Source organism: Dama dama, chromosome 30, assembly GCF_033118175.1.
Source record: "Dama dama isolate Ldn47 chromosome 30, ASM3311817v1, whole genome shotgun sequence".
Lineage (NCBI taxonomy): Eukaryota > Metazoa > Chordata > Mammalia > Artiodactyla > Cervidae > Dama > Dama dama.
Window position 1 is genome coordinate 6,094,858 of NC_083710.1, and position 72,089 is coordinate 6,166,946.

General features: G+C 37.9%; 1 non-coding gene across 1 annotated transcript; it reads right to left on the minus strand.

Annotated features, from left to right (window-relative positions):
* Positions 1-34,468: 34,468 nt before the first annotated feature.
* Positions 34,469-34,574, minus strand: LOC133049795 (U6 spliceosomal RNA). The gene has a single exon (XR_009691474.1). It is a non-coding gene; the product is annotated as a U6 spliceosomal RNA (small nuclear RNA).
* Positions 34,575-72,089: the final 37,515 nt, after the last annotated feature.

Consider the following 72,089-nt stretch of genomic DNA (forward strand, 5'->3'; position numbering starts at 1 on the left):
TGGAGAAATGTCTGTTTAGTTCTTTGGCCCATTTTTTTATTAGGTCATTTATTTTTCTGGAATTGAGCTGCAGGAGTTTCTTGTATATTTTTGAGATTCTTTGTCAGTTGCTTCATTTGCTATTATTTTCTCTCATTCTTAAGGCTGTCTTTTCACCTTGCTTATGGTTTCCTTCATTGTGCAAAAGCTTTTAAGTTTAGTTAGATCCCATTTGTTTGTATTTGTTTTTATTTCTGTTACTCTGGAAGGTGGGTCACAGGGGATCTTGCTATGATTTATGTCAGAGAGTGTTTTGCCTATGTTTTCCTCTAGGAGTTTAATAGTTTCTGGTCTTACATTTAGATCTTTAATCCATTTGGAGTTTATTTTTGTGTATGGTGTTAGAAAGTGTTCTAGTTTCATTCTTTTACAAGTGGTTGACCAGTTTTCCCAGTACCACTTGTTAAAGAGATTGTCTTTTCTCCATTGTATATTCTTGCTTCCTTTGTCAACTCTAAGGTGTCTATAGGTTCGTGAGTTTATCTCTGGGCTTTCTATTTTGCTCCATTGATCTATATTTCTGTCTTTGTGCCAGTACATATTATCTTGATGACTGTAGCTTTGTAGTATAATCTGAAGTCAGGCAGGTTGATGCCTCCAGTTCCATTCTTCTTTCTCAAGATTTCTTTGGCTATTTGAGGTTTTTTGCATTTCCATACAAATTGTGAAATCATTTGTTCTAGTTCTGTGAGAAATACCATTGGTAGTTTGACAGGATTGCATTGAGTCTATAGATTGCTTTGGGGAGTATACTCATTTTCACTATATTGATTCTTCCAATTCATGAACATGGTATATTTCTCCATCTGTTTGTGTCCTCTTTGATTTCTTTCATCAGTGTTTAGTTTTCTGTGATTGTAGTTTTCAGTCTGTCTACCCTTTGATGGATAAGGAGAAGAGGTTTAGGAAACTTCTTGATGGGAGAGACTGACTGTGGGGGAAACTGGGTCTTGTTCTGATGAGCAGGGCCATGCTCAGTAAAACTTTAATCCACTTTTCTGTTGATGGGTGGGGCTGTGTTCCCTCCCTGTTGTTTGACCTGAGACCAAACTGACTGTGGTTGAGGTAATGAAGATAATGGTGACCTCCTTCAAAAGGTCCCACGCACAAACTGCCACACTCAGTGCCCCTGACCCTGCAGCAGGCCACCATCAACCCATGTCTCTGGTGGAGACTTCTAGACACTCATGGGCAGATCTGGCTCAATTTTTGGGGGGGGTCATTGCTCCTTTCTCCTGAGTCCTGGAGCACACAAGGTTTTGTTTGTGCCCTCCAAGAGTCTGTTTCCCCAGTCCTGTGTAAGTTCTGGTGGATCTATGGTAGAGTTAATGGTGACCTCCTCCAAGAGTGCTTATGCCATACCCAGGTCTGTTGCACCCAGAGCCCCTGCCTCTGTGCCAGGCCACTGCTGACCCATACCTCCACAGGAGATGCTCAGACACAGTTCTGGCTAAGTCTCTGCAGAATCTCTGGGTCCTGGTGTGCACAAGGTTTGTTTGAGCCATTATGAAACCATATGTGGGTCAGATAATATATGGAAATATTAATAGTTATAATATCTAGGTGAAAGAGTTAACTTAGGTAGATTGATAAGGAGTCCAAACCTAAGGCCACTTTAAGGAGGAAATATACATTCTCATTCTTTTACCTTAGACAAGTAGGCCTCATAGGCAGCAATATCTCTTATTCAAGGACATGTCTTTTTTTTTTTTTTTTTTTTTTTTTTTGAACTTTGGATGTATGTTGTGGGAGAAGGTCTGGGTAAAATCTTCCACAGCCCTGAGCTCTGGGTTATCCTGTTTTTTCTGGCTAATCTCATACTGATGTCATCCCAGGATGTATGTTATGTGAAAGGGTCTGAACAAAATTCTACAGCCATGAGGTATTTTTTATCTATTCTCAGCAGCTAGTTGAGAAGTATATAAACCCCCCTTAAACTAATGAGGCAAGTACTGTCCTGCCTGCTTCTGATGTCTGTGTTGGAAGTTTTTTCTGTCACTTTCACTTTAAATAAAATCTACACAAAACTCTGAATGACTGAGACTGGCTTTGGTCCTGGAGTTAAATCTTCTCCTTCAGAGACATCAAATCCGGTGACACCTTTCACTCACTGTTCACCATAAACTATCATAGGTAGTGGGATTGCAATTATTTTTTCTTCTTTAAATTTATTCCATTGACATTTCCTTTGATTAGCATGTATTACTTTAGTACTAAAATAAAAATGTTATCTCAAGAGAAAGATTGCAAAATCTTAATATCTCGTTTGTGTTTTTCTATATAGCTTTAAGTCCCCAAAACCAGTTTTCATCCCAGCTTTGCCATCTGTATTTCTTCACCTAATCACTTTGCAGATGCTTATGTGTCGTTGTACTTATTTCCCTTTTACATGTCTGCCAATCCCCTAGTATTTACCTTTACAGTCCTGAACTTTGATTCCCTACAGTTTTTCAAATGTTATATATGACATTCTTCCTTATTCTCCCATGTCTTCATCCCATGTTCCTGTGAGTTCCCAAACCTGTCTTACTAAGCCAGTTTTCCTCATCCACACTGTCTATGGCCTGTACCCAAATCTAATATAGGCACATTCTATCCCAATTTCAAACCTTTACAGAGCATTCCCATTTCTCTTCCTCACTTTCCTCTTTCTGTCTTTCTCAAAATTATTCACATTATTGGGGGAAAAATGTACTTTTTAACATATTTAAAACCTGTTCTTTTTACCTCCAGCCACTCCAGTGACCTGAGCATCACTAAAAGTTTTACAACTGTGCCCATTCACATACTCACCATTTCCCTTTAACAGGGAAAGGAATGTATTCAGCTCCTTGCTCTTCTTTTCTAGGTTCTTTGTGTTGTGCATGTGTGCTAACTCTCTTCAGTCATGTCCAATTCTGTGTGACCTCATAAACTGTAGCCCACCAGGCTCATGTGTCTATGGGACTCTCCCAGAAAGAGTACTGGAATGGGTTGTCATACCCTCCTCCAGGAGATCTTCCTGACCCACTGATAAACCCACATCTCTTAAATCTCCCGCATAGTGATAAAAATCAATAGAACCACTGGGGAAGCTCTGTCCTTTGTGTTATCCAGGTACAACTGAGACAGGCCTGGGACCTGGGACCCTTTACTGCAGAGATGCAATGCTTGAACCTGGACACACCTGTCCTCCAGCAATAGAATACAAAGAAAATATATGGAACTGAAAATAACTGCATGCATGCACAATTAGAGCAAATTCTTGGCAAAAGAGTCAAAGAGACAAAAAAAAAAAAAAAAAAAAAAAAAACCCAACCACCACTTTTGAAGAGTCTGGAGCAAAAGCAGGGTACTGTGCATGCCCCCTGCACACAACACCACCTAAGGGGTGGGCAAACCACAGAAGTTACCCTCCAGCCAGACCCCTGGACACACACTCCTACCCTTACCCCATGTAAGGAAGAAGCTCACCTCCACTGTGGGAAGCAAGCGAGCAGGGAACATGGTGTTTGTTCTCACTTACCCCTGCTGTAGCAGGGGCTCCAATAAAGCCTTGCCTGAATATCTGGTCTAGCCTCTGATCAATTTCTACTGATTAAGAAGGCCAGGAAATCTGGTTGGCAATGACTCAAACATAGATCCTTGCACAGCTTCAAAATGTGTCTCTGACTCCACTATCCTTTCTTCCACAAATTCTAAAACAATATAACTCAAATTTAATTTAACCATGAAATTTCGTTTATGTAAAGAATCTGCTGCTGCTGCTGCTAAGTTGCTTCAGTCATGTCCGACTCTGTGCAACCCCATAGACGGCAGCCCACCAGGCTCCCCGTCCCTGGGATTCTCCAGGCAAGAACACTGGAGTGGGCTGCCATTTCCTTCTCCAATGCATGAAAAGTTAAAAGTGAAAGTGAAGTTGCTCAGTCTTGTCCGACTCCTAGCGACTCCATGAACTGCAGCTTACCAGGCTCCTCCATCCATGGGATTTTCCAGGCAAGAGAACTGGAATGGGTTGCCATTGCCTACTCCAGTAAGAATCTGCATTTTGTTGTTATTGCCACGCCAAATACTCCCTCCACTGCCATTTAGGCTCAGCACCATCTTGCACCATAGTGTGAGGCTCTGAAAAGAATGTTCCAGTATTTCTGCACAGTTAGTACTTCTAGTGCTTTCTGAGAAAATTTTATTGAAACTTACCTGGACTAGAAGACAAAGCTAAATTATAACTGAATTGATCTTGAGAATTTCAGAGAGATTTAACTTTCAGGAGCTTAACAAGGCAATAAAACCCTAAACAAACTTTGGGTTTAAATGTCAGAGATAACAGTCTTTTCTTCCCACTAAGACATATTTTTACATTCCAAAGGATAAAAACTTAGTATCCTTAAACAGCAGTGATTTCTCTCCATCTCTTGGGGGTGGGGGAACTGTTCCTCTATAAGCCCCCAAATTCTTAATTTTAGGCTTCTTCACTTAGAGTTCAGACCCCAGTATGTGTAGGGAGATATCTGGTCCTCATACCTTAGCACTCAAAAAAGGGAATTGGCCCAGTCAAGTAATAATGAACCTGACTGCCTTAAGTTATCATATCTACTCTAAAGAAAATACAAATAGATAAGATAGTAAACATTTGTCACATACTAAGTTCATCTAATCAAACTTAATTTTTTGTCACTTTTCAATTCCTGTTTAGTCTTTCAGTTCACTTCAGTCACTCAGTCGTGTCCAACTCTTTGTGACCCCATGGATTGCAGCACACCAGGCCTCCCTGCCCATCACAAACTCCCGGAGTTTACTCAAACTCATGTCCATTGAGTCGGTGATGCCATCAAACCATGTAATCCTCTATTGTCCCCTTCTCCTCCTGCCTTCAATCTTTCCCAGCATCAGGGTCTTTTCCAATGAGTCAGTTCTTTGCATCAGGTGGCCAAAGTACTGGAGTTTCAGCTTCAGCATCAGTCCTTCCAATGAATATTCAAGATTGATTTCCATTAGGATGGACTGGTTGGATCTCCTTGCAGTCCAAGGGACTCTCAAGAGTTTTCTCCAACACCACAGTTCAAAAGCATCAATTCTTTGGCACTCAGCTTTCTTTATAGTCCAGCTCTCACATCCATACATGCCTACTGGAAAAACCATAGCCTTGACTAGACGGAACTTTGTTGGCAAAGCAATGTCTCTGCTTTTTAATATGCTTTCTAGGTTGGTCATAGTTTTTCTTCCAAGGAGCAAGTGTCTTTTAATTTCATGGCTGCAGTCACCATCTGCAGTGATTTTGGAGCCCAGAAAAGTTAAATCTGCCACTGTTTCCCCATCTATTTGTAATGAAGTGATGGGACCAGATGCCATGATCTTAGTTTTCTGAATGTTGAGCTTTAAGCCAACTTTTTCACTTTCCTCTTTCACTTTTGTCAAGAGGCTCTTTAGTTCTTCTTTGCTTTCTGCCATAAGGGTGGTGTCATCTGCATTTCTGAGGTTATTGATATTTCTCCCAGGAATCTTGATTCCAGCTTGTGCTTCATTCAGTCCACTGTTTCTCATGATGTACTCTGCATATAAGTTAAATAAGCGGGGTGACATTATACAACCCTGATGTACTCCTTTTCCTATTTGGAACCAGTTTCTTGTTCCATGTCCCATTCTAACTGTTGCTTCCTGACCTGCATACAGATTTCTCAAGATGCACGTCAGGTGGTCTGTCATTCCCTTCTCTTTCAGAGTTTTCCACAGCTTGTCATGACCCATACAGTCAAAGGCTTTGGCATAGTCAGTAAAACACAAAAAGATGTTTTTCTGGAACTCTTGCGTTTTCAGTGATCCAACAGATGTTGACAATTTGATCTCTGTTTCTGCCTTTTCTAGAACCAGCTGGAACATCTGGACTTTAACGGTTCACGTATTGTTGGAGTCTGGCTTGAAAAGTGATTATCTAAAGGTTTTACTACACAGAGTATCTGTTACTACACTCCATGTCACTGTAAATGCTTTCCATTCATCTGAATGCTTCCTTTCCTCTTTTAATCAAATTAAATTCCTTGCCATTAAAAATTGAAAAGTCAGCTGAGTAGACTCCTTTATGTTGTTCAATTTATTAGGCCATATATTAATATTTCAAACTCTTATACTTGGCTAGTAATTATACAATATACACTGTCATGTTAATTCAATTTCAAGGAAGACATTATTAATTCCATTTTAAATATAAGGAACAAGAATGTAAAAAAGAAAAAGAAAAATTGCCCAGAGTCATAGAGTCAGTAATGGAAAGGACCATGATTCAGATCTATCACTGCTTAATATAAGGATTGGCCATGTGGCTTTCTTTGGCCAATAAAATATCACTGGAATTGGCACGAATCATCTCTTAGCAGAAGTGTAAGCAGCTTTTGCGTTGTTCTTTCTGCCACAATCTCAGCAGTGTTCCAAATGGGCCCTTTTCATCAACTTTTAGTGGAAAAAAAAATAGGTATGATGTGTAGTTCAAAAAATATATATATACAGGTACCATAAATGAGAGAAAAAATGAAAGAAAAAAAAAAACTTTGTTAAAGCCAGTGCAATTTCCAAATCCTTTGTTAGTATATTTTAATCTAAGCTGGACAAACAGAAAAATTATTCTTGGCTCTAAAGTGTAGCCAGAATGCAGGCAGCCTAAAATATTTGGTGCCAGATCTGAGGCTATTGGCAAGGAAAACTTATTTTGGAGAAAGACAATCATCTTTGTTGTATGATAGCAAATATTTGATAAAACTGACTCCCACAATAAGTTGAAGGGCACATAATATACCTGACCATCTTGTGATTTCCAATAAAGACATTTTAAAAAAGAATATTGCTAACATGAATTGACTGCTGTTTGCTGCTTTGGGGCAAGGTACTATTAGTAAAATATGAATACAGAAAAGAACTAGCTAATTTGCCAGAGAATTGTAATGTGGGGGAAAACAAAGAAAAGAGTCTAGAAATTCTAGGCCTTACCAAAGTACAAGATACAATTTGTCTTTATTCCTTATTGGTAAATAAATGATAAACCTGAAAACAGAGGCTGATGAAAACTCGGCTCATTCAAAGACAAAATTAAAGACACTTTAAAAAAAAATGTATTATGAAGGTGAATGGCAGATTTATTCAGTTTTACAAAATGGTTCAAGGTAAAGAGACTAAAAGTATAGCTCTCTTATGAACATTTGACAATTACAAGATACCAGTTATATGCAGAATAATAACATCTCCCCAGTGATATCTTTGTCTCTCCTGATTCCCAGTGAATACATATTACCTTACATGGCAATACGATTAAGTTAAGGATTTCTAAATGTTATTATTCTAGATTATCTGAATGACCAAAGTGATCAGTCATAAAGATCCTTATAAGTAAAAGAAAGAGAGAGAGATGAGTTAAGAGAAGAAGATATGATAAGCATGATGACTCTGAAAATGGAAGTGAGCCTTGAGCCAAGGGTGTGAGGGAGGAAAAAGTCTCTAAAAGCTGGAAAATATAGGCGAACAGAATTTTCCCTCAAGCCTCCAAAAGGAACACAGCCTTGTCAACACTTTGATTTAGCCCATGAGGCCCATTTTGGACATCTGATTTATAGATAATAATAATAAATCTGTATTGTTTAAGACTACTGTTATCTACTGCTAAGGATATCTTTTAACACTAAATTTGTAGTAATTCATTATAGTAGTAACTGAAAACTAATGTTGTAGCCATAACTAAGTATAGAAAGATGGAGCATGTCTCAAAGGAATCATGTATATTGATCAATATTGATTTATCCATCAAATTAATAAAAAGCTGACTCGGTTCTTAAGAGAGATGTAATAGCAAAATAGTGAGTTTAAACATAGAGAGAAAGTGATTATTTGAGAAATGAAATTGTCGTTTTGACTTCAGTGAGCAGGAAACAGATTGAGACCCCTGCTCCGACATCAAGCAGCGCACACTCCCCAATTCCCTTCTTTAGGTACAACAAAAGAGGATGCATGGAAATAGGAAGACCTTCAAGAGAGCGGAGCCAAGAGTCCCAAGAGTCTTGGAGGGCAATGGACAAGGGCCTAACTGAGAACTATTCCTCATCTTCTCTTTAGGGACCCTCACACTGTTCAATTGTGATTGCAGAATTGCTATGATCAATGACTTCTTGTGTTCCCCCATTCTTTTCTTTTTCAGATAAGAATTTATCATAATTATCCATCCCTATTCTTCCATTGATATGTGGAGAATGTGGAGCATATAGGAATGAATTTTAAAAAAGAGATAAGCCTCCAGCTCAAGATAAACCACACTTGGACCTGATATGGAGACTCTCATACATATCTAGATTTTGAGCATGCTTGGACAGAAATTTTGGATCTTTTCCATTGGAAGAGAATTCTAATACTTCAAATATTTTGGGTACAAAAGGAAGATAAGTGAATTTTGTTACCAAGTAGTAGGTTCCATCACTTCATGGCAAATATGTGGGGGAAAAAATGGAAACAGTGACAGACTATTCTCTCCAGAATCACTGAGAAGAGTGACTGCAGCCATGAAGTTAAAAGACAATCCTTGAAAGAAAAGCTATTAAAAATCTAGACAGCATATCAAAGTTATGGTTTTTCTTGTAGTCATATATGGATGTGAGAGTTGAACCATAAAAAAGGCTGAGCATTGAAGAACTAATGCTTTCAAACTGTGGTGCTGGAGAAGACTTTAGAGAGTCCCTTGGAGAGCAAGGAGATCAAACAAGTCAATCCTAAAGGAAATTAACCCTGAATATTCATGGAAGGACTGATGCTGTAGCTGAAGTGCCAATACTTTGGCCACCTGATGTCAAGAGTCGACTTATTTGAAAAGACCCTGATGCTGTCTCTGTGGAAAAATTGTACTTCCCTGCCCTGTTGATGTCAGGCTTGGTCATGTGATTGCTTGGACAGTAAAATATGAATCCAAGTAAAATATGTCACTTCTGAAGAGAAGTTGTAATAGTCCCTGCAAATCTAGCAACTCTCTTCTTTCTCTGCCACAAGCCCAGCAGTTCGTCACATAAGGGCTTCTTTGTTGACTTAAGTTTCCAGAAATAAATAAATAAACAAAGACATTGTGAAACTGAGCCATAGGCAATGAATGATCCATGATTAGCGTGTAGCATGAGCAAACAATGACGCTTTCTTGCTTCTATAAGCCATTGGCATTGTGATAGGGATAACAGCCTAAGGTGACTTACACAGGAGAGGACTAGGGAAAATGAACTTGTGACCACTGTTCTTAATAAAAAGACCCAAGAAACAGTACTATTAATATATATTTGATTACTTTAATTCAATAAAATGCTCTGACTATAAAATAATATTAAAATCATCCTGTGTTCATGTGTTTTTTGTAACTTATATGACAAGCATTGAATTTTATATTTGAGAGCAGCTGCAAGAAAAAGAATTCCCCATGGTATTACAGGAGCCCAAAAGAGAAAGCAATCATTCACTTGAAGAAAAAAAAAAAGTTTAAACCCATTAAAAAAAAAAAAAAAATGTGAGGCATAATCTGTACTTCATTCTGGTGAAATGCTAGTCACAATTCTCCTATAACAAATGGTAGATTTCCAATAGGACACAGAGACAAAAATAAAGGAGCCTTTGACATCACAATCATGTATTTAATGATCATATTACATAAGGATTATTGTCCATGAACCAACATAATTTATTTGCAATAGCTGTGTCACAAAGCCATTGAATATGCATAATCACTTATTTCTAAAGTGCAACCACAAAACTAATCCTTAAAACTCATTTCCAAAGAGGAAGTCTGAACTTGCAATTAACAATATCCATATATGTACATGTTCAGGGCTTCTCTGGTGGCTCAGTGCCAACATGGGAGACGAGGGTTTGATTCTGGGTTGGGAAGATTCCCCGGAGAAGGAAATGGCAACCCAGTCTAGTATTCTCACCTGGGAAATCCCATGGACAGAGAAGCCTGGCAAGCCACAGTCCATGGAATCACAAAAGAGTCAGACACAACTTAGTGACTAAGCAATGACAACAAAAACAAGGTAGTGAATATTTGGCCCAAAGAAGACAGGAATACAGGTAATATCATCAAAAGAGTGCTCACTTCCTCCACTATGACATTTGAGTAAAAGAATGATTGTGACAACATGAACATCAAGTCTGTCGTACACAGGAAAAATTTCCTAAAACTCCCATGTAATACATTTATGGAGGCCAGGAAGGCAATCCTACCCTCTTGTCTTGTTAATACTGAGGGGGAAAGAGGCTGATAATAAGAGTTTGACATTGTGTTTCAGCTGTTACAGCTGCAGCTGTTTCTGTTGATGTTACTGGTATTGTTATTTTATGTCCAAATATTTCTCCTCTAATTGTTGTTTCATTGAGTCACTGTCAACTGTTTGGAGGCATTATGTTATGGTTGGACAAAGGTTATGCTTTCGAGATAGTAAATAAGACGTAAAAACAGCAATGACATTAAGACTTTGGGTTTTACACCCCCCAAAACTCATCGTACCTTGAGAATTGTGCACATGCCAGAAGGCATGTCTTTGAATATACAAAATTATTTCCATATTGCTCAAATAACACACCTGAGAAGGTGGTAGGTGTTTAGGCTTACCTCCAAATGCTAACCTACAGGGAAGAAACTGACAATGAGGAATACCAAAGCTGCCAAGAATAGGAAGCACAAAAAGTATGGCTTTTTAATGATGTATAAACTTAATTAGAGCTTTCTTTCCAGTTTATTACTAAGAATACTATGTTCCACCTATAATATGTAATAAGATTCCCAAATAATGCACTCAATATCTATCATATATTTTTAATACTATGCTATGTTGCATAGATAAAAAATACTTTAATGCATTATAATATGAAAGATTCCAACTATCTTAGCTGATAATACAGGAGTCACAAACTTAAATAACTATAGGAATGAGAAAGAGAAAACCTCAGAGTTGGGGAGACAGCACAGAGTGTTGGAGACTAAGGCAAATCCAAAAAGCACACATCCCATCTAAAGGGGCAGCTACCACAAAACTCTGTCACGTATTCCCTTATTGAAGTCATCCCAGGGCAGTCATCTGATTTTCCAAGACAAGCCAGAAATCCAGAATTTTATGACAAATTCCTTGATTTTTAAATGCTACCCACTAATTCAAAGAAGTGGTAATAGTGTAAACCCTGCAAATGACAACAGTGTATGGGCTCAGTAAACATATATGCAGGACAGACTTCCCCAAAGACACAAGTAGTTGTCTGTTGATCCTCTGGACTTTGGTTCTAGTGCTTTCTCAACATAACCCAGAGAAGGGAATGGCAACCCCCTCCAGTATTCTTGCCTGGAGAATTCCATGGACAGAGAAGCCTGGTGGGCTACATTCCATGGGGTCACAGGTAGTCGGACACACTGAGTAACTAACACACACACACAGATACCAAAGGACATCAATGAAATGAAAGTTTCTTTTTGTTTGACATAAAACTAAATTTTAAATTAAAAGAAAAATATACATTTTGTCATCAAGTACCATGACCATGAAATTCCCCTTTTGTAAGTAACATGTTTGTTGTGTGCTAGTCTTTTAGGGTTATTCTTAAAGTTAAATTAGGAGCCAAAAGTTATTTACAGAACTATTTTGCTGGGAACATGATACAGCAAGAACATGTATAACTAGGATTTAAGAGAGATTCTAGGCCTGATTCTGTTGTTTTCCTCTCCAAAATGAACAGATGGGGTCTATGAAAAAATGAAAGACAGAAGTGACCAATTACCTATAATTTTAGTTTTTTTCCTGTTTACTTGGTGATTTCTACTTGGGGGTTTATTGTAGTGAATGAACTTGCATGGGTTGGGGCAAGGAGAAAGCATAGCATTCAGGGCAATGGATCAATCTATGGTCACTTGTTTCCTAGGGTCCCACCAAAGTCATGAGGAATTTGCAAACCTTTCTGCAGCTGAGATGAAGTTGAGTCCATCTTGGAAAATTGAGGATTTCCCTGGCAGTCCAGTGGTTAAGGCTCCATGCTTCCACTTCAGGAGGTGCAGGTTCAATCTCTGGTCAGGGAACTAAGATCCTACATGCTACACAGTATGACCAAAAAAGAAGGGGAAAAAAGGTAAGAAAAAGAAAAAAAAAAAAAAATGGGACTGGCTCTCTGCAGTTGTTTTAAAATCTTATAGGAGAGGAAAATATTATACCTACTTCTGTCCCCAAGAGACAGAATGGGAAACCAGGGACATACTTCATAAGAAGGTAGAAAAATCCAAAAGTGGTCTTGAGTTGTCAGCCTTAATTCAGGTTATTTCCTCAAGTTGAAAGTAGATTCCGTTGTTCACAGATTCCGTATTTGTGAATTCACCTACTCGCTAAATTTACATGTACCTTCCAAATCAATGGTCATAGTGCTTTCACAGTCATGGTCATTCCCAGGCATGGGCACACGCAGAGCTGTATATGGGCCACCTGCACACGTGTTCTCAGTGAGGCAGAACAAGGCGCCGTGCAGCCTTCTCCTTCAGCTCTCATACTGAAAACAAGTATGCCGGGAGCCAGCACACGAGATCCCACCCATGACAAGGTCATGAGAAGGAGACGTGACAAGCAAGGCAGATCAGGACTTCAGGGATTTCGAAAAGCTGCCCCGGCGCTCACCTTAAAGATCATCTCTGTCTTTCTGATGCTTGCTATATTAGACTACTCCCTAATTTCTGTGACACAGTAGAAGGCCTTCCCCGATCTCTTTCCAAACAGAATCAACTTATAACTTTAATTAATATGTCCGCTGGACGGTGGTATCCTACAAGATTATCCAGGATGAAAGGAGTGTTTCAATTTAGACCCCTTTGCAGGCATTCTAGCCTGCTTGGCAAATGCGTACTAATGCACACGACTGCTCACAACACCTTAATCATAAACAGCATAAAGAACCTGATCATATAAAGGCCCTAATAGGCACAGAGCCCTTTGGGGGTGAGGAAGCCCTATTAGAGAACATAAAATATTATTCTAAAAGCGGTTATAGTTAAAGATTTAGAAAAATAAGAGTTTAGAATTGTTAATTTTAACCAGGAATGCTAAACAGGGGCTGCCTCACTGGAGCTGCAGAGTCTTTGTGTGGTAAACCTTTTAGGTAAATTTAACTGATAACTTCTGAAAAAGGACTGATCTTTGTGTTCATTAAAGAATAAATTACGGAAAACAGCTTTGCATTCACCTAGGTCAAAAATGTCAATAGGCCCCAAGGCCAGAAGATAATGGACAAGACCCTCATAAACAAAGAAGCATGCAGAAAACACCCTGGTTTCGTGAAGAAGAAGCTGATGTAATGTTAAACTATCTTCCCCTTAGAAATGTACTAACTTAGGGTATAAAAGCCACGGTAAAAAAATAAAACATTGCCAGACTCTGCCAGACCCTGCTGCACGCCCCCGTCTGGTCACTCTCTCTCTCTCTCTCTCCCCCCCCAGCCCCCTCGCAGACTTGGCCCTATCAAGGCTGGTCTCACGTCTCTCTCTCGCCGACGCCATTCATCCTGAGGGTATCCCCTGGATCCTGCCGAGGCTGGACCCCGGCACAAGTATTCTTTTCTGCTCTATTTAGTGCCATACTTTTTTTTTTTTTTTTCTTCAAATTTCCTTTTGGGAGGGCAATTTCACTGCTTAAAATTTGCTCCAAGCATACTTCAGAAGGGCTCTCCAGTGTTCCCAGCCTCAAAAAGGCTGTGATGTGCCTTACAAAGAAAACACAAGTATTAAATAAACTTCTTTGAGGTATAGGTTATAGTGCTTTTGGCCATGAGTTCAAAGTTAATGAATCAACATTACATATTAAATAAGGTGCTTTAAACAAAAACATACCCTGGGAAGACCCAGAGGGATCGGGTGGAGAGGGAGGTGGTAGGGGGGATCGGGATGGGGAATACATGTAAATCCATGGCTGATTCATGTCAATGTATGACAAAAACCACTACAATATTGTAAAGTAATTAGCCTCCAACTAAGAAAAATAAATGGGGAAAAAACAAACATACGTAAAAGAAAGTTATGTATTGATTGGTTTCCAAACTGTGACCAGAGGCTGTCAGGAACCTAACCCCATAGTTACCCTAGAAGCAATGATTCAGTATTCACTAATTTAGTGTTCAAGGCAACTTAAAAATATAACTACCATAAATAACAGGAATTATTAAATAGCAATTTGATAATCTCTTAAGAATGGTGCTATGCAAAGGCTTCACACCTCAGATCAAAGAACAACAACAAAAAGAGTCATTCAGTGTCATCTTCAGCCTCAAATTCTTACACTCAGTGGAAAACGGATTCAGGTCCCAGATGGTAGTTTCATTAAATACTCTTTCATAACTTTGAATCCCTCAAATGCCATGATTCTACAATTGGTCAAGGACTTGATTCAATCTCAATTTATGCTTGTATATATTATGAAATGGGAAAAAAATAATATCTTAGATCTCTTCCCAGCTCTAAAGTTCTATAATCCAAGAAAAAGATTTTCATAACAGTTTCCTGGAAAACTATGCATTTTTGTCATTAAATACCATTACCATGGCTTCCCTTGTGGCTCAGCTGGTAAAGAATCCATCTGCAATGCAGGAGACCTGGGTTCCATCCCTGGGTTGGGAAGATTCCCTGGAGAAGGGAAAGGCTACCCACTCCAGTTTTATGGCCTGGAGAATTCCATGGACTGTATAGTCCATGGTGTCACAAAGAGTCAGCCGTGACTTAGTAACTGAACAACAACGTCATTTGCAGCAACGTGAATGGACCTAGAGATCATCATACTAAGTGAAGTAAATCAAACAAAGATAGACAAATACCATCTGATAGCACTTATATATGGAATCTAAAATATGACATAAACAAATACATCTACAAAACAGAAACAAACTCACAGACACAGAGAACAGACATGTTACCCAAAAGAGGGGGAGTGGCAGAGGGAAAGATAGGGAGCTTTGGATTAGAGGATACTAGCATATGTATATGCACACCAGTATATGTAGGGTGAATCAAGAATCAGGTCATACCACAGAGGACTATATTCAATATCCTGTGATAAACCATAAATGAAAAATTATACAGGTATGTATAACAGAATCATTTACTGTATAGCAGAAATTAACACAACAGTGTAAATCTGCTATACCTCAATAAAACTTTTTTAAAAAGAAAAAAGAAAAGAAAGTTCAGAATTTTGAGCAAAAGTACATTTAAATTTATTTATAAATACTAGTGTGTCACACCAATAGTATCAATAACCAAAGACACAACATGAATTTAAAAAGGCAAAGAAAAAAGAATCAAATAGAAATCACTGTAATTTCATGAACAGCAAAAAAATATTGACCTTTCTTGACTTAGAAATAAATCTTTGTAGTTACACTTCAAATGACAAGCACAAAATGAATCAAGTATCACTATCAATAAGCATTGAGTAACTACGTAAAAGAGAAAAGTACACACAAAAAAAATCAACATCAGACTGGATCATTTTCCTTCAACTGCCCCGATTCCTTTTTGCTTTGTCTGCACCAGCCTCCACACTCTTCAACACAATGCACATCCTTAATTTATGAATTTTTGTGTTGAACAAGCTTGACCTATCCCTATTTATGCAGGTCGCTGAATACTGCAAAAACTCTAGGTGACAGCTTGTTGCAGGCTTCTTATTCTCTTTGTGTCATGAGCAACTTCGATGATCTGATAAAAGCTATAGATAGACCCTCTCCCCAGAGAGAAACTGAGCTACAAAAATTGCATTAACATACAAAATCTTCACTGATTCAAAGCCCTGAAAGGTATACACACTGAAACTCTCAGGGAAAAGTTTATGTGAGAACTTAAGAAGGGATATAAGGGAAACGACCTAAAAAATAAACTTCCCAAATGTGTTTTTAACAAAAACATAATCAATAAACACTGATATAAACCCAGGGATCAGGGAAATACCTTGTGATGATAGCAAGGGCAAAGCTAAGTAACCTGAATCGCCAATAACTGGAAACATCCTTGAAGGTTTAATTCTTCCAATTTTTAGAAAGTATGCTACAAATAAGAGAATTGCAATTACAACTTTTCATAAAGATTAAATTATGAAGACTTTAATCATTAAGGATTCATTTCAAATTATATCTAAAGTAGAAAGAGTTATTTTAGAAAAGAAATTATCATTAGAGGTGATTGCTTCAGGATAAAATAGAATTACATTTGCTTAGCATAACTAGAACCATTTCTAGCAAACTAGTCAAGCGCCATTGAAAAAGAACCAGGATAAGGGCTAAGGAAATGTTCGCTGATATTTATCTAGCTGTGCAGCCCCCTCCATCTATTCTTCGTCCCACTCCTAGACATCTCCCAGAAGATGACACCAAAGTCACTCCTCCCATATATGTGTTTCTCTCCATCATTCCCAGAACTGCCATCCATGGGCCTCTGCTTAATTTTTTTCTGGTCTTTTATGTATTTTTTTTTTTTTTTTACAAGATCACCATTCTTTTTGAGTGGGTTCCATCAGTGTAATAAGTGTGTATAAGAATGAATAAAGTGGGTCATATTTCCCTTTATTACTCTTTCACTTTATTCTTTACAACATGCACACAAGTTTTTAAGTGTACACAAGATTTTAGTGAAGCCTTGGGAATAGGTGTAGGGAATATTGAAAAAGCAAAAATTAAATTATCTGGTAGCATTACTTTTCCTGTAGTCAATGACAGGATTTCCCAGGTGGTTCAGTGGTTAAAAAAAAAAAAAAAAAAACCATCTGCCAATGCAGGAGAGCCTGAGATTGAACTCAGGTTCAATCCCTGAATCAGGAAGATCCCCTAGAGGAGGAAATGGAGTACTCTTATCAGGAAAATCCCATGGACAGAGGAGACTGGCAGGCTATAGTCCATGGCATTGCAGAGAGTCAGATATGACTAAGTGACTGAGTACACACACACACAGCCAATGAGAACAACATCTAAACAGTAAAAAGCTTTACCTTCTGTAAATATTCCCAGTTTCTAAATGTCCTTCCCAATCCTCAAGATTACCTTACTAATACTCTACCTAACATTTTTCCTTCCTTTTAATCTTTGTCTCCTTTGAGGAAACCTCCCCACAAAACACAGTGGTTGGTTCACTGTAACAGCTCATCTCCCAGGCCCGAGGGAACTGTTCTAGGGTCAGCAAAAGAAAGGGCAAGGTGGCTTTGGTGGTCATGTCCTACAGAACAGTAGAGATGTAAATGTTGTTCTGAGCATTTGCTCACTTGACATCTCTTACCAGTACGGCCTAGGATAGGCCTTGTTCCTCTAGTTTTCAACCAGATAACTGTTACATTTATCACCATACTCAACATAGCACACATACCCATCCCCCAGGTAAGGATGACTATTCCTCAGAGACAACACTGTCTAGACCCATGAGCAAGATACGAATGTCTTCAATTACCTGATGATCTGTATGGCTGCCAGCCTTATTACAGAACTTCTATTTTATTTTATTCTGCAGGGCAGTGTATATAATTTTAATCTCACTCCTAATTTCCAATTTTGCCCTCTCAAGTTTGAGGAGGATAAAAACAAGGCTAAAAACATAAGCTCCTTAATTGCTACTTTCTTGATTCACAAGTTTTTATCCAACGTTCTAAAATAATCACTTTAATCACTTTCAAAGGCTTGATTTAAAATCATGAACAAGGCATCTTTCTTTGTCCCATTCACACTGTAGTCATGAGCTTGAGGGGTCATGATGTAAGTACAAGTTCTGTTTTGATGGTATTTATTAACTATTCATCTAAGCATTGGAAAATACCCTGATGCTGGGAAAGATTGAGGGTAAGAGGAGAAAGCAGAAACAGAGGATGAGATGTTTGGATGGCATCATCGACTCAATGGACATGAGTTAGAGCAAAACTCCAGGAGAGAGTGAAGGACGGGAAAGCCTGGCATGCTGCAGTCCACAGAATCACAAAGAGTTAGACACAACTGAGCAACTGAACAAGAAACAAAACATTTTGTCCAGATAAAATATTGTTTCTTAGGATGGACAACACAATGTACTTAATCCCCTTAAGATGGGTCCACTGCCTCTGTATTCATTGCATGCATGCTAAGTCACTTCAGTTGTATTTGACCTTTGTGACCTCATGGACTGTCACCAGGATCCTCTGTCCATGGGGTTCTCCAGGCAAGAATACTGGAGTGGGTTGTCATGCCCTGCTCCAGGAGATCTTCCCAACCCAGGGATCAAACCCACATCTCTTATATCTCCGGCATTGTCAGGTGGGTTCTTTACCACTAGCACCACCTGGGAAGACCCCTGCATTCATTAGACCATCCCATTTTATACGAAAATCCACATTTTTCAGTATTCTCATCTGAGGCACTACTTGCTTTTCTTGTGTCTTCTTCCCTCTATGTGCCTGAAAAGTTTGCCATCGTCTCCTCCCTCCTCAACCTCCAACTTTGCAAACAGGGGTCATTAATTTAAATACAGTGATTGCCAGAATTAGCCTTACATTACTACTCATCGCTATAGATAAATAAAAATATATTGGCCCATGGCAAGGAAAGCAAAAGAGAATTCACTTTGTCCAATCAATTTTAAATTAAAGAAAAACCCATAATTGAGGCTAAAAGGTTAATTATTTGCGTGGGTAAGTATGGTAAGAAATAAAGAAACACAATCAGTTAATACCTACTAGAAATTGCTATCATAATTTCAATGATAATGAAGGTAAGCTATTTAATTTACAGGTATATTGTATGCCTAGGAAAATTTCTTTCTTAGTAAACAAAGGACAGAAGCATAAACTTGAAAGCTATATAAATGAGGAAATGTCAATAAATAAGAATATTGTCAATCACTGTATTAATAAAAGCTCCGAGACATCTATCTTTTTTTTTTTTTTTTTTTTTTTAGTTGGAGGCTAATTACTTTACAATATTGTAGTGGTTTTTGCCATACATTGACATGAATCAGCCATGGATTTACATGTGTTCCCCATCCCGATCCCCCCTCCCACCTGTCCCCATCCCATCCCTCTGAGTCATCCCAGTGCACCAGCCCCGAGCACTTGTCTCATGCATCCAACCTGGACTGGTGATCTGTTTCACACTTGATAATATACATGTTTCGATGCTGTTCTCTCAAAACATCCCACCCTCGCCTTCTCCCACAGAGTCCAAAAGTCTGTTCTGTACATCTGTGTCTCTTTTTCTGTCTTGCATATAGGATTATCGTTACCATCTTTCTAAATTCCATGTATATGGATTAATATACTGTATTGGTCTTTATCTTTCTGGCTTACTTCATTCTGTATAATGGGCTCCAGTTTTATCCATCTCATTAGAACTGATTCAGATGAATTCTTTTTAATGGCTGAGTAATATTCCATTGTGTATATGCACCACAGCTTTCTTATCCGTTAGTCTGCTGATGGGCATCTAGGTTGCTTTCATGTCCTGGCTATTATAAACAGTGCTGCGATGAACATTGGCATACACCAAGATGTCTTTCTTAAATGAGCCTTTATTTCCCAAGTTCAGAAATGACAAACTATTAACTGTGTTTTTTAATTAAACAATATCTTATAATTCATTGGAAGGAAAAATTGAAAACTATAATCAATTTCATGTAAATTCTAACTGCTTAAACCTAAATTCACCAAACACAATGGAAGATGATCAAAAAATAATCAAAAGAAAAACTTAATCTCCAAATTTGAATCACTGTAACTAAATCTTCATGGAAAATATTTGTCAAAAATATTGTTAAGTCAGTTTCCAGTTTAGCAAAAATATTATCAAGTGAATTTCCAACTTCTAAACACTAATTATTAAAAAGTGGCTTATCCATGTAAATATACAGATACTCATGCCTAATTTTTTGGCTCTTAAATATCTTTTATTTTAAAATTGTGATTGCAATACTATATATTAATATACATTTCTAATGCTGTAATAAAGTCCTGAAATCCTAACTAGAAGGATAAAAAGAAGGCATAATGTATAATATAATCATTTTATTTCAAAGCAAAATTCAACTCCTATCTTTTTAAAGCAAGGAAGTGAAACATACACATATTATCTGATATAGTTAGCTTCTCATTTGCAATTAGTTATGCTTTGAACTCCACCATGTTGCCAGATCCATTACATGGAGAAATTGCTGAATGATTCGCCAAGTGAATAACCAGAAAAATATTGAAGGGACCTGAGGCAAATTGAATGCTAAAGCAAAATTGGAACTTGAAAGCTATTTATCAGTTTGATTCCCAAAACATATATAAGTAAAAGGAAAGCAATTGATTGGGAGAAAGGAGCTGGAAAGAAAAAAAAGTGATTTTATTTCTAAACAATAAATTCTACAATGGAAGAGAGCTATTGGACATCAATAAATCTGAATCACTGCACTTACACTGGTATAGAAATATTGGCCAACATTTAAAAAAAACAATAGGCTAGTCCTGGAAAGACATAGTTGGGTATCATTGTCCTGAGAGGATGTGTGTTATGTATTCTAATCTCAATTGCTTCAATTTGAAGATGAACTGTTGTATTGAGGCATCAGACAGAGTTCCATTATTTTAAATCAACTGTGAAAAGTCCTGATTAATTTTCCTAAAATCACTGAAGTATCAAAGGCTATGGCATTTTCAAGTCTTTGGGAATTTACTGAGTAAATTGTATCTACATTTTCTAAGCTACAACTACTTGGATGATCTACTTTGAGGCTTAGAAAAGTTCCAACGCACCGCTCAGGGACAGCGCGGCAGCTGCTGCTATAGCTGCTCATTGTGTCAATGCACTAGTAAGTAAGTGGAGAGGCGTGGTCACAGCCTAAGTCTAGTTTTAAAGAGATACAATAATAAAGATTTGTTTCCTAATACTATTACTGATGATGTCCAAAGTTTTGCTGGCATTTTGACACTAAATTTCATCAGGAAGTTGAAAGGGATTAATTAAACCAGATAGTAAAATACAGCTGAAGTGAAGTGAAAGTTGCTCAGTCATGTTGCTCAAACTTTTTGTGACCCTATGGGCTGTACAGTCCATGGAATTCTCCAGGCCAGAATACTGGAGTGGGTAAACCAGGGGATCTTCCCAACCCAGGAACTGAACTGGGATCTCCTGCTTTGCAGGCAGATTCTTTACCAACTGAGCTATCAGGGAAGCCACATTTTAAAGCTGCTGCTAAGGCACTTCAGTCGTGTCCGACTCTGTGCGACCCCATAGACAGCAGCCCACCAGGCTCCCCTGTCCCTGGGATTCTCCAGGCAAGAGTACTGGAGTGGGGTGCCATTTCCTTCTCCAGTGCATGAAAGTGAAAAGTGAAAGTGAAGTTGCTCAGTCGTGTTCGACTCTTAGCGACCTCATGGACTGCAGCCTACCAGGCTCCTCCGGCCATGGGATTTTCCAGGCAAGGGTACTGGAGTGGGGTGCCATTGTCTTCTCCACATTTTAAAGCTAGATCAATTTAAAGATGACATAATCCCTTGAATAGCAAGGGGATCAAACCAGTCAATCTTAAGGGAAATCAACTCTGAACACTCACTGGAAGGACTGTTGCTGAAGCTGAAGCTCCATTATTTTGGTCACCTGATATGAACAGCTGACTCACTGAAAAGTCCCTGATGCTGGGAAAGATTGAGGGCAGAAGGAGAAGAGGGCATCAGAGGATGAGATGGCTGGATGGCATCACTGATGCAATGGACATTAACTTGGGCAAACTTCAGGAGATGGTGAGGGACAGGGAGGCCTGGCATGCTGCAGTCCCTGTGGCCACAAAAAATCGGACATGAAATGGTGACTGAACAACAGCAACAACTCTCACACAATTTAGAAGTTGTAGTTTAATTATACTAGTATGAAATATCATAGCTCATGCTGTTCTTTTGAAACATCCCACCCTCGCCTTCTCCCACAGAGTTCAAAAGTCTGTTCTGTACTTCTGTGTCTCTTTTTCTGTTTTGCATATAGGGTTATCGTTACCATCTTTCTAAATACCATATATATGTGTTAGTATGCTGTAATGTTCTTTATCTTTCTGGCTTACTTCACTCTGTATAATGGGCTCCAGTTTCATCCATCTCAGATCACCAGCCCAGGTGGGATGCATGAGACAAGTGCTCGGGCCTGGTGCACTGGGAAGACCCAGTGGAGGAATCGGGTGGAGAGGGAGGTGGGAGGGGGGATCGGGATGGGGAATACGTGTAACTCTATGGCTGATTCATATCAATGTATGACAAAACCCACTGAAATGTTGTGAAGTAATTAGCCTCCAACTAATAAAAATTAAAAAAATTAAAAAAAAGAAATATCATAGCTCATGACTATTAGATGTGATCATATAAAAAGGTCATATATAAGATCATATATTAGATCAATACATAATATGAAGCCATCAAAAATCAAAGGGGAGTCTTCCGTGTCCAGAAAGATGGAGCTGACATTGTTTTACCTATTCCCTCAATAAGGAAACCTAAATCATGGACATTATGTACAGGACAAATGTAATAAGTTTGAGAAAAGAAGCCCAGCCAGGGCCCTTGTGACCCAAGGAACAACACTGTGATGAGTCCCTTGAGGGTCATTTCTGCTTCACGTATCCCATACTTAGAGATAAACAAGGCATGCTTCCCCTCTAAGATCAAGAACAAATCAAGAAAGAATGTCTTCTTTGCTATTCTTATTAAATATAATACTATAACCAGAGAACAGTAAAGTAGGTGAAAGAAACAAAAGGTACACAGCTTGGAAAGGAAGAAATAAAACTGTCCCTATTTTCAGATGACAAGATTATTTATGTGGTCCAGTGACTAAGACTGCATGCTCCCAATGCAGGGGACCCTGGTTTGATCCCTGGCAAGGAAACTAGATCCTGCATGCTGCAATTAAAACCTGGTGCAGCCAAATAAGTAAATAAAAATGATTATTTGTGTAGAATACCTCAAGGAATCTACAGAAACCTTTTAGAAATAATAAAGTAAATTCAGTAAGCTCACAAGATACAAGATAAACTTTAAAAAAATAAAATTAAAAAAGTTTTATGTCTATATTCTAGAGTCAAGGAGGGTATATCACTACAGACCTATAGCTGGAAAAAGGAAGAAATCAGGAGAAACTCAAGTTAGAAAAAGAATTAGGTAAGTTACTCTTTCAGTGTGATGATTGCAAAGCAAAATCATGTTAAATGAAGTATGTGAGAATAAAGAAACCAAGAACAGCGAATGTGTCCTCATATCCCAGTGTAGATACATTTCTAAAGTTGTATCAGCTTTTTGTAGCTGCTCTCCAGTGCTCATATCTCCTCCATTGTCTCTGCCTACAGTAAGGAACAAATGCAGTAGTGGAGAGATGTAATATTTAAAGGACAAGTGGACCTTTCCAATAGAATTTCAGGGAGTTGCCAATGATGGTAACCTGAGAACTAATAGCAATGTGCCTCAGGAATGTTCATACTTCTTATCATTGTGAGGAAACTGAAGGGAGTCACAGTCTAGCAGTTGAGGGCCCATGAAAAAAAAGAATGGCAGTGCTTATAATTTGCATTTTGACTGTAAGTACAAGCCAATTCCTAATGAAATTCCTTTTCTTTTTTTAAATTAGAGAATAATTGCTTTACAATGTTGTGTTGGTTTCTGCCATACAACAACATGAATCAGCCATAAGTGGAATTCTTTTCACAGGTTGAATTACAAAAGATGGGGTAAAATATCATCTGCTCTGGCCAGGATTCAAGTGAGGCTGAGTAGTGTAAGTGCAGGATTGGTTGCTTTCTTTATTTAAAATTTTGATATTTTGTTCAATTTGGATCTTTTTTACATAATTTTAATCTTTTAAATATATTAATTAAAATTATTTATTTTGAGTACTGTTTTTTGTTGCCTCCTTAAATTTAGCATCTAAGGCAGGTGCCTCACTCACCTCACCTTAGTGCAGACCCTGTCATCAGGGTGTGGGGAGCAGCCAAGACACAAATAGATTTTAGGATAGAGAAAATGGTAAAGTGTCAAAAGAAAGAAAATGAGAGAAAGAAATGAAAGAAAGCCAACAAGGTTAATTGAATATGAGAAGGAATTATAATGGAAGCATACTTGCCAGGTATGGAATTTCTATGCTCAAAGGCAGATTTTAATGCAAATCCCCATTTGTTCAGCCTCTGGAAGACAACAATGAGAACCACCATTTAATGAGGGTTTATCATCATAATTGTGCTTCCCTCATAGCTCAGTTGGTAAAGAATCCACCTGCAATGCAGGAGACCCTGGTTCAATTCCTGGGTCAGAAGATCCCCTGGAGAAGGGGTAGGCTACCCACTCCAGTATTCTTGGGCTTCCCTTGTGGCTCAGCTGGTAAAGAATCAGCCTGCAATGCGGGAGACCTGGGTTTGATCCCTGGGTTGGGAAGATGCCCTGAAGAAGGAAATGGCAACCCACTCCAGTATTCTTGCCTGGAGAATCCCATGGACAAAGGAACCTGGTGGGCTACAGTCCATGGGGTTGCAAAGAGTTGGACATGACTGAGTGACTTTCACTCACTCACTATCATCATAATTAAGCCTCACTTTTACTCTATTAAATATGCATCAATAAATCCCAGTTGTATATATTAGGAAATTTAGGTTCAGTTAAGTACAGTTTCCAACATCATGGAGTTTGTAATTGGAGAGGGTGTGGTCACAGCATATGTCTATTTGAATGCAAAACTGCACAGAGCTAGTCTCTGCCCCATACTGACCTACTCACAGAGACAAGAGGGGATAAGAGCCAACAGGAGTTGCAGAGTGCAGGCTGAATCATAAAAATTCAGTGTTTACCTTCTGAAAATGTCTTTCCTTCTCTGAATAGTGTGCATCTAGTACATGCTCCCAAACTGGGAAGAACAAACCCTTGTCTGAACTTCAATCAGTCACAGGCCATGTGTATTCAAAGCCAAGCCAGCAACCATCCAGTTACCCAAACATATGGGGTCGCGGGGAGGATGCAGAACACAGGGAGAAATAAAAATTGCAAAGTACCAAGGCTTGCTCTAATCCCACCTCAACCAGAGGAGACTTTAAATGATCAGTATAGCATTATCCAGAGAGAATGTTCCCCAGCCCATCAAAGGACTCTGAGGTTTGAGGACTTGACTCTGCTGGTTAGAGCTAACTAACCAACTAACCAACCTGTTAACTCTGCTGGTATAGCAAGAGGAATGCAGGACTGGAAAGTAGGACTATGAGATGATTACAGGATGCTTTTTCTCTTTGTATATTTATGTCTTTACATAACAATATAGCACACTGAACGTTAAATAAGCTCCTCTGAGGCTGACCAAATGAGATCAATAATTCATCATAGTCCCCAAAGATATTTTGGGGGTTCCTCAGTCTATATAATATAAAGTGAGTGCTTCTGTAGAAATGTGATTAGTTCTGAATAAAGCTGTCAGAGAGCATGTCCCTATCGTGTCAAAGGGAATTATTCAAAACATCTGCTAGAAATACCAGGATAACAGCAGCAGTTAGTGCCAAAGCCTTCCGGTTTTATAGGAAAGAAGTTTAACATACATTAGTATTTAGGTAAATATTGATATAAAAAGGCTTAGCTATCCCACAGTGTAAAGAATGGAGAATACAGCTTTTGTATTGTTTTAACTCAAATTTTTTATTTATAGAACAATCCAACCGAAAGGTTAACCACTCATAACACTTTGTTTTAGTAGTGAATTATGTATTTAGTAGATGTTCACATCATAATTATATCAATTTTAAAGTTTCTTAAAAGCAAGTATACTTTGAAATTAAAAGCTAGATGGGGTTTGATATATTTTCTAAAAGATTTATACATATCAATTCCTGATAATCCAGTTCTCTTTTTAAAAAGATTGAACTTTAAAAAAGATTTTCCTCTTAAACTTACTCTAGGATGAAGAAATTAGAAAAGGAAAAGAAAAAAAGAAAAAAGAGAGAGAGAGAAAGAGAAAGAAGAAGAAGAAGCAAGCAGCACCATGGGGTAGCACTTTTTTTAGTTTTACCATCTTACACCATGCTTCCACATTAGAAATCCAGAATGGCTGGCATGTCAATAAAACTGAACACAAACATTTTAACGCAGTGTTCTACAAAACACAACTTTTAATAAATATTCAGCATAACCCCATAATTTTCAACTCCTGGTTACAATCTCTGCCAGGGAAACAGGACTGTAAGGAAAACACTACAGTCCATTACTATGGACTATAGCCATAGTCCATAGAAATGACTAGCAGGGTATCCTTAGTAGAAAAGTCACACTCTGAGAAGCCAGAAGTATGTAATCCCAAGGGCCACCATCACACTGTAGTCACTACAGTCATCAACCCTTGCAGTTGGGCAGCGTGTTTGCCACACAGCTATATCCTGTGACCCTGGTCACACTGGTATCAGAACACTAAAACATATGTAACAAGCACATTTTCTTAAGACCAAATTAGTACTATTTTAGAATTGGCTTGAGCAAGATAATCCAAGCCTAGCAGGCAAAACAAAAGGTAGACACACTAATTTTAAATCAACTGTGGGAACATTAAGCTTCTTTCAGAACTATCCATAGGGCTTCACTTAAAATTTCACTGACAGCCAGCTTTGATGGCTAAGGTCTGTCCAGTTTGACTTCTACTGACCTTTTGTCTCTGTTCCAGCTTCCACTTGTGCCACATTCAACAAATCACCTGATATCATGTTCATCCCAATCTAACAACTGCCTCATAGCCTGAGAACTCAGCTAATTCCAGACACTCTGCTGAGAAGTCTGAGACAAAACAGTAACGTGAGGCAGAAGAAGGGCACACAAATTAGCATTTAATGCAGTGCTTTAGAGGTAGCCAAGATGGTGGAATATGAAGACCCAGAACTCACCTCCTCTCACAAACAAACCAAATTTACAACTATTTGCAGGGCAACTGCCTATGAGAATGATCCAAGACTAGCAGAAAAGATTTTCTACAATTAAGACTTGCCAATCAGAGTATCCCAAAGAGACAGGAGGAACTAAGACTCTACTTCGAGATTAAACACTGGCAACAGCCATTTTGGGAGTTTATTATACCACTGAAGCACCACTGCTGGTAGAAACCATTTTGAAATTCTCTCTCTAGCATATTAGTGCTGGGCCTTACACTCACCAGGAGGCAAGCACCGTTCCTGAGTACCCCACCCCCAAGTGCTAAAGAGACAGCCCATGAGGACCCAATCCTGCTTCCCAGAAGGCCAGCACCAGCCTTGCACTACCCTGAAACAAACAACCAATCATGCAAGAAACCTACCCTGCGCTCTAGCAGACCCACAGCCTCACAGCAAACTGGGCAGAGGCCAGTCCCACGCACAGTAGTCAGCCCTACTACTAAAGAAGGGTGCACATAGTCCACATAGGGAGCATCCCTAGAACATACAGCTCTGGTGACAAAGGGGAGCATGGTTTTGGAGGTCCTCTATGATATCTTTTTTTTTTTTTTTTTTTTATGATATCTTTTATATAAGACTACTTCTCCAATATTAGCAAACACAATCATCCTACCTAACACAGAGAAAGCAACAGAGAGAATTGGGGAAAATGAATAGACTGGAATATGTTCCAAATGAAGCAATAAGACCAAACCTGAGAAAATAACTAAAAAACAAGTGGATATATGCAATCTACAAGAGTACAAGATAATGATCACAAATATGCTTACCAAACATTTGAGAAGGATTTTGAGATATTGAAGATATGTTTGAGACCAAAGATTAAGATGAACACAGTGAGAATTTTAACAAATATGCAAAAGTATAAATAAGAACCAAACAGAGCAAAAGAATGCAATCGCTGAAATAAAAATATACTAGAAGAAATCAGCAGTAGATTAAATGATATGAAGGAATGAGTTAGAGAACTAGAAGACACAGTCATGGAAATCATCAAGTGAGACAGAAAAGAAGAAAAAAAAAAATTAATGAGGATAATTTAAGAGACCTTTGAGACAGCATCAAGCATATTAACATTTCCATTCTATGGATCTTAGAAGGTGAAGAAAGAAAGAGACAGAGAACTTATTTGAAGAAATAATAGCTGAAAAATTATCCAACCTGAGGGAGAAAACAAACATCCATGTACAGAAAGCACTGAGGGACACAAAGAAGATGAATCCAAAAAGTCCACATCAAAACAATATAATTAAAAAGAAAAAAATTAAAGATAAAGTGAAAAATCTTAAAATCAACAAGAGAAAAGTCAGCTAGTTATATATAAGAACTCCTATAAGGCCACCAACTGACTTTTTAGCAGAAACTCTAAAGGCCAGAAAGGAGTAGCATGATATATTCAAAGTAATGAAAGGAAAAAGACCTACAACCAAAAATACTCTACACAGCAAGGCTATGTATGATACATATTTGAAGGAGAAATAAGAGTTCTACATATAAGCTAAAGTTAAAAACATTCAGCATCACTAAACTGGTCTTAAATAAAATGGTAAAGGAAGTTCTCTAAATGTTCCAGCCAAAAGGCACAGAGTGGCTGAATAGACAGAAAACCAATACTCATATGCGAGCTGCCTACAAAGAACTCATTTCAGAAACAAGCACATGCACACAGACTGAAAGTGAAAGGATGAAGAAAGGTATTCCGTGCAAATGAAAGTCAAAAGAAAGCTGAAGTAGCAATACTTATTTCAGACAAAACAGGCTTCAAAATGAAGACTGTTATAAGAGACAAACACATTACTTAATAATAAAGGGATCATTTGAAAAGGAAGATATAACAATTGTAAATATATATGCACCCAAAGTTGTTGTTTCTCAGCCACTAAGTCATGTCCAACACTTGGTGACCCCACAGATTGTGGCACACCAGGCTCCTCTGTCCTCCACTATCTCCTGGAGTTTGCTTAAATTTATATTCATTGAGTTGGTGATGCTATCTAACCATTTCATCCTCTGCCGCCCCCCTTCTCCTATTGCCTTTAGTCTTTCCCAGCACCAGTCTTTTCCCCTGAGCTCGTCACATTAGGGGTCCAAAATATTGGAACTTCAGCTTCAGCAACACTCCTTCCAGTGAATATTTATGGTTGATCTCCTTTAGGATTGACTGGTTTGATCTCCATGCACTCCAAGGGACTCTCAAGAGTCTTCTTCAGCTCACAAAAGCATCAATTAAAATCTGTCACTGCTTCCACTTTCTCCCTTTCTATTTGTCATAAAGTGATGGCACCAGATGCCATGATCTTAGTTTTTTGAATGTTGAGTTTCAGGCCAGCTTTTTCACTCTCCTCTTTCACTTTCATCAAGAGGCTCTTTAGTTCTTCTTCTCTTTATGCCATAATGGTGGTGTCATCTGTATATCTGAGGTTATTGATAATTCTACCAGCAATCTTGATTCCAGCTTGTGCTTCACCCAGCCCAACATTTCACATGATGTACTCTGCATACAATCTGGAATCAAGATTGCCAGGAGAAATATCAATAACCTCAGATATGCAGATGGCACCACTCTTATGGCAGAAAGTGAAGAGGAATTAAAAAGCCTTCTGATGAAAGTGAAAGAGGAGAGTGAAAAAGTTGGCTTAAAGCTCAATATTCAGAAAACTAAGATTATGGCATCTGGTCCCATCACCTCATGGGAAATAGATGGGCAGACAATGGAAACAGTGTCAGACTTTATTTTGGGGGGCTCCAAAATCACTGCAGATGGTGACTGCAGCCATGAAATTAAAAGATGCTTACTCCTTGGAGGGAAAGTTATGACCAACCTAGACAGCATATTAAAAAGCAGAGACATTACTTTGCCAAGAAAGGTCTGTCTAGTCAAGGCTATGGTTTTTCCAGTAGTCATGTATGGATGTGAGAGATGGACTGTGAAGAAAGCTGAGTGCTGAAAAATTGATGCTTTTGAACTGTGGTGTTGGAGAAGACTCTTGAGAGTCCCTTGGACTGCAAGGAGATCCAACCAATCCATCCTGAAGGAGATCAGTCTTGGGTGTTCATTGGAAGGACTGATGCTGAAACTGAAACTCCAATACTTTGGCCACCTCATGCGAAAAGTTGACTCGTTGGAAAAGACCCTGATGCTGGGAGGGACTGGGGGCAGGAGGAGAAGGGGACGACAGAGGATGAGATGGCTGGATGGCATCACCGACTCAATGGGCATGAGTTTGAGTAAACTCCGGGAGTTTGTGATGGACAGGGAGGCCTGGCGTGCTGTGATTCATGGGGCTGCAAAGAGTTGGACACGACTGAGCGACTGAACTGAACTGAACTAAACTGAATTCTGCATATAACTTAAATAAACAGAATGACAGTACACAGCCTTGATGTATTCCTTTCCCAATTTGGAACCAGTCCATGGTTCCATCTCTGGTTGTAACTGTTGCTTCTTGACCTGCATACAGATTTCTCACGAGGCAGGTCAGGTGGCCTGGCATTCCCATCTCTTTAAGAATTTTCCATAGTTTGTTGTGATCCACACAGTCAAAGGCTTTCAAGTGGTAAATGAAGCAGAAACAGATGTTTTCCTGGAATTCTCTTGCTTTTTCAATGATCCAATGGAAGTTGGCAACTTGCTCTCTGGTTTCTCTGCCTTTTCTAAATCAAGCTTGAACATCTGGAAGTTCTTAGTTAATGTACTGTTGAAGCCTGGCTTGTAGAATTTTGAGCATTACTTTGCTAGCATGTGAGATGAGTGCAATTGTGCAGTAGTTTGAACATTCTTTGGCATTGCCTTTCTTAGGGATTTGAATGAAAACTGACCTTTTCAAGTCCTATGGCCACTGCTGAGTTTTCCAAATTTGCTGGCATATTGAGTGCAACACTTTCACAGCATCATCTTTTAGGGTTTGAAGAAGTTCCATCACCTCCACTAGCATTGTTTATAGTGATGCTTCCTAAGGCCCACTTGACTTTGTGCTCCAGGATGTCTGGCTCTAGGTGAGTGTTCACACCATCGTGGTTATCTGGGTCATTAAGATCTTTTTTGTATGGCTCTTCTGTGTATTCTAGCCACCTCTTCTTAGTATCTTCTGCTTCTGTTAGGTCCATACCACTTCTGTCCTTTAGTGTGACCATCTTTGCATACACTTGTATCAATAAAATAAAATACCTTGGAATAAACCTAACTAAGGAAGTAAAGAATCTGTACTCAGAAAACCATATTACACTTAATGGAAGAACTGAAGACACATGTGGCTTTGGTGGTATATTGGTGAGCATAGCTGCATTCCAAAGAAATTGAAGCTGTCACAGACAAGAAGACACATCTGCACATAGCTTTGAGGAGTTAACGTTGTTAAAATAATTTTACTACCCAAGATAATCTACAGATTCAGTACAATCCTTAAAGTGCAAATGATGTTTTCCCAGGACTAAAACTAATAATTCTAAAATTTGAATGGAAACATAAAAGATTAGGAATAGCCAAAACAATCAAGAAAGAAGAACAAAGCAAAAGATAACATTCCTCTCACTTTCAAACTATACTAAAAAGCTACAGTTATCAAAACAGTACAGTTCTGGCACAAAATGGACATATCAATCAATGGAACTGAATAGAAAGCCCCCCCCCCCATAAAAATCTATATATATGTGCATTCTAAGTTGCTTCAGTCGTTTTACTCTGTGACCCCATGAATTGTAGCCTGACAGGCTCCTCTGTCCACAGCATTCTCCAGGCAAGAATACTGGAGTGGATTGCCATTCCCTTTTCCAAGGGAGCTTCCTGAACCAAGGATCAAATCCAAGTCTCCTACCTCTCCTGCATTGACAGGCAGGTTTTTTACCACTGGTATCACCTGGGAAGCCCCAATATTCAGCACATATTAAGAGTATACCCTAATATTAAGAGTATACTATGCATGCATGTTAAGTCACTTCAGTTGTGTTCTGACTCTTTGTGACCCTATGGACTGTAGCCCGCCAGTCTCCAATGTCCATGGAATTCTCCAGGCAACAATATTGGAGCAGATTGCCACGCCCTCTTCCAGGGGATCTTCCCAACCCAGGGATCGAATCCGTGTCTCTTATGTCTCCTGCACTGACAAGTGGGTTCTTTACTACTAGTGCCACCTCATATTGTCAATTAATCTACAACCAAGAAAGCAAGACTATACAATGGGGAAAAGACACCCTCTTCAATGAATATGTTGGGAAACTGGACAGTTACATATGCAAAAGACTCAAACAGGACTACTTTCTCACACCATATAAAGATAAACCAAAAATGGATTAAGGACTTAAATGTAAGGCCTAAACCCACAAAACTCCTAGAAGCAGCACGCTCTCTGACATAAACCTTAGCAATATTTTTTGAGATCTATTTCTTCAAGCAAGGGAAACAAAAGTGAAAGTAAACAAACTGGATTGCAGAAAACTAAAAATATTTTGCATAGCAAAGGAAACTATGAACAGAATGAAAAGTCAACCTAATGAATTAGAGAAGATATTTTCAAACAGTTTAATCTAATAAGGGATTAATAACCAAAATTTATAAAGAAAAGAAGTCAAAGTTTAAAAAATAAAGGCAATAAAAATGGGAAGAAGACTTGAATAAATATTTTTCCTAAAAAGACACACAGATGGCCAGCAGACACAGATGCTCAATATCTCTAATCATCAGGAAAAAGTAAATCAAAACAAAATGAGGTACCACCTGATATAAGTCAGAGTAGCTATCATCCAAAGGACAACGAATGAATGTTGGCAAGAATGTGGAGGAAAAGGAACCCACTCGCACTCTTGGATGGCTTGTAAATTGGTACAGCCACTATGCAAAATGGTGTGAACTTTCCTCAAAAAATTAAAATAGAACTACCATATGACCCAGCAATTTTACTTCTGGGTATTTACCTATAGAAAACAAAAACACTGATTGAACAGGTATGTGTACCCTTATGAACATTGCAGCATTATTTGCAATAGGCAAGATATGAAAGCAACCCAAGTGTCATCTATTGATAGATGAATAGATAAAGAAGGTTTATGGGGAGTGGGATGTATGTGTGTGTATATAATAGATTATTATTGTTAGAAAAATAAAACAAATCTTGCCATTTGCATCAACATGGTTGAATCTAGAAGGATGAATGAATGCTGATGAAAGAAATCAGATGAAGACAAATATTACATGGTCTCATTTACATGTGAAATCTAAAAAACAAAATGAAAACAGATTCATAAAAACAGTAAAAATTAGTGGTTGCCAGAGGACAGAAGGGTTGGGGGGAATGTTGATGAAAGGATTAAGAGATTAAACACCTTTAGTTATAAGTAAACTAGCTGCAGGGATGTAATATTCAGCAAAAATGGGTCAATAATACTGCAGTAGCATTTTATGAGAACAGAACTAGACTTATTGTGGTGTTCATGTCAAAATGTGTATAAATTTGAAATCACTATATAGCATACCTGAAAGCAAAATAATTATTGCACATTAACTGTATTTCAATTTTAAAAATGTAATGTTTAGAGATGGTTGAGATTAAAAAGTAAATATGGCCCTTCACTTTTGTTAACAGGTGCAAATTTTTAATTATATTTTTAATTAATTTATTTTTAGATGAAACAAAGATGAATATTTTTAATAATAAAAGGTACAATTCACAAAGAAGATAGACATCATAAACCATTAGACACCTAACAACAAATAAACAAAAATACATAAAGCAAAAATTAGAAGAAATATAATGAAGAAAAGTATATATTTATAGTGAGAAATATTAACATTTCTCAGAATATTTTAGTAAGTGAAAAAAAAATAAAAATAGAAGCATCTTGAATGATTTATTAATAATGTAAATATAATAGATTCATATTTACATTAATTTACATTAATCTTATATCCTACACAGACATATTTAAAAGTTTGTACCTCATAGGTTGTTATTAGATTTCCATAGACATTTAGAAAAACTGGCAAAATGAGAAACATTACTAAATTTCAAAAAGTAGAATTCATTCTTTTGTGATTCAGTTATACATATACACATTTATTTTTAAAATTATTTTCTATTATAGGTTATTATAAGACATTGACTATAGTTCCCTGTGCTATACAGTAAACCTTTCTTGCTTGTCATATATCTATTTTTTTTAATTAGAAACCTAGTGTTCTATTCATACTAAGTCAAACAAGTAGAATCAAAAATGTCATAAACTTTTTGTTAGACAAAAATTCATAAGCTTTCTAAAATATAGATATTATATATACATTATTTACATATATGTATGTAAGCCTTTCTATACACTTGATAAAGGCTTGAGAAAGAACATCAGAAAATGGAGAAACTGGAAAACATAAACTAAGTGAAATGGAGCACTGAATATAAAATAGAAAAAATAAAACAAGCTAGATAAAAGTAAAACATCCTCAAACAGCATCTTTTCATGCATTTGTTAGCCATAAGTATGTCTTCTTTGGAGAAATCTCTGTTTAGTTCTTTGGACCATTTAAAAAATATGGAATGCTTCATGAATTTGCATGTCAACCTTGCACAGAGGCCATGCTAATCTTCTCTGTATCATTCCAATTTTAGCATATGTGCTGCTGAAGTCAGAATGACTGCTATCAAAAAGTCTACAAACATTGAACACTGGAGAAGGTGTGGAGAAAAGGGAACCCTCTTATATTATTGGTGGGAATGCAAACTAGTACAGCCACTATGGAGAACAGTGTGGAGATTCCTTTAAAAACTGGAAATAGAACTGCCATATGACCCAGCAATCCCACTGCTGGGCATACACACCGAGAAAATCAGAATGGAAAGAGACACGGGTACCCCAATGTTCATCACAGCACTGTTTACAATAGTCAGGACATGGAAGTAACCTAGATGTCCATCGGCAGACAAATGGATAAGAAAGCTGTGGTACATATACACAATGGAATATTATTTAGCCATTAAAAAGACTGCATTTGAATCAGTTATAATGAGGTGGATGAAACTGGAGCCTATTATACAGAGTGAAGTAAGTCAGAGAGAAAAACACCAATACAGTATAATAACACACATATATGGAATTTAGAAAGATGGAAATGATGACCCTATATGCGAGACAGCAAAAGAGACACAGATGTAAAGAACAGACTGTTGGACTCTGGGTGAAGGCGAGGGTGGGGTGATTTGACAGAATATCATTGAAACATGTATATTACCATATGTGAAATAGATTGCCAGTCCAGGTTCGATGTGTGAGACAGGGTGCTCAGGGCTGGAACACTGTGATGACCCTGAGGGATGGATGGGGAGGGTGGTGGGAGGGGGTTCAGGATGTACATGTACACATGTACACCCATGGCTGATTCATGTCAATGTATGACAAAAACCACTACAATATTGTTAAGTAATTAGACTCCAATTAAGTAATTAAAATAAATTAATTAATTTTAAAAAATCCTCATATAGTTCAGCTGTTTATAAACATGGCTGCTCATTAGAAACAATTCTGGAGCGCTGGTGGAAAAAAAGCAATACCTGGGCCTTTTTTTTTTTTTTTTTTCAAAAAATTTCCAAGATAATTCTGATATACTTCCAGATTTTAAAAAGTGATTATGGATGTTTCTATTAAATAGTAGTTTTGATGATATAGAATTCTATTATCTTTTTCTGTTGACCAATCATGATACAATCGTATCAGGTAATAGTTACATAATCACAATAGTAAAAGATGTTTACCAGTTTTCACAGTCAATATTCAGACAAAAAGTAAAAGATAATTGCAACTGCAAGCCATAATGGGAATATGATTAACCTAATGAAAAATTGATGCTTTTGAACTGTGGTGTTGGAGAAGACTCTTGAGAGTCCCTTGGACTGCAAGGAGATCCAACCAGCCCATCCTAAAGGAGATCAGTCCTGGGTGTTCATTCGAAGGACTGATGCTGAAGCTGAAACTCCAATACTTTGGCCACCTCATGCGGAGAGTTGACTCATTGGAAAAGACCCTGATGCTGGGAGGGATTGGGGGCAGGAGGAGAAGGGGACGACAGAGGATGAGATGGCTGGATGGCATCACCAACTCGATGGGCATGAGTTTGAGTAAACTCCGGGAGTTTGTGATGGACAGGGAGGCCTGGCGTGCTACGATTCATGGGGTCGCAAAGAGTCGGACATGACTGAGCGACTGAACTGAACTGAACTGAATAATATAAAATAATTATATACAATTTGGTGGGGGGTCAAACAGAGTGATGTAGTAAGTGGAGGTGCATACATGCACATATTTTTATCTGCTCAGTCAGTCTGTCTTTTGGTTGGTGCATTTAATCCATCCACATTTAAAGTAATTATAAATATGTATGATCCTATAATCTTTTTCTTGGTTGTTTGGGGTTTATTTTCTGTAGGTAGGGATTTTCCTTCTCTTGTTTACTGCCTAGAGAAGTTCATTTAGATTTGTCATAGAGTTTGTTTGGTGGTACTGAATTCTCTTAACTTTGGCTTGTCTGGAAATCTTTTGATTTCTCCATCAAATCTGAAGGAGAGTCTTGCTGGGTAGAGTATTCTTGGTTGTAGGATCTTCCCTTTCATCACTTTATTTATTTATTTTTTCATTTGATTTTCATTTAGTTTGTTTTTTGTTTTTTTGTTTATTATTTTTTATTTTAATTTTTTATTTACAATATTGTGGTGGTTTTTGACATATATTCACATGAATCAGCCATGGGTGTATATGCGTTCCCCATCCTGCCCTCCCTCCCACCTCCCACCCCATCCCATCTCTCAGTGTCATCCCAGTGTACCAGCCCTGAGCACCCTGCCTCATGCATCGAACCTGGGCTGGTGATCTATTTCACATATGATAATACATATGTTTCAATACTAGTCTCTCAAATCATCCTGCCCTCGCCTTCTCCCACAGAGTCCAACAGTCTGTTCTTTACATCTGCGTCTCTTTTGCTGTCTCGCATATACGGTCATCGTTACCATCTTTCTAAATTTTGTATATATGCGTTAATAAACTGTATTAATGTTTTTCTTTCTGACTTACTTCGCTCTGTATAATAGGCTCCAATTTCATCCACCTGATTAGAACTGACTCAAATGCATTTCTTTTTCACGGCTGAGTAATATTCCATTGTGTATATGTACCACAGCTTTCTTATCCATTTGTCTGCCATTGAACATTTAGGTTGCTTCCAGGTCCTGGCTCTTGTAAACAGAGCTGCAATGAACATTGGGGTACACGTGTCTCTCAATTCTGGTTTCCTCAGTGTGTATGCCCAGCAGTGGGATTGCTGGGTCGTTGGCAGTTCTAGTTTCAGCTTTTTAAGGAATCTCCACAGTGTTCTCCATAGTGACAGTACTAGTTTGCATTCCCACCAACAGTGTAAGAGGGTTCCCTTTTCTCCACACCCTCTCCAGCATTTATTGTTTGTAGACTTTTGGATAGCAGCCATTTTGACCAGAGTGAGATGGTACCTCATTGTGGCTTTGATTTGCATTTCTCTGATAATGAGTGATGTTGAGCATCTTTTCATGTGTTTGTTAGCCATTTGTATGTCTTCTTTGGAGAAAGGTCTGTTTAGTTCTTTGGCCCATTTTTTTATTGGATCTCTTATTTTTCTGGAATTGAGCTGCTGGAGCTGCTTGTATATTTTTGAGATTAATTCTTTGTCAGTTCCTTCATTTGTTATTATTTTCTCCCATTCTTAAGGCTGTCTTTTCACCTTGCTTATAGTTTCCTTCATTGTGCAAAAGTTTTTAAGTTTAATTAGGTCCCACTAGTTTATTTTTGCTTTTATTTCCATTACTCTGGGAGGTGGGTCATAGAGGATCCTGCTGTGATTTATGTCAGAGAGTGTTTTGCCTATGTTTTCCTCTAGGAGTTTTATGGTTTCTGGTCTTATATTGAGATTTTTAGTCCATTTTAAGTTTATTTTTATGTATGGTGTTAGAAAGTGTTCTAGTTTCATTCTTTTACAAGTGGTTGACCAGTTTTCCCAGCACCACTTGTTAAAGAGATTGTCTTTTCTCCATTGTATATCCTTGCCTCCTTTGTCAAAGAAAAGGTGTCCATAGGTGCATGGATTTGTCTCTGGGCTTTTTATTTTGTTCCATTGATCTATATTTCTGTCTCTGTGGCAGTACCGTACTGTCTTGATGACTGCCGCTTTGTAGTATAGCCTGAAGTCAGGTTGATTCCTCCAGTTCCATTCTTCTTTCTTAAGATTGCTTTAGCTATTCGAGGTTTTTTTGCAATTCCATACAAATTGTGAAATTATTTGTTCTCTGAAAAACATCGTTGGTAGTTTGATAGGGATTGCATTGAATCTATAGATTGCTTTGGGTAGTATACTCATTTCCACTGTATTGATTCTTCTGATCCATGAACATGGTACATTTCTCCATCTATTTGTGTCATCTTTTATTTCTTTCATCAGTGTTTTATAGTTTTCTATATATAGGTCTTTTGTTTCTTTAGGTACATTTATTCCTAAGTGTTTTATTCTTTTCATTGCAATGTCACCACTTTAAATATATCATGCCATTCCCTTCTGAGAAGGGAGTTCTCAGAGTTGTAGAGTTTCTGTGAGAAATAAGCTGATAGGCTCATAGGAGTTTCCTTGTATATTGTCTTTTTTCCCCTTTTGCTTTTAATATTTTATCTCTGTCTTTAATTTTTGTTAGTTTGATTATTATGTGTCTTGGTGTGTTCCTCCTTGGGTTTATCCTGCCTGGGATTCTCTGTGCTTCCTGGACTTGGTTGACTCTTTCCTTTCCCATGTTAGGGAATTTTTCAGCTATTATCTCTTCAAATATTTTCTTAGGTTGTTTTTCTCTCTCTTCTCCTTTTGGGACCCTTATAAGGTGAATGTTGGTGCATTTAATGTTGTCCCAGAAGCCTCTTAAGCTGTCTTCATTTCTTTTTATTTATTTATTTATTTTTCTATATTCTGTTCTATGGCAGTGATTTCCACCATTCTGTCCTCCAGGTCACTTATCCATTCTTCTGCCTCAATTATTCTGCTATGGATTCCTTCTAATGTATTATTCTTCTCTGTTTGTTTGTTCTTTAGTTCCTCTAGGTCATTAGCAAACAGTTCTTGCATCTTCTCAATCTTTGCCTCCATTCTTTTCCTGAGACCCTGGATCATCTTCACTATCATTATTCTGAATTCTTTTTCTGGGAGGGTGCCTATCTCCACTTCATTTAGTTGTTTTTCTGGGGTTTATCATGTCCCTTCATCTGGGATATAACTTTCTGCTTTTTCATTCTGATTAACTTTCATGTTAAATGACTTTCTGAAAAAAAGCTATGACCAACCTAGACAGCATATTAGAAAGCAGAAACATTACTTTGCCTACAAACTCTGTCTAGTCAAAGCTATGGTTTTTCCAGCAGTCACATATGGATGTGAGAGTTGGACTAAAAAGAAAGCTGAGCACTGAAGAATTTATGCTTTTGAACTGTGGTGTTGGAGAAGACTCTTGAGTCCCTTGGACTACAAGGAGATCAAATCAGCCAATCCCAAAGGAAATCAGTCCTGAATATTCATTGGAAGGACTGATGCTGAAGCTGAAACTCCAATACTTTGGCCACCTGATGAAAAGAACTTACTCTTAGAAAAGACTCTGATAATGAGAAAGGTTGAAGGCAAGAGGAGAAGGGGACAACAGAGGATGAGAAGATTGGATGGCATCACCGACTCGATGAACATGAGTTGGAGAAAGCTCTGGGAGTTGGTGATGGACAGGGAAGCCTGGCGTGCTGCAACCCATAGGACTGCAAACAGTCGGACACTACTGAGACTGAACTGAACTGAACTTCCTGTAATGTGGCTTTTGTTTTAGTCCCTGTGGGGCTGTGCTTCTGCTTGGCTCTTCTGTCTGCCCTCTGATGGAAGAGGCTAAGATGCTTGTGTAAGCTTTCTGGTGGGAGGGACTGGTGATGGGAAAAACTGAGTCTTGTTCTAGTGGGCAGAGCCTTGTAGAGTAAAGCTATAATCCAATTTACTGCTGATGGGTGGGGTTGCACTCTACTTGGTAGTTTTTTTTTGGCCTGAGGCAACCCAGTCCTCAGGTGTACAGGCTCTGTGGTAGTGTTAATGGTGACCTCCAAGGTGGTTAACACCAAGGGGGGCCTTCCAGGACTGCAGCTGCAAGTGCCCCCATCCCTGTGGTAAATCCCTGCTAACCCACACCTTCACAGGAGACCTTCGAACACTAGCAGGTAGTTTTGGTCAGTCTTCTGTGGGGTCATTGCTCCTTTCCTTTGCGTCTTGGTACACACAAGATTTTGTTTGTGCCCTCCAAGACTGGAATCTCTGTTTCCCCCACCTTGTGGAAGTCTTGTAAGAAAATCCTGCTGGCTTTCAAAGCCCCAGATCCCTGGGGATTCCCAGTCCCTTTGTCAGATCCCCAGACTGGGAAGACTGATGTGGGGTTCAGAACCTTTGCAACAGTGGGAGAAGTTCTTTGGTATTGTTTTTTCTCCAGTTTGTGGGTCACCCACCTGGCAGGAATGGGATTTAATTTTATCATGATTTTTCCCCTCCTACCATCTTGCTATGGCTTCTTCTCTGTCTTTGGATATGGGAGTATCTTTTGTTGGTTCCAGCATTCTCCTGTTGATGGTTGTTAAACAGCTAGTTGTGTTTTTGGTGCTCTTGCAGGAGGAGATGAATGCATGTGCTTCTATTCTGCCATTTTGAACCAGAAGTTATTTTTTCAAATACTTATATTTGGGGATGTTGCATGCATTTTTTCATTCAAGAGTGCAGACTTCAGCAGGAAATAATGTCACATAGAGAGCAAGCTTCAAAAACAAATCGAATTCTATGGCATTCTTGTAACTGACACTGTACAGTGTATTTCTAAGTGCCCAAAGCAAGGGCAATATAAGAAGGGAGAACTGTATAGGTTAAAGCCACAAGTAGGTAGAAAGTTCAGAAATTCTGTGTGGCTGACCTTTTTTTCCCCTTCATGTTGATACTTGTATTCCCAGCCTACAAACCCAACTTTGGATCTGAAAGTTTCCCAACCAAGCTTTTTTTCCTTGAATATCTACTATTCTCAGAATGGTTTCCAGGACCTGCTCCTGTGTTCATTCGCCATTGACTGTCTTAGTCAACAGTACACCTCTGCTTAGATTAGTCTCATTATAGACCTGACAGGGCCTAGGATCCTGAGTACTATTTTTCTTCCTCACAATATTCCCATCTAATGGCACTGGATTCCTGATAGCATTGCTGTACCCATACCAGTAGATGCCTTTTTTCTCTCTAGGCCATATTTAAAACAAAGTATTCACCCTTGATTACTGCCCAAGTAACAATGACAATATGGAGTATTACTTTGTTCCCTGAAGCTTTCTGAAGGAAGCTGAAACTCAGAGAGGATTTGAAAAGCATTAAAATGTATTTTTATCTCAGTCAGCTCAAATGTACTGAAAGAAAGAGAACATTTATGCCCAAGACTACTTCAGGTAAAACCTCAAATTCTCTGATCTCTCTAAGGTTTCCGCTTCTGTGTGACAAATCATACCGTCTTTCTTAAATAAACCCATAAGAGATTTAGAATGCTGCAGTCCTTGCAAGCAATCCCAAAATGATTTAATACTATTTTTTGAGTTTTTTTTTTTTTTTCAATTCAATGGCAATTCAGAATGGATTATAATCAATCAATTTTTGATTCTAGGCTTCCAATTGCTTCACACAATATGCCTTTAGAAGAAATCAAAATTATTTCTATGCTTCTCTATAGGCCTGGAAAAAAAAATATTATGGGTCCATAATAGGCAGTTTTCTGACCAGAAAGTAAATCCATGATGAAATCATCCTAGAGAAATAACTGTTTCATCTTCATATAAAGACACATAAAAGAGAAAATTCCACAGACTTCTTGAATTACACCAAATGTTAACAATAATTAATCTTCACAAATCTTGGATTGACTGTTGAAAATTGGATTTATAAGTGCAGTGGTTAATTTTATCTGCCAACTTAATTAGGCCACAGGTATTTGGTCAAACATTATTCTGTGTATTTCTGTGAAGATATTTTGGGAGGCAATTAACATTCAAATTGATAGACTAGAAAGCAGTTTGCCCTTGTTAATGTAGGTAGGCCTTTTGTAATCAAGAACAATAGAAAAGCTTACCACCAATTAAGAGAGAATTCTGCTTTTCAGACTTTGAGCTGGGACAACAGCTCTTCTTGGTTCTACAGCAGCCTGTTGGCCTTCAGACTTGAACTGGGTGTCAGCTCTGGCAAGGTTGAGCTTGCCAGCCTTCACAGTTGCATGAACCAATTTCACATATATATATATGAAGTCAAGAGGGTCTTAGGAAATGTTACGACACAGAAAGCTAGTGAAGCTAAGGAATTCCAGCTGAGCTATTTCAAATCCTAAAAGATGATGCTGTGAAAGTACTGCACTCAATATGACAGCAAATTTGGAAAACTCAGCAGTGGCCACAGGACTGGAAAAGGTCAATTTTCATTTCAGTCCCAAAGAAGGGCAATGCCAAAGAATGTTCAAACCATTGCACAATTGCACTCATCTCACATGCTAGTAAGCTCACGCTCAAAATCTTTCAAGTTAGACTTTAACAGTACTTGAACAGAGAACTTCCAGATGTACCAGCTGGATTTTAAAAAGGCAAAGGAACCAGAGCTCATATTACCAACAACCTTTGGATCATAGAAAATGCAACGGAATTCCAGAAAAATATCCATTTCAGCTTCATTGACTACACGAAAGCCTTTGACTTTGTGGATAACAACAAACTGTGGAATATTCTTAAAGAGATGGGAATATTAGAACACCTTACCTGCCTCCAGAGAAACCTGTATGCAGGTCAAGAAGCAACAGTTAGAACTAGACATAGAACAACAGACTAGTTTCAAATTGGGAAAGGAGTACGTCAAGGCTGTATATTGTCACCCTGCTTATTTAACTTATATGCGGAGTACATTATGCAATATGCTGGACTAGATGAAGTGCAAGCTAGAACCAAGATTTCTGGGAGAAATATCAATAACCTCAGATATGCAGATGGTACCATCATAATGGCAGAAAGCAAAGAGCAACTGAAGCGCCTCTTGATGAAAGTGAAAGAGGAGAGTGAAAAGCTGGCTTAAAACTCAACATTCACAAAACTAAGATCATGGCATCTGGTTCCATCACTTCATGGCAAATAAAAGGGGAGAAAATGGAAACAGTGACAGATTTTATTTTCTTGGGCTCCAAAATCACTGAGGATGGTGTCTGCAGCCACAAAACTAAAAGACACTTGCTTCTGGAAGAAAAGCTATGGCAAACCTAGAAAGTGTATTGAAAAGCAGAGATATAACTTTGCCAACAATAGTCTGCATAGTCAAAACTATGTTTTTCCAATAGTCACGTACAGATGTGAGAGTTGGACCATAAAGAAGGTCGAGCACCAAAGAAATGATGCTTTTGAACTGTGGTGTTGGAGAAGACTCTTGAGAGTCCCCTGGACAGCAAGAAATTCAAACCAGTCAATCCTAATGGAAATCAACCCTGAATATTCATTGGAAGGAATGAGGCTGAAGCTGACATGCCAATACTTTGACCACCTGATGCAAAGAGCTGACTCTTTGGAAAAGACCCAGATGCTGGAAAAGATTGAAGGCGGGAGGAGAAGGGGACAACAGAGGATGAGATGGTTGGATGGCATTGTCAACTCAATGGACATGAGTTTGAGTAAACTCTGGGAGGTAGTGAAGTACAGGGTAGCCTGGCTTGCTGCAGCCCATGGGATTTTGAAGAGTCAGAGATGACTGAGTGACTGAACAATGATAGGTATCTACAGATATAGCTTGATGGATAGAGACAGAGATCAATAAATGAATATATATATATATGATAGAGATAGAGATATTCTGTTTGTTCTGTTTCTGTAGAGAATTCTAATATAGGAGGGTAAACAGAATGAATTCAACTTCAGACATGATGAATTTGTGGCTTCTCTAAGATATTTCATATACTTAAAATATGTCTTGAACTATTAAGTGCACTTTTTGAGCCAAAAAATTATCATACATGAAAGCCAAAATTCCAAAACATTGTTCAAACAAACAAAAAAAAAGAAATGTTTTTTCTAAACTTGGGATGGGCATAATATTATAAAACTTTTTACTTTTTACTATTTACTTTAGTTGAAGGTAAAAGGATGAGAGTCACAGACCCTTTTGAATATCTCATGGAAGCCATGTCCTCCATAAAGAAAGAAACAGAAATAGACAACCAACTTTCAGAAAGCACAGCACTGAAGCCCACAGGTTCTAGTCTGGCAGGAAGATCACTGCAGTCCAAAAAACATAATGTGGAAATAATAAAAAGCTAAGTAAAATGCAAGGTCATTTGAAAGCTTTCAAAGCAGCAGCAATAACTTATATTTTAACACACTTAATAGAACATTTGGATCACATAGAAGTATCTAATAATGTTAACATAAATATAATTTCAACTTGAATAAAATACAGCTGAGTGCTAGGTAACTACTACATGACATTGCTAGGCCTCATATGCATGACTTTAGACTAGAGTTTTCAAACTCCAACCATATGAGGGAAGTGATACATTTGGACTAGCCTCCAGCCAGAGTAGCTGATGGGAAAAGAAGTCAAATCAGTAGCAAGAAGCAGCTCACCTCAATGACAACAGGACTGTGAGAATCCAACAATGTATGTGAGCTAAAAAACAGAGCGGGTTGCTATTCTTAACATTAAGACAATTTGTCCACATTTAGTTCCCATGCAGAAAGCAAAATAAATGTGAGGATGACAAGAGAGGACTGACATAAATATTCTTTGTATCTTTGATTCTGTTCAAGTCAGTTTCCCCTTGCCAGCAGGTGGCCTCTGGCTGGGGAAGTTAAATAATAGTATTGTCTGTTTACACCAGGTGAACCAGGTGAGTGGTAATTGCTTATTCTAGGATATAGACACTTTATTTTCCTCTGTCACGAAGAGGTAATATTTCAGAAAACTGTACTTCAGTGAAATACACAGTATGTTTTGACATTTGAGAATCACAGTTTTTCTCTACAAGAATATAGATAATATCCTCTCAAGTGTTTTGGCAGTTGTGTAATCTTAGTATTTATTTCTAAAATATTTATCAAGAATGAAACATTGTTACTCAGGTGCTTTCACTAGTTGGTGTGGGTTTTTTAAAAATAAGCTTCTGTACAGCTTGTTTCTCTCTTCAGATCTCTTCAGGGAAAAAAAAGTTGCTTTTCTTCTTAAGAAACAGTTCAATATTCTTGACTGGTTGCAAGCTACTACTCCAAACTATATTTTACAGTATACTAAATAGAATATTAGTCACATAGCAGTAGTGCTTATAGTTTATATTCCATTTTCTAGGTTTTATACCTAGAAGTCCATAAGGTTTTCTCTTCTGCCTTATCTTGCCTTCTATTTACATCTGCCCACCCCAGATGTTATTATTTGACATGGCATTGTATATCATTGCCATGTAGGCGACATAAAGATTTATGTCCTATTCAAGAATGGTTGACAAATTCTACTTTCATTTCACAAAGGATGAATGCAAATGACTTGGCCTTAATGTTTCAAAAACAAAGTTATTACTGTTTGGTATTCTTTTTGGCTTGAAAAATGTTTGGCCTTTTGTGCACACACAGACATGCACAGATACACTATATATATACATTTTTTTCTTTACCTTTCCAGTTTGTCTATATATAAGTTTCACTGCCTTTACAAAGCCTTGGGCTTCAACTCTGCTGTCTGAAGATCAGCATATTAGGCAAATAAGCATGGTTATATTTTTCATTTGCATTGCTTATCTCCAATGCGTGATTTTTTTTTTCTACAGCACTAAGTTATCAAGCCTCTGATTGATGCACTTGCTGTCCTGCATACTGATCTGTAACAGAATATCTCATTTGTCTTCACAATTCCATCTTTCATAGACCGAACGGTTTCCAAATGCATCAGATGACACCATTTCAGAGATTAGATATTTACCTCTTTTCAGCCTCAGGCCTCTCTGTACACGAACCATTCTATTTTGTGTAATCAATTTACTTTCATGCATAAAATATATTTTAGACATTACTTTAAATATTGCATGGAATTGGCAATGTGCTCCTACACAGTGTTTTGATTTTAAAGTGTTAGTGGATGCTTTAACCTCTAAGAAGCACAGGAAGAAGGTGAAGGGCTGAGGCTATAACAGAACCTTCCCTTGTCCTAGCAAACTATTTTGAGCAAGTGTTTGAAAATGCTTTTTGACTGATTCAGATAGAATGGCTTTTGTATGTTATGAAAAATAAGCATCTTCACCAGATACTAATATTGACTTTGAAAGTATACAAACCCAGGGATTATATCTTCCAGATTTGACTTAATAATCTGTTTTTCCAACTCTGAATCTCAGTTACAAATATGATAAACTAAGATAAACATTATTCTGGGCTTTCCTGATGGCTCAAATGATAAAGAATCTGGCTACCAGGCAGGAGACCTGGGTTTGATCCCTGGATTGGGAAGATTCCCTGGAGAAGGGAACAGCTACCCACTCCAATATTCTGGCCTGGAGAATTGCATGGACAGAGGCGCGACAGGCTGCATTCCATCAAGTAGCTTTATTCTAAGCAGGTAGAGGAATTCAATCTTGATTTTTAAGATATTATAGTATTCTTGACTTCAGTTAAAATCACAGTCCTGGTGCTAGCCAAAAAAAATATTGGAGAACTTTTAATTAGCCCAATCTGTTTCCATAGCCATCTCCTCCAAATTAAAGGATTAGTTAATTAAAAAGAAAAGACATATTATAAAGGAAATGAGTTTAGTCTGAGAAGCTGTGTTGGAGAACTCGATCTTAAACCAAGTCATCATGAGGTGAAAACACCGAACTTTCTTTAATGCTGAGAATCTGAAGGTAGATCTGTACCTGCTTCCTAGGTCACTCCCAGGGATGCTGCAATATTTCATGAGGAAGCTGCTCTACCTCTCGCAGCATGGCAGGAGTAAAGTATCAATAGGAGTATGACTGGTTGGTCTGGGAATTGGGGAGCAGAAGAAAACCTCTTGAGATTCCTGTGGCACCAGAGTTGAATAGGAGAGCGTCTGAAAGTTTTATGGGACTCTCCTAAAAGGTATGAAATGTTGTTCCAAGTGTAACCCTCAGGTTCAAAAGTGGACTAATAGACAAAGCTTTGGTTGATCCAATGTGGACTTGCCTCTCAGAGGTCAGAAGAGAGGGGACTATATATAATGTATGCTCAGTCGCTCAGTCATGTCCGACTCTGCAGCTCCCGCCAGACTCCTCTGTCCTTAGGATTCTCTAGGCAAGAATACTGGAGGGTTGTCATTTCCTGCTCCAGGGGATCTCCTTGACCCAAGGATTGAATCCTCTCCTCCTGAGTCTCCTGTATCGGTAGGCAGATTCTTTACCACTGAGCAACCTGGGAAACCGATTATATATAATGGCCTAATGGAAAAAGACTACACATAAGTAATTACATCTTGCCATAGGACTTCAGTTGAGAGCTAAAAAGATACTTTTTCTTCTCAAAGGTGATGAATTTGTACATTCCCTCTGTTTCCACTTTAACTGTTTAAACTTAAATGACGGATGAAGTTATTCCACTAAGTTTACCTATAAATGTAAATTAAATTTTCCTATTATACTTAAAAAATGCACTGTCACATACTGTTAGGAGCTCAGATTCAGAAGCAAGGTCTGATAGGTTCAAATCCTAGCTTTGCCTAAGATTTGTGACATTAAGCAAGTCACATTATCTCTCTGTGTCTCTGTTTCCTCATATACAAATTGGTGTGAAATAGTGATTTACTTATAATATTGTGAGAATTAAATGAATTACATATATGCTTAGAAAAGTACCTATGGCAAGTACTATATATATACATATATATGTATATATGTAAAATCAATCTCATTATTATTCATCAGATGGAATGGGTGCTGAAGATAGAAATTACTGTTAAAAAGTGTGCTTTTTGCAGACCAAGTTTGGGCTTGTTAAATTAAACATGTAAATCCTACATAGTGATATTAAAATTATAGAATTTTAGAGAAGAAATAGCATTAAAGATTATTTAGTTCAAGACTTATTTTTAAAGACAAGATGAATGATATTTAGAAAAGTTGGATAATAGCTATGGAGCTAATAAATCTCAGAACTGGAATTCAAACCCAGGTCATTCAACGTGCCAGCTACTACACTGTATTTGAAAATGCAACAGTATGCAAGGCCCACATAGGTCTTACTTCACAGAGTTTACAACATACCAGGAAAGATGGCTGGAAAGATGGTGGTGTGTTACAATGGAAGAAATATGTGGTACAGTATTCCTAGGAGCCAAGCAAGACTTTTAAAGAAAGTGACTTGAAGCTGAAATCTACCTGAGAAGTGGGAGTTAGACGGAAGAAAGGGTAGAATTAAAATACCTAAGGTCAAAGGAGAGCTGTGAAAGTGGCTTCAGAGTTGAGAAAAAGCACAATTTGTTCTAAGAGTTGATACAGATTTAGCAAATTTTAGCAAAGTCTATAAGAAACGGGGGTGAACAGAAGTAGTAATAGGGTGAGATTCTTTAGTGATATTGCAAACTATGGTTTACAACATATTAAAAAGAAGAGACATTACTTTGTCAACAAAGGTCCATTTAGTCAGGGCTATGGTTTTTCCAGTAGTCATGTATGGATGTGAGAGTTGGACTATAAAGAAAGCTGATTGCCAAAGAATTGATGCTTTTGAACTGTGGTGTTGGAGAACATTCTTGAGAGTTCCTTGGACTGCAAGAAGATCCAACCAGTCCATCCTAAAGGAAACCAGTCCTGGGTGTTCATTGCAAGAACTGATGCTGAAGCTAAAACTCCAAAATTTTGGCCACCTGATGCAAAGATTTGACTCATTGGAAAAGATCCTAATGTTGGGAAAGATTGAAAGCAGGAAGAGAAGGGGACAACAGAGGATGAGATGGTTATATGGCATCACCAACTCAATGGCCATGAGTTTGGGTAAATCCCAGGAGTTGGTGATGGACAGGGAGGCCTGGAGTGCTGCAGTTCATGGGGTCGCAAAGAGTTGGACACGACTGAGCGACTGAACTGAACTGAACTGAAACTATGGTAAGAAATTTGGGCTTGATCCTAAAGGCAAGGAAAAGTATCAACGCTTTTAAGCAGAGAGTCAAAATAGATTTTCACTGTTGGAAGCTCTTTCTAAAAACCATAGGAGAAGAGACTGGAAAGGAAAAGATGAATCAGGGAGACCGTTTAAGGGACAGTTGTACTTAAGAAAGAAAGCTAGATCTTCTGTCTTAAAATCCTTTGTTCTTTTGAAGGCTATCACTGTAGAAAAGCAAGAAAAAAATTGGAATGAGGAAAATAAAGAGACTGTAATACTATTTTTGCTCTCTTTAACAGATCTTCAACTCTTTTCATATAGATCACAGATTGTTAGAGTGAAAAATGACCTTGAGGAAACCAGCCTTTAAATTGTAGAGACAGGATACATGGCTTTCTCACATTCTATTAAATGGCAGAGTCAAAACTAAAGCACAGATCTAACCTGCCAGCCTATCCCCTCCACCACACCATAATGAAATAAACTCCTAGAAGAAAGACAGAGCCATGGCAGTCACCCAGGGACAAAAAGACCCAGAATCCTGAGCAGACTATCCTGAAAAGAGAAGCTTTAACAAACCCTGGTGTCCCAGCCATTTGCCAGAGCCTACGAAAAGTTGTTTCTCTGGAGGCTTTTGCCCTGAGTTTTGTCATATGGTCCTCTCCCCTCACAAGAAAATTCTCAACTAAAATTAATTAAGATTAAATCTCAGTAAATAATGTAGTTCAAGTTCAGTATGAAAAATAGTCTAATAACACATTTATTATAGACAACCGTAATGAGTTACCAATTGCTCTCAGTCTAATTGGTAAGTAGTTCCAATGGTTAGGGAGAAACTTATATTAAGCTGAAGTCTTCCTGCCTATAATTTCTCCTAACTGGTCTGATTTCTTCCAAGTGCCCTCAAATGCATCTTGTCAATAAGCAGGGAGGAATTAAGAAAACTCTGCCTCTTACAGCCTTCAAAATCAAGCTTTGGCTCATCTACCAGTTCAGCAGAAAACACTGGGGGTTGAGCCTGGATTTGGCAAATGAGCTCAGTTAATTCAGTTCACTTTGGGAGCAGATTTTTTATTTAAAACAACTCAGTTCTCTAAGTGTGCTTCACTGATGGCTCAGATGGTAAAGAATCTGCTTGCAATGCAGGAGGAGACCCAGGTTCAATACCTGGATCTGGAAGGTCCCCTGGAGAAGGAAATGGGAACCCACTCCAATATTCTTACTTAGAGAATTCAGTGGACAGAGGAGCCTAGCAGGCTACAGTCCATGGGGTCCCGAAAAGTCAGAAGCAACTGAGCAACTTTCATTTTCACTTTCTTTCATTTCTCTAATAGAGACTATTTAAGATATGAACATAAAAGACATTAAATTCCCCAGAGTCACAAGAATCACTTTCATAGACAAGGCCTAGAAGCCCATAGCAGTGACAACTAACCCAGCACCTGCCCCACTGCAACCCCTGGTTCTCTGAAGCCTTTCTGGAAGTGGGCAGCATGTCAGGTAGCCAAGGTAGGTTGTGTATGCTTCAGTCATATATGACTCTTTGACACCCTATGAACTATAGCCCTCCAGGTTCCTCTGTCCATGGGATTTTCCAGGCAAGGATATTGGAGTTAGTTACCATGCCCTTCTCCAGGGGATCTACCTGACCCAGGGATCAAACCCATGTCTCCTGCATTAGCAGGGAGAATCTTTATCACTAGCATCACCTGGAAAGGTAACTTGTACCATTAGCCTAATAGGACCAAGACAGAACCAGCATGATAGTGACACAGTGACAAAATCCCCATATATTCTAGAACTGCATTCAACTTGAGGCCTGGTTGGGATTTATAAATACCCACCTCTTTTACTGAGTTCCCAAATCCTGCTCATCCCTGCAGTAAATAAGCCTCCTTTAGGCCTGGATGTCAAGGGAAAAGATTCAAATCTAAGATCCTCTGCAGATCATGCAAGTTTGGGTATTCTCTTAGGAGAATGTCAAAATCTAAAATAAACTTGCCCTAAAGCCCCAAACACTTTCCATAAAAACAGGAACAGTCATTAGCAAAAGGGCTATTTACCATAACAGAAATACTGTTATAAATATTGACAAATTTTTAATCCAAAAAAACCAAATACTTTATTCACAGTTATTGCTGGATTCAGTATTCAATCCTCAGGATAGAGTCAGGAAAAAGGATTTCAGAGACTAGTGTTCCAGTGGTGAATAACAAAGGCATCTATAATCCCTGACCTCCACAGCTCCAAGAGTTTACTTGATTGATTTTAGTTTTTATAGAAATAATATAGTGACACACAAAATTATTCCAGAATATTCATTTGCTAGTCTAAGCATGTGATGGCAAGGAGATCAAGCCAGTCAATCTTAAAGGAAACCAATCCTGAATATTAATTGGAAGGACTGAGCCTGAAGCTGAAGCTTCAATAATTTGGCCATCTGTTGTGAAAAGCCAACTCATTTGAAAACACCCTGATGCTGGGAAAGATTGAAGGCAGGAAGAAAAGGGGGTGACAGAGGTTGAGATGGTTGGATGACATCATCAATTCAATGGACCTGAGTTTGAGCAAACTCTGGGAAATAATGAAGGACAAGGAAACCTGTGTCCTGCAATACATGGGATTGCAAAGAGTTGGACACAACTGAGTGACTGAACAAAAACAAATGCTATTATGTGCGTGTGTGTGTGTGTGTGTGTGTGCATGTGTGCACACGCATGTGTACACAGACACATGCAGGGACTAAACACTAGAATTTGCCACATTTCTGGGACAACAGATATTGAGTTCTTTCCCAGTCCACCCTGGATAATACCCAGTTCAGTTCACAATGATTAGTTTCAGCTGACAACTCCTTGAGGATCATTAGCTCTTCTATCCAAAAGGTAGTAGAGGGGGGCTATTGTTTCCAATTCTTCATTTCATCTTAGCTAGAGAATAATACTTAATACTCACTTTGCCATATGACTTTGCTGAAACTCCTGTAAGAGTAAGCCAATGTGACTTGGCCATGTGATTTGCTTCAGCCATTATATTAGCAAATGTAATGTGAAAAGAGGCTTAAAACACATTTGGCTTCTGGCATACTTACCATTGTGATGAGAAAAGCATGCCCCTAATAGTTACTCCTCCCAGAATGAGTTATGCAGAGCAAAACCAAACCCAACCTATAACCTAGAGCCAAGACCAGCTGGAGCCTCCCCAACCCATATACTCATAAGGCATAAAAATAAATGTCTATTGTTGTAAACTGCTAATAGCTTGTAAGCTTTTATAAAGTTGTTATATAGCCTTATTTCTGCAATAATATACAAGATGTTCCAGAATTAAATTAACAGTTCTGATAAAACACACTAAGACATTCAAATCCAAAGGATGTATAATTCCACACAAGCAAGTGAATGAGAAAAATGATTCTTTATATTGTGTAAATAAGCTATATGAGCCTAAATAGTCAATTAAATCATATACACATTTTTATTTTACATATATCTTTCAGTAAGAGAAACAGATTAAAATGTGAAAGAAAATTTAAAAAGTAATAAAAAAAAAACAACCCAGGTTGTCTAGTCAGGCCACTAATAAATATTAGCTGAAAACACACCAAACAGTTTCCTTAAGATGAGTCAACATTTCCTGATTTCTTCAGGAAAAATTTTGGTGGAAAATATTGTCATTTACTACAGAAAATGTATGTTGTTTTTATAATAATTGCGATGGTAGATGTTTTAATAGAGGGATATAGTCCTTATCTCTAATAAGCCACTTTTTAAACTCAAGAAAATAAGTTCCTGAGCTGACACATATAATGGCCAATTTAATAATTTTAGACAAAACAAGAATCAATGGGACATTCTGTACAATAAATTCAGTGGTAGAAAACTGTATCAAATGTCAAGGGAAGTGAAGTGACTGGATCATAAATTTATCACAAATTCTTGGGGCTAGAAAAACCAAAGGATAAAGTACTACTCTATCCCCACCATGTACCAAGCCTTTCAAGTATAAGGAGTCAAGAGCCACCTCCCATTTCCTGGGACCCTGGATATGGGCTCTCCCAATAGTTTACCAGACAGGGGCAAGCCTTGTCTTGAGAGATTGACAGGGATTACTCAATTCATCACAAATCATGAGTGCCCACCTATTTAGAGCACTTCCCCAACATCAACTCTCAGAATCATGTGGAGTCTAACAACCTGTGTTTGTCCTAACTCATCACTTCCTCTGACCTCATTTTTGTCTCAAGGAAATCTGCTCATTCTCCATAGAAACTCTTTCTCTAGCTTACCTTAAAAACCCACTGCCCTTTTAAATGTTTTGATAACAGACTCTAGTGGCTCATTAGATCCAGTACAGAAATTAAGCCAAGAATAATCCTTCCAGTGTGGCAAAGAGAGGACAAGTACAAAATTTAAGGTCTATATTAAAATAGTCTAGCTCTCTAAATTATGTCAAAGACATCTTAGGCCACTTAAAACATGTAACAAAACTAAGTGATAGGTATTTTCCTACCTGTTTTTCCATCAAAGAAATGGAAATTCAGAGAGGCTAAATAACTTAGCGTTTCTCTGATAGCTCAGTTGGTAGAGGATCCACCTGCAGTGCAGGAGACCCCGGTTTGATTCCTGGGTTGGGAAGATCTATGGGAGAAAGTGTAGGCTACCCACCCCAGTATTCTTGGGCTTCTCCTGTGGCTCAGCTGGTAAAGAATCCACCTGCAATGCAGGAGACCTGGGTTTGATCCCTGGTTCAGGAAGATCTCCTGGAGAATCCCCTGGAGTGGGAAAGGCTACCCACTCCAGTATTTTGGCCTAGAGAATTCCATGGACTATATAGTCCATGGGAATGCAAAGAATCAGACACAACTGAGCAATTTTCACCTCAAATAACTTATCCAAATTCACAAAACTAGTAAATAATGATGCTAGAATTTGAAATAAGTATCTTTTAAAAATAAAGTTCATATAAATCAGTCCCTTATTTTACAGGTAAATCAGGAAAATGTAGCTGGAAGGAAAAAGTCAACAACTGATTTGTTATCTTTGCTCTTGCCTCAAGGAAACCTGAAGAGTTAATCCTTGATTGAAATATTCTTAGGTGATGAGACCTCCAGAATTGGGGCTTCCCTGAACTGAGAAGTCCTGCACTCACACACTCTTGCTTTTTCTGACCACATTACTTGAAGTGTGGAGTGACTGGGACATTAGTAAGCTGTGCATTGAAGATAAAAGACCTCCACTATATTGTCACCATGGATGTTGCATCTGTATCTCTTCTTAAAGCTAAGCACATATGGTGATGGATAAAATCCATGGTATCTTGTGAGTTTGATTGTCAATATGAAACCAGTGCCAAGCTGCTGGTTTAGTACAATGGATTTTGCAAAGGCCAGAGAGGCTAATTTTGTCCCATAGCAAGCCCACTGCAGAATCTTGATAAATATGGCCTCATGCCTCCTAAATCAATGGCCTCATGCTCTCTACTACATAACTATGACTCAAATGACGTCAAGGTAGCAAAGACTCAAATGACTCAAATGACTTCAAGGTAGCAAAATCATGCTTTTTCAAAATTAGGTGAGGTTATATATTATTAGGTGAGGTTATATCTCCAATTCTACCTTCAAGACCTATCTAAAGTCATACAACTTTTCATAAAGTTTTCAGAAAACATTCTGCACTGGATATAGTACTGCCTTTTCCAGACCTCCCATATCATGTATGGAACTTTGGAGCACTTAATTATCTTCTGCCTGATGTTGCTCTCTAACTGTTCCATGTCACTCTGCCTTCCCCACTCACTAGACAGTGAAGTATTCAAGGGCAAAAAATACAACTTACACTTCTCTAATCACTTTTAAAAGTGCCTACCTAGTCTAGTACATGACATTTACAGAGTACTCAATATAGGACTTCATTCGTAAGGCACAATGAAGATTTTTAAACCTGTAATGGAATAGGTCCAGACATCTATAGTTAAAAAACATTTTCAGTTTAAACACAAATGATACAGCAGGTCTAATTAAATTGAAATTTTATTAGAAAGGTAATTTTGAGTCAAAACATTTAACCTTGAGAAGAAAGGTCATGGTATCCTCAGTAAGCAAATTATTAGATATATATGTTGTTTATACACTAAGTCATGTCCAACTCTCCCCAAGGACTGTAGCCTGTCAGAATCCTCTGTCCATGGGATTTCCCAAGCAAGAATACTGAAGTAGGTTGCCAGTTTTTTCTACAGGGCATCTTTCTGACCCAGGAAACAAACTCATGTCTTTTGCATAGGCAGGTGGGTTGTTTACCGCTGAAACAACAGGGAAGCCCATTAGATACATAAAGGAGACAAAAAGTAGAATCCTTGGTATCAAGGGTCAATTTCCAAAGCACATTATTTTTATTTGGCTAAACACGATCTTATGATAAAGTCAAAAATTATGTTTTTCTCCAAAATGTTGTATGTTTTCTTCACTAATTGTTTGATTGGAGCTGAAGTAGCAAGTTTACTTCTGTTTCATTTCAGTTCAGTCACTCAGTCATGTCTGACTCTTTGCAGCCCCATGAACTGCAGCTTGTCAGGCTTCCCTGTCCATCACCAACACCCATCAGTTCAGTTCAGTTCAGTCGCTCAGTAGTGTCCAACTCTTGGCAACCCCATGAATCACAGCACGCCAGGCCTCCCTGTCTATCACAAACTCCCAGAGTTTACTCAAATGATCGAGTCAGTGATACCATCCAGCCATCTCATCCTCTGTTGTCCCCTTCGCCTCCTGCCCCCAATCCCTCCCAGCATCAGGGTCTTTTCCAACGGGTCAACTCTTCTTTTTTTTTTTTTTTTGTATTCCCCATCCCGATCCCCCCTCCCAACTCCCCCCTCCCACCTCCCTCTCTACCCAATCCCTCTGAGTCTTCCCAGTGCACCAGGCCTGAGCACTTGTCTCATGCATCCAACCTGGGCTGGTGATCTGTTTCACCCTTGATAATATACATGTTTCCATGCTGTTCTCTCAAAACATCCCACCCTCGCCTTCTCCCACAGAGTCCAAAAGTCTGTTCTGTACATCTCTGTCTCTTTTTCTGTTTTACATATAGGGTTATCATTACCATCTTTCTAAATTCCATATATATGTGTTAGTATGCTGTAATGTTCTTTATCTTTCTGGCTTACTTCACTCTGTATAATGGGCTCCAGTTTCATCCATCTCATTAGAACTGATTCAAATGAATTCTTTTTGATGGCTGAGTAATATTCCATGGTGTATGTGTACCACAGCTTCCTTATCCATTCATCTGCTGATGGGCATCTAGGTTGCTTCCATGTCCTGGCTATTATAAACAGTGCTGTGATGAACATTGGGGTGCACATGTCTCTTTCAGATCTGGTTTCCTTGGTGTGTATGCCCAGAAGTGGGATTGCTGGGTCATATGGCAGTTCTATTTCCAGTTTTTTAAGGAATCTCCACACTGTTCTCCATAGCGGCTGTACTAGTTTGCATTCCCACCAACAGTGTAAGAGGGTTCCCTTTTCTCCACACCCTCTCCAGCATTTATTGCTTGTAGACTTTTAGATAGCAGCCATCCTGACTGGCGTGTAATGGTACCTCATTGTGGTTTTGACTTGCATTTCCCAATGAGTCAACTCTTCACATGAGGTGGCCAAAGTATTGGAGTTTCAGCCTCAGCATCAGTCCTTCCAATGAACACCAGGACTTATCTCCTTTAGGATGGACTGGTTGGATCTCCTTGCAGTCCAAGGGACTCTCGCTTGCTCATATTCATGTCCATCGAGTTGGTGATGCCATCCAACCGTCTCATCCTCTGTCATCCCCTGCTCCTCCTGCCTTTAATCTTTCCCAGCATCAGGGTCTTCTCTGAAGAGTCAGTTCTTCGCATCAGGTGGCCAAAGTATAGGAGCTTCAGCTTCAGTATCAGATCCTTCTAATAAATATTCAGGACTGATTTCTTTAGTATTAACTGGTTTGATCTCCTTGCAATCCAAGGGACTCTCAAGAGTCTTCTCCAACACCATGGTTCAAAAGCATCAAGCTTTTGGCACTCAGCTTTCTTTATGGTCCAACTCTCATGTCCATACATGACTACTGGAAAAACCATAGCTTTGACTAAACAGACCTTTGTCGGTAAAGTAATGTCTCTGATTTTTAATATGCTGTCTAGGTTGGCCACACCTTTCCTTCTAAGGAGAAAGTCTCTTAATTTCATGGCTGCAGTCACCATCTGCAGTGATTTTGGAGCCCCAAAAACTAAAATCTGCCACTGTTTCCCCATCTGTTTGCCATGAAGTGATGGCACTGGATGACAGGATCTTAGTTTTCTGAATGTTGAGCTTTAAGCCAACTTTTTCATTCTCCTCTTTCACTTCTATCAAGAGGCTCTTCAGTTCTTCTTCACTTTCTGCCATAAGGATGGTGTCATCCGCATTGTGCAGTAGTTTGAAAATTCTTTGGCTTTGCCATTCTTGGAGATTGGAATGAAAACTGAACTTTTTTCAGTCCTGTGGCCACTGCTGAGTTTTTGAAATTTGTTGGCATATTGAGTGCAGTACTTTCACAGCATCATCTTTTTAGGATTTGAAATAGCTCAACTGGAATTCCATCACCTCCACTAGCTTTGTTCATAGTGATGCTTCCTAAGGCCCACTTGACTTCATATTCCAGGATGTCTGGCTCTAGGTTAGTGATCACACCATCGTAATTGTCTGGGCCATTAGGATCTTTTTTGTATAGTTCTTCTGTGTATTCTTGTCACCTCTTCTTAATATTGTCTGCTTCTGTTAAGTCCATACCATTTCTGTCCTTTATTGTGCCCAATTGCCCAGTTCTATTCCTGAGTCAGGAAGATCTGCTGGAGAAGGGATAGGCTACCCCTTCCAGTATTCTTGAGCTTCCTTTGTGGCTCAGCTGGTAAAGAATCCACCTGCAATGCAAGAGACCTGGGTTCTATCCCTGGGTTTGGAAGATCCCCTGGGTAAAGAAAAGGTTACGCACTCCAATATTCTGGCCTGGAGAATTCCATGGACTGTATAGTCCATGGGGTAGCAAAGAGTAGGACATAACTGAGTGACTTTCACTTGCATGAAATATACCTTTGGTATATCTAATTTTCTTGAAGATGTTGCTAGTTTTTCCCATTCTATTGTTTTCCTCTATCTCTTTGCATTTATCATTTAGGAAGGTTTTCTTATCTATCCTTGCTATCCTTTGAAACTCTTCATTCAGATAGATGTATCTTTCCTTTTCTCCTTTGCCTTTCACTTCTCTTCTTTTCTCAGCTGTTTGTAAGGCCTCCTCAGACAACCATTTTGCCTTTTTGCATTTCTTTTTCTTGGGGATGGTCTTGATCACCAACTCCTGCACAATGTCACAAACCTCCACCCATAGTTCTTCAGGCACTCTGTCTATCAGATCTAATCACTTGAATTTATTTGTCACTTCCACTGTATAATCCTAAGAGATTTGGTTTAGGTTATACCTGAATAGTCTAGTGGTTTTCCCTACTTTCTTCAATTTAAGTCTGAATTTGGCAATAAGGAACATATTATCTGAGCCACAGTCAGCTCCTGGTCTTGTTTTAGCTGACTATATAGCTTCTCCATCTTTGGCTGCAAAGAATATAATTAACCTGATTTCAGTATTGACCATCTGGTGATGTCCATGTGTAGAGTCATCTCTTGTGTTGTTAGAAGAGGGTGTTTGCTATGACCAATGTGTTCCCTTGGCAAAACTCTGCCACACCTTTGTGTAACAAGTCGTCTTTACTTGCAATCAGCATCTCTGATGTCAGCATATCTCTGAAGTGGATTTTTGTTGACAATGCATTATGCAAAGATAATCCTAAGAACACTGATTTTCTATAGCATGTTCTGAAATGACAGAATTGTTTCCCTTATAAATAGAATGATGGTACTTTTTTCCAAATAAACTATTATTATTTACTGCTAGACTAAATTTTCAGCTAGTGAAAACTTACACTTTTATTCCTTAAAGATGATATTCAATAGCTGGATGATTATTTTTTTTAATCATCTAATATCTTTTATGAGAAATAGATGGGGAAACAGTGGAAACAGTGTCAGACTTTCTTTTTTGGTGCTCCAAAATCACTGCAGATGGTGATTGCAGCCATGAAATTAAAACACGCTTACTCCTTGGAAGGAAAGTTATGACCAATCTAGATAGCATATTTAAAAGCAGAGACATTACTTTGTCAACAAAGGTCCATCTTCTAGGCTATGGTTTGTCCAGTAGTCAGGTATGGATGTGAAAGTTGGACTGTGAGGAAAGCTGAGCACTGATGAATTGATGCTTTTGAACTGTGGTGTTGGAGAAGACTCTTGAGAATCCCTTGGACAGCAAGGAGATCCAACCAGTCCATCCTAAAGGAGATCAGTCCTGGGTGTTCATTGGAGGGACTGATGTTGAAGCTGAAACTCCAACACTTTGGCCACTTCATGCAAAGAGTTGACTCATTGGAAAAGACCCTAATGCTGGGAAGGATTGGGGACAGGAGGAGAAGGGGACGACAGAGGATGAGATGGCTGGATGGCATCACCAACTCAATGGACATGGGTTTGGTTAAACTCCGGGAGTTGGTGATGGACAGGGAGGCCTGGCGTGCTGCGGTTCATGGGGTTGCCAAGAGTCAGACACGACTGAATGACTGAACTGAACTGAATATCTTTTATCAGTACCAGGTACCCTGACCAATTTTTCTAATCATTCTTTAAAATTTTCAAGTGAGTCTTTTGGATTCATTTGTAACTGAAATAGAAAGTGACTAGGATATAGAAGGGCTTCCCTGGTGGCTCAAATGGTAAAGCATCTGCCTACGACACGGTAGACCCGGGTTCAATCCCCGGATTGGGAAGATCTCGTGGAGAAGGAAATGGCAACCCACTCCAGTATTCTTGCCTGGAAAGTCCCATGGATGGAGGAACCTGGTAGGCTACAGTCCGTGGGGTCACAAAGAGTCGGACATGACTGAGCAACTTCACTTTTTTTTAAGTAGGATATAGAAATAGCTGTATTTCTCTAAGTGTTCCAATGTATAAAGTCACCCTGAAGCAACAGTGTAATTTAACAGCATAACAGGAAATTACTGAAATTCCTCCTATAAGTACTGGAAGTATATAGAAATACTCCCCTAGAAGTATTGGAAGAGATTAAGCTTGTATAGTATATCCACAACCCTAAGTCTTCTCATGTATAAATTTGGAAAAGATTATTTTCTCTAGAAATGGTATTTATATCAATCATTTGAGTGAGCATTAAAGGATTCTTCTGGGAAAATTAAATATATATGGGTGATTATCTTAATATAAAATTGTTAAAGTCAAACTATAATAAAATAATATTTATAGAGGTAAAACTTTTAACATGCTCAGCAGTATAGAAGGTGTTTCTTATAATATTTTCAAAGACACTGTACTACAATTTTGTGATATATGTTAAAAATTGGTAATAGCTGTCAAATATGAAAGAGAAAATAAAACTCTTTAAAGCAGAAAACTATAAAATAGAAACCTTAGGCTACTGAGTGTTGAAACAACCAACCTCACATATAGCAATAGTTCCAGCAGCATCACTATATTATAAATTTGTAGGCGCTACTGGTTATGATAACTAACCTTAGTCAGTGTTCTCATTAATTGGATTCAGTATAGGTCTGTTGACAAATGAAAGGAAGTGTATACTAGATTTATGCCCCACCTCAAATTTCTTAAAAATAAATTTCAACATTTAAAGAAGCAAGTCTCAGGAATCTTGGAGATACATGTAAGCAAAACTCATTATAATACTACAAAAATCAGATGTCAGTCTCATCATAGATAATGCAAATTAACTTTCAAAGCTAAAACTAAAGAACTTTGTTATTTGTCATTATGAAGACATAAAATCCTTAAGTCATGTAACAATTAAGTATTCTATAATTATCAAGTAAATAAAATAGAATAGCAAAACATGAAACATAATATAGAAAATTACAGAAAAGAAATAAATCTGGTCAGATAAAAATAAATATGGTTATAATATCATGTTTTTTTAAGGTATTTTCATGGAAACTACTTTCAAGTAGATAATAAGCTATAGAATATTGAGGCAGAGTTTCTTGCTTTTCTGAAACAAGATAAATCCAAAAATACTTCCAAATATGCTTTGAGAAATATAGCAATAGAAGCATTGTTGGAATAAGTTACCAAGAATAATTTTGAAGTGAAAATGAAATATAGGTGTATACATTCTAAGAAGTATGTTTCAGAATAATTTATAGCTCCATTTGCTTTAAAATAAAATGCAAATCAGGACCCCCATTTACTTCCATACTTGAGTTTTTTTGTTATTGCTCTTTAAAAAGTACCAATACCAGTCCCGAGATTTTTCTACAGTTCCCAGATTTGTCAGTCCTTGGTGAGCCTCACTACATCACAGATGTCTGAGCTTTAGGAAGAGACAACTCTGTAAGGAGTTGATTCTGTAAGAATTGCAGCTTTTCAAATCTGCCCACTGGGGGGGGTGGGGAATGTCACAGATGGACAAAGTTTCACTTCTGGCCAAGATGGATTATCTGTAACTAGATTTATCCTTGCACAAAACAAAATAAAACAAAAACAAAAACACTGGATATCAGGCACTGAAGATCAATGGTCTCTGAGAGACAAAATTTAAATTCAGTGACTCCTGTGATTGCCTAGCCTACAGCCTTGAGTTTCCATGTCACATCCCAAGGAGGTTCCACCAGGTGACAAGACAGAGCTAGGGATCCAGCCAGATGGCACAAGTATACAGGACAAAGTGGTGGATAGCGGAGGCCTGCATGGAAAGAACTCTGGATATCTGTATAATAAGGCTGCCAAAACAACTCAGGGATAAAGAGTAAATCTTTAAGAGAGTTGTAGGGGAGCAGGAAAACATGTTACATACATCAGAGCAAAATAATAATGATGACAGCAAATTTTACTATGAAAACAATGTAAGCAAGAAGACAATGAAACAACATCTTCAAACCCCTAAAGAAGAACTAAAATTCTATAATCAACAAAGCAGACCTCAAAAATATAGGCAAAATAGATAATTGTTTAGGTATACAAAAACAATTTATTACCAATGGAACTTAACTAAAGCAAGCGTTATAGGAGGGACTTCAGGTTGAAGAAATATGACATCAGTTGGAAATAAAAATCTATTCTAGGATTTTGCAACCAGAGCATCATTGATATTGGACATCATAATTGTTTTAGGGTGAGATGAGGCAGGGTGAATCCTATTCATTACAAAATGTTTATCAATATCCCTGACCTTGACCCACTGGATATCAGTAGCTTCACCACCACCTTTACTGTGACAATCAGAAATATCTCCAGACATTACCAAATGTCAGCTGATGGGTAAAGCCACCTCTTAATCAGAATTACTAATATGTACAAGGGCCAGAAGAAAACTGGCTATGAAAATTACATGAGTAAATATGTAAGATTTTTCCTTACTACTTAAATCTCCATAAAAATATTTGATTACTTCTTAAAAATAACAACAGTCTAAGCTGTAGTTTCTTCCATGTATTTGAAATATAAGAGCATAAAGGCCAAGAACTGTGAAATAGGGAGCATGCTGTAAGGTTCTTCTATAAAACAAGTAACATAACTTTATTTGAAGTTAGACTATAATAAGTTTAAGATGTATTCTATAAACTTTAAACACTGAAATAGCACAACAATAACTCTGAGCTAATAAGTTAACAAATGAGATAGAACAGAATCATTAAAAATTCAATTCAAAGAGAATGCAGAAACAGAGAAAGTGAGGAACAAACAGATGTTAACAGAAAAGGAATAAAAAGTTGATTAACTGTCAGTTATTATATTAAATTTAAATGATCTAAATAGCCTAATTAGAAGACACGGCTTTGCAGATTGAATGAAAAAGCAATACTGTACCCTATGTTGCCTAGAGAAAACTCATTTTATTATAAAAACACAAATTCCTTGACAATAAAAGGATAGAAAAAGTTGTACATGCTAACACTAGTACAAAATAAAACCTAGAGTGACGGCATCAATGCCAAAGTAAATGCTAAAGCAAAAAAATATTGCCAGGGATAAAGAAGTTTACTTCATAATAATAATTTTTTAAATGTCATAACAGCTCTAAACATTTATGGGCCAAATAATAAAATTGTAAAATGCATGATACAACTCCAAGGAGAAGAGAAAAACCTACAACTATAATCAGAGATTTCAAATACCCTTTCGCAAAAATTGATTAAAAAAAAAAGAATTGACAAAAATATCAGTGAAGGCAAAGATATAAAATATATTATTAATCAAAAAAATCACAAGTAACAAATATTGGTGTAACTACTGTAAAACAGTATGGAGGTTTCTCAAAAGTCTAAAAATAGAACTACCATATGACCAGCAATTCCACTCCTGGGTATTTATTTGAGAAAAAAAGAAGGAAGAAAAACAGAAAGAAAAAAAGATAAACTCACTCCAATGTTCATAACAGTATTATTTACAACTGCCAATATATGGAAGCAATCTGTTTCGATCAACAGATGAATGGATAAAGAAAATGTGATATAAATACATATATACACATATACATATACACACATATATATATCACATACACAGTGGAATACTACTAAGTCATATAAAAGATCAAATCTTGTCATGTGCATATGTGTGTGTGTGTGTGTGTGTGTGTGCATGCATGTGTATGTGCCAAGCCATTTGCAGCAATATGAATGGACCTAGAGATTATTCTAAGTGAAATAAATCAGAGAAAGACAAATATTATATGACTTCACTTATATGTGGAATCTAAAAAATAAAAGAAGCAAATATAGCAAAAAAGAAACACACTCATAGAGTGTGTGCTCATAGATATAGAGTACAAACTAGTGGTTACCAGTGGAGAAAAGGAAAGAAGGAGGAACAAGATAAGAGTAAGAGATAAAGTTCAGTTCAGTCGTTCAGTCGTGTCTGACTCTTTGCAACCCAATGGACTGCAGCACAACAGGCTTCCCTGTCCATCACTAACTCCCATAGCTTGCTTAACCTCAAGTCCATCAAGTCAGTGATGCCATCCAACCATCTCATTCTGTCATCCCTTTCTTCTTCTGCCTTCAAACTTACCCAGCATCAGGGTCTTTTTTCAGTGATTCAGTTCTTCACATCAGGTGGCCAAACTATTGGAGTTTCAGCTTCATCATCAGCCCTTCCAATGAATATTCAAGACTGATTTCCTTTAGGTTTGACTGGCTTGATCTCCCTGAAGTCCAAAGGACTCTCAACAGTCTTCTGCAACATCACAGTTCAAAAGCATCAGTTCTTTGGGGCTCAGCTTTCTTTATAGTGCAAATCTCACATCCATACATGACCACAGGAAAACCATAGCTTTGACTGTAAGGACCTCTGTAGGCAATGTAGTCTCTGCTTTTTAATATGCTGTCTAGGTTGGACATGGCTGCAGTTACCATCTGCAGTGATTTTGGAGCCCAAAAAAATAAAGTCTCTCACTGTTTCCATTGTTTCCTCATCTATTTGCCATGAAGTGATGGGACCAGATGCCATGATCTTCATTTTTTGAATGTTGAGTTTTAAGCCAGCTCTTCACTCTGCTCTTTCACTTTCATCAAGAGGCTGTTTAGTTCTTCTTCACTTTCTGCCCTAAGAGTGGTGTCATCTGTGTATCTGAGGTTATTGATATCTCTCCTGGCAAACTTGATTCCAGCTTGTGTTTCACCCAGGCCAGCATTTTGCATGATGTACTCTGCAGAGAAGTTAAATAAATAGGGTGACAATATACAGCCTTGACATACTCCTTTCCCAATTTGGAACTAGAGGGTTGCTCCGTGTCTGGTTTTAACTGTTGCTTCTTGACCTGCACAAAGATTCCTCAGGAGGCAGGTAAGGTGGTCTGGTATTCCCATCTCTTTAAGAATTTTCCATAGTTTGTTGTGATTCACATGGTCAAGGCTTTGGCATAGTCAGTGAAGCAGAAGTAGATGTTTTATTCTGGAATTCTCTTGCTTTTTCAATGATCCAACAGATGTTGGCAATCTGATCTCTGGTTCCTCTGCCTTTTCTAAGTTCAGCTTGAACATCTGGAAGTTCTTGGTTCACGTACTGTTGAAGTCTGGCATGGAGAATTTTGAGCATTACTTTGCTAGCATGTGAGATGAGTGGAATTGTGCAGTAGTTTGAACATTCTTTGGCATTGCTTTTCTTGGAGATTGGAAGGAAAACTGACCTTTTCCAGTCCTGTGGCCCCTGTTGAGTTTTCCAAATTTGCTGGCATATTGAGTGCTGCACTTTCACAGCATCATCTTTTAGGATTTGAAATAGCTCAACTGGAATTCCATCACCTCCACTAGCTTTGTTCATAGTGATGCTTCCTAAGGCCCACTTGACTTCATATTCCAGGATATCTTGTCTAGGTGAGTGATCACACCATCATGGTTATCGGGGTCATTAAGATCTTTTTTGTATAGCTTTTCTGTTATTCTTGCCACTTCTTAATATCTTCTGCTTCAGTTAGGTCCATACCATTTTTGTCCTTTATTGTGCCCATCTTTGCATGAAAAGTTCCCTTTGTATCTCTAATTTTCTTGAAGAGATCTCTGGTCTTTCCCCTTTCTATTGTTTTCCTCTATTTCCTTGCAAAGAACAGAATGAAAAGGCAAAAGGGATTAAGAGGCACAAACTGTTACGCAAAAAATTAATTAGATACAAGGATATATAGTACAACACAGGTAATACAGTCAAAATTTTACAACTATAAATAGAAAATAACCTTTGAAAATTGTCAGTTTGAAACTTATATAATGTACACTATACTATACTTAAATGAAAGAAAACATTTTCTTTCATTTAAGTATAGTATGATGTACAGATTCACAACTTTTAAATGTTATATTCCATTTATGCAAAAACTAACTACATATACCTAAATAAAAGAAAAAAACATTGTTTTATTTTATTTAGGTATAGTTTGTTGTACAATATGTTGGAGTCACAATTTTTAAATGTTATATTCCATTTATAGTTGCTATAAAATGTTGACTGTATTCCATGTGTTCTACTATATATCCTTGCAGCTAATTTATTCTATGCCTAATAGTTTGTACCTCTTAATCTCTTACTCTTGTCTTACTCCTCCTCCCATCCTTCTTCTCACTGGTAACCACTAGTAAAGAATCTGCCTGTAATGCAGGAGACCTGGGTTCAATTCCTGGGTGGGTAAGATCCCTTGGAGAAAGGCATGACAACCCATTCCAGTATTCTTGCCTGGAGAATCCCATAGACAGGGTAGCCTGGAAGACTATAGGCTATATGGTTGTGCACAGAGTCAGACATGACTGAAGTGACTTAGCAAGTGCACACACACACACATACACACAGACAAACACACAAACATATATATATATATATATATATACACACAAATATATATATATATATACACACATACAAGTGCACATACACACACATACACACAAACATGTGTGTGTGTGTATATATAAAATTAATCAACTTAGAGGAGTCAAGGTGGCAGAGGAGTAGGAGGATGTGGAGTTCATCTCTCCCCACAAATGCATCAAGAATACATCTGCAAAGGAGCAGTTCTCACAGAGGACCTGCTGAAGACTAGCAAGGACTTTGGACACCTAAAAGGAGAAAAAAATATTCCCATATAACTGAATAGGATGAAAGAGAGAAGGGAAGAGGAAGAGGGGGGAAAGCAGGATGGGACCTGAACTCTGGGGGAGTGCTGAAGGAGATAAAAGCTTCCCGAATCCACAGAAGTCCCCTCACCAGTAGGGAGATCAGTTGGCACAGAAGGGGAGCTTCGTGGACTCTCAGAGAACATAGCAATTGATCTGTGGCAGGCAGGACAGTGTGAGACTGAGACCTACACAGATGGTCCTAACAGACTTCTGTGCTGTACCTGAGAGAAGTCTGCCGGTGTAGATGAGGACTAGATGCTGGAATGCAGAGGTGGGGTTTAAGGTACAGTTGAGTGCCGTTAGCCACGCAACTAAGGAAAAACAGCTAAAGCCTCTCCATGTAGCTGCAGTAATTGCAGACTGACACCCCTGCAACTTGTTTTGTAAACACAGCACCAACAGAATAACTGAACAGATAACAAGATCTCTCACAGCCAAAACAGGTCTAGCTTTAGCAGCTGTAGGCTTTGTGAGCACATACATATGGATGTTTGGCTAGACCAGCATCTGAGCTTCCCCACAGTACCCACAAACGGTTCAGATCCATGATTACTACGATCTCAGCACCTGATTTCAGTAGCTCTGTGGCGGCCTGGTGAAAACACCTGAGAGACACCAGGACCAATTACCAGCATACCCATGGTTAAGGTGGGACCGAGAGAATTGCCAACAATAAATGCTCATACAATGGTAAAAAGTGACACAACAGAGAATACCTACAGGTAAATAGCTCCAGAGGATAAATACTCAGTGGCTTCTCTCCCAGTAAAGTGTTCCAATCCTGGATAACTTTCACCTCAGATCAGTAACACAGCTCAGAAACATATCTGGGGGCCTCTATTCCAACGTCTAGAGAGAAGACCCTGTCCCTGACATGTCAATGATGCCCACAGAGCAAAGGGGAGGCACTGTTTAATATCCAGAGCAGGCTTTTGTCATTACAATATCAATATATAAAATAAATGTTAACAGCCATAAAAGATTAAATCATGCCTTAAATGACACATTAGACCAAATGAACTTAATTAATATTTATAGAGCATTCTACCCAAAGGCAGCAGAATACACATATTCCCCAAGTGCACCTGGAACACTCTCCAGAATAGGTCATATCTTGAGCCACAAATCAAGCCTTGGTAAACTTAAGAAACTTGAAGTCATATCAAGCATCTTTTCTAATCACAATGCTATGAGATTAGAAATCCATTATAGGAAAATAAACTGTAAAAAGCACAAACATGTGGAGGCTAAACATTGGTACTAAACAACCAATAGACCACTGAAGATATCAGAAAAAAACAAAAAACATCCGGAGACAAATGACAATGAATACACAACAATCTAAAACAATGGGATGCTGCAAAAGCAGTTCTAAGAGGATAGTTTATAGCAATACAATCTTACCTTAGGAAACAAAAAAAGTCACAAATAAACAACCTAATCTTACACATAAGCAACTAGAGAAAGAAGAATACACAAAACAGAGAAAGAAGTGAAGTCGCTCAGCCGTGTTCGAATCTTTACAACCCCATGGACTCTAGCCTACAAGGCTCCTCTGTCCACGGGATTTTCCAGGCAAGAGTACTGGAGTGGGTTGCCATTTCCTTCTCCAAACAAACCAAACCCAAACAAAACCCAAAGTTAGTAAAAAAAAAAAAAAAAAAGATATCATAAAGATCAGAGCAGAAATACATGAAAAAGAAATGAAGGACACAATAGCAAATATCAACAAAACTATAAGTTGGTTCTTTGAGAAGATAAACAAAATTGGAAAACCATTAGCCAGACTCATCAAGAATAAAACAAAAAAGGAGAAGACTCAAACCAATGAAACTAGAAATGAAAAGGGAGAAGCTACAACAGATGAGGCAGAGCTACATGGACTCAGAGGAGACTACCATAAGCAGCTATTAATAATTTCAGTGGGCTCTGGATTATAGGGACTATATCTAACAAAATGGACCACCTAGTATAAATGGATAAATCCATAGAAAGGTACAACCTTCGAAGACTGAGTCTAGGAAGAAATAGAAAATATGAACAGACCAACCTCAAGTACTAAAATTGAAACAGTGATTGTAAAACTCCCAACAAACAAAAGTCCAGGACCAAATGACTTCAAAGGCAAATTCTATCAAACATTTAGGGAAGAGTGACACCTATCTTTCTGAAATTTTTTCACACATCAAAGAAGATAACAAAGAGAAAAGTGGCTTGAAGTAAATGAAAAAATTTTAAAACATATCAAAATGTAAGGAATGCTGATGAAACAGGAATTAGAGGGAAATTCATAGCTTTGAGTGTTTATATTAAAAAAAAAAATTAAAAGTCTCAAATCAATGACCTCAACTTCCACCTTAAGAAACTAGAAAAAGAGCAAAGTAAGCCAAAAAGAAGAACAACAGAAATTACAAATGTCATCATTTTAAACAGTGAAATTGTAAGACAATCAAGAATAATCAATGAAATAAAAACTGACAACAATATTGAGGAGATCAATATGTGTGTATTAGTTGCTCAGTCATGTCTGACTCTTCAACAACATGGACTGTAGCCCACCAGGCTCCTCTGTCTGTGGAAATCTCGAGGCAAGACTACTGGAATGGGTTGCTATTTCCTTCTTCAGGGGCTCTTCCTGAGACAGGGATCAAACACAGGTCTCCTGCATTGCAGACATATTCTTTACCATCTGAGCCACCAGGGAAGCCCTAGAAGATCAATAAGTGGATAAATCTCTAGCCAACTTGATCAATAAAAAGAGAGAAGACACAAGTTGCCAATAAGAATAAAAGAGGGCAACACAGATTCAATTGATATAAAAAGGATTATAAGAGAATAATATTAGAATTTTATTCTAATAAATTGGCAATTTTGGAAGGAATACAATTCTTGAAAAACACAAATAAGTCTCAGGAAGAAAAAGACAACCAAAGTAGTTCTATTTCTAATAAAGAAGTTTACTTTATGCTTAAAAATCTGTCCCACTAAGGAAAGATTCTACTCACAAGACTTCAGTAGTGAAGTCTACTAAATATGTAAGGAAGAAATATATACACACACACACACACACACACACATATATATATATATTCTCTCAGAAAATTGAAGAGAAAAGAGTTTTTCCTCTCTTATTCCATGAAACCAGCATTATCCAGACACCCAAATCAGATAAAGATACCAAAAATTGTCAGTTTCCTTCATAAGCTTATATGTAAAAATTCTAAATAAAATTTTAGTAAATTGAATCTAAAAATATATTAAAATAATAGCACATGATAAATAAGCAGAGTTCACCCCAGATGGCAAGGTTTTTTGAAATTGCAAAAATAAACCACTGTAATTCATCAAACTGACAAGTTTTAAAATAAATATATATACGTACACGCACACATATATATATATGATTATATTATATCAGTATATGAAGAAAGAGTATTTGACAGAAACCAACACCCATTCTTGATAAAAAGCTTAGAAATCTTTGAATAGAGTTGAACACCATCATTCTTATAAAGCATTCAATACATCTACAAAGAACCTACATCTAACATCAAACTTAATTGTGAAACATGATTGTTTTTCCTTCCAAATCCAGGAACACAACAAAGATGTCAGCTCTCTGAACTCTATTCTACATTATATTTGAGGTTCTAGTCAATGCAATAAGGCAAGTAAAACAAGACAAAAATCATCCAGATGGGAAAAGAAGAAGTAAAACTATCATTTTTCTAAGACAACATGGTGGTCTACATAAGGATTATAAACTTTACAGAGTCTATATAAAGTTCCTATAATTATTAAGTGGGTTTATAAGTCTGCAGCATACAAATATCAATTGTATTACCATATAGTAATAAAATAATCAGAAATTGAAGCTAAAAACAAAACCGCTTACAATGGCACAAGAATTATTGAATATTTAGGAATAAATCTGACAAAAGATAAACAAAGCTAACACACTAAAACTGCAAAACATTGCTGAGTGACACTAAAGAAGACCCAAATAAATAGACATAGATACCATGTTTATGGGTCAAAATGGTCAGTACCACTAAGACATCAGTTGCCTCCAAAAAGATCAATATTTGGATCTATTTGCAAAAATTCAATGCAATTTTTTCCAAAACACAGCAGATCTTTAAAGATAAATTAGTAACTGATTCTAAAATTCATATGCAAATGCAAAAGACCTAAAATGTCCTAAATAATTTTGTAAAAAGAAAAACAATTTTGGAAAGCTAACACTTTCTGATTTTAGTATTTATTATAATATGTAGCATGGATGTACAAATTGGCATATAGACCTATAAAACAAAATAGACACCAGAAACAGACCCATACATAAAAAGGGAACTGGTCTTTTAAAACAATGCAAAGCCAGTCCAAAGGAGAAAGAATCTGAACAGACATTTTTCAAAAAAGACATACAAATGACCATTGGTACATGAAAAGATGCTCAGCATCATTAATCATCAGGGAAATGCAAAGCAAAACCACAATGAGATAGCACCTGACATCTAGAAGAATAACTATCCTCAAAAAGAACAAATAACAAGTGTCAGCGAGGATGTGGATAAAAAGGAATGTTTGTGTATTATTGCTAAGAATGTAAATTGGTACAGCTGCTCTAGAAAATACAGAGGAGTTTCCACACACACACACACACACACACACACAAAATAGACCTACCACATGATCAAGCAATCCATTTCTTGATGTAAACCCAAAGGAAACAAAAAATCTCAAAGAGATCTCTGTACCTTTGTATTCATTGCATCATTATTCACAATAGCCAAGATATGGAAACAACCTAAGTGATGTCAACAGATGAATGGATAAAGAAGATATGATATGTATATATGTGTATATATATATATACATAATATGCACACAATGTCATATTGCTTAACCATGAGAAAAAGAAGGAAGTACTGTTATTTGCAACAACAAAAATAGTCCTTGAGGACATCGTGCTAAGTAAAATAAGTCAGACAAAGAAAGGCTGTGTATCACTTATATGTTGAATCTTTAAGGCAAACTGACAAAAACAAAGAGTAGAATGGTGATTTCCAGGGTTCAGGAGCTGGGAAAACTGGGAAGATGTTGGTTAAAGCATACACACTTTCACTTGTAAGATAGCTGAGTTTTGATGATCTAACGCAATATAATCGTGAATATAATGTAGCATATACTCGAAAGTTGTTAAGAAAGTAAATCTTAAACATTCCCACAACAAC